The 60948-nt window shown below is 40.4% G+C and overlaps 3 protein-coding genes across 8 annotated transcripts in view; 2 read left to right on the top strand and 1 right to left on the bottom strand.

Annotated features, from left to right (window-relative positions):
* LOC121191288 (T-box transcription factor TBX2b-like) overlaps nucleotides 1-4517 on the top strand; it is a 5310-nt gene extending 793 nt beyond the window's left edge. The window contains exons 2-7 of the mRNA XM_041052477.1: nucleotides 147-414; nucleotides 537-683; nucleotides 819-895; nucleotides 981-1141; nucleotides 2416-2969; nucleotides 4103-4517. Of these exons, the coding sequence (XP_040908411.1) occupies nucleotides 147-414; nucleotides 537-683; nucleotides 819-895; nucleotides 981-1141; nucleotides 2416-2969; nucleotides 4103-4489 (1594 nt within the window). The 3' untranslated portion in view covers nucleotides 4490-4517. The remainder of the gene's footprint in view (nucleotides 1-146; nucleotides 415-536; nucleotides 684-818; nucleotides 896-980; nucleotides 1142-2415; nucleotides 2970-4102) is intronic.
* A 6233-nt stretch (nucleotides 4518-10750) lies between these two features.
* On the top strand, nucleotides 10751-42711 carry acaca (acetyl-CoA carboxylase alpha). 6 transcript variants are annotated; one of them, XM_041052470.1, is made up of 55 exons: nucleotides 10751-10914; nucleotides 12186-12444; nucleotides 14600-14732; nucleotides 15105-15243; nucleotides 15603-15712; nucleotides 15810-15891; nucleotides 16036-16134; nucleotides 16395-16501; nucleotides 16621-16731; nucleotides 16859-17068; nucleotides 17162-17332; nucleotides 17976-18137; nucleotides 18355-18518; nucleotides 18685-18835; nucleotides 19034-19137; nucleotides 19245-19472; nucleotides 19652-19802; nucleotides 19923-20057; nucleotides 20744-20890; nucleotides 20989-21177; nucleotides 21950-22050; nucleotides 22159-22247; nucleotides 22478-22602; nucleotides 22831-22944; nucleotides 23444-23557; nucleotides 23643-23732; nucleotides 23850-23968; nucleotides 25308-25331; nucleotides 25788-25934; nucleotides 26447-26590; nucleotides 26684-26786; nucleotides 26872-26979; nucleotides 27098-27154; nucleotides 27423-27467; nucleotides 28814-28855; nucleotides 29441-29656; nucleotides 29807-29962; nucleotides 30059-30283; nucleotides 30767-30922; nucleotides 31014-31160; nucleotides 31685-31954; nucleotides 32290-32387; nucleotides 32563-32683; nucleotides 32861-32971; nucleotides 35215-35358; nucleotides 35475-35595; nucleotides 36522-36618; nucleotides 36761-36857; nucleotides 36967-37102; nucleotides 37182-37359; nucleotides 37445-37557; nucleotides 38285-38439; nucleotides 39249-39419; nucleotides 40719-40855; nucleotides 41024-42711. In XM_041052470.1, the coding sequence occupies exons 2-55, from the start codon at nucleotides 12215-12217 to the stop codon at nucleotides 41148-41150; spliced, it is 7221 nt and encodes a 2406-aa protein (XP_040908404.1). In that variant the 5' UTR covers nucleotides 10751-10914; nucleotides 12186-12214; the 3' UTR covers nucleotides 41151-42711. The 6 variants fall into 6 exon arrangements, with proteins under 6 accessions (XP_040908404.1, XP_040908405.1, XP_040908406.1 ...); XM_041052471.1 differs by lacking the exon at nucleotides 27423-27467; XM_041052472.1 differs by lacking the exon at nucleotides 25788-25934.
* An 11871-nt stretch (nucleotides 42712-54582) lies between these two features.
* Nucleotides 54583-57674, bottom strand: LOC121190849 (LIM/homeobox protein Lhx1-like). Its single transcript, XM_041051868.1, is given in 6 exon segments — nucleotides 54583-54959; nucleotides 55263-55419; nucleotides 55807-56084; nucleotides 56414-56634; nucleotides 57333-57616; nucleotides 57618-57674. Coding segments are annotated over 6 exon segments (1374 nt in total).
* Nucleotides 57675-60948: the final 3274 nt, after the last annotated feature.

The following is a 60948-nucleotide window of genomic DNA, read 5'->3' on the forward strand; positions in this document are numbered from 1 at the left end:
AGTCTAAATCCTCCACTTGGCCTCTATCTAATGATCACTGATCCCCACAGAAAGGATAATCAGAAGTTCCCCGGCTTGGAAAAAAAAAAACACAAACTCAAGATTAGGCCTTTTTTTCGCAATTAACCTTTTATTCTGTTCCACAGGAGGATGTTTCCGCCTTTCAAAGTGAGGGTAGACGGACTGGATGAAACAGCCAAGTACATCCTGCTGATGGACATCGTGGCCGTTGATGATTGCCGCTACAAGTTCCACAACTCCCGCTGGATGGTGGCTGGAAAAGCTGACCCGGAGATGCCAAAGCGCATGTACATCCACCCGGACAGCCCGTCCAAGGGAGAGCACTGGATGAGCAAGCCCGTCGCTTTCCACAAACTCAAACTCACCAATAATATTTCGGATAAGCACGGATTTGTAAGTAACAACTAATTTAAAATTTAAATTTAAATTGTTGTGGCTTAGGACTCAAAACCAAATTTTCCACATTTTATCACTGTATCGTTTTAATTATGTGTCACGTGTCTTTACTTTTCCAGACGATTCTGAATTCAATGCATAAATACCAGCTCAGATTTCACATTGTGAGAGCTAACGACATAATGAAGCTTCCCTACAGCACCTTCCGGACTTACGTTTTTCCGGAGACGGAGTTCATCGCTGTCACTGCCTATCAGAATGAGAAGGTAACCCCTTGCCCTCCACCTCCCTCCACCCTCCAATCCCCTCCCACAAGCACTTACAACACACCTGTTCTAAAAGTCTGCAGTGATGCGGATCTTAATTATCTGAGGAAAAGGTTTTGCTTTGTCTCGGTTTAGATTACGCAGCTTAAAATCGACAATAATCCCTTTGCCAAAGGATTCAGAGACACTGGAAATGGGAGACGAGAAAAGAGGTAATTTGTTTCGCTACCAGCATGCATCAGGACAGCGAAGGACATGCTTGTTTGTGAGTCTAAAATATAAATTTGTGATCCGCAGGAATAAACAGGTAAAAGTTTCTCTGCACGAGAGCCAAAGCAAAGGGGACCGGGACAGTGCTGATTCTGATGATTCGTGTGAACAACCCAGTACCAGTGATGCCTTTTATTCCCCTCGGGAGCTGGTGAGCAGCCCTCTGATGTCCACCTCTACCTGTCAAGGTGGGTCACACTGCGTCATCAAGCAGCCTTAACGGCAGTGTTTCCACGAACCCAGAACATTTTGCAGGACTGTGTGTCGATGTAAAACATGAAACATTACAGTCACTCCAGAGAGGTGACGTCCATTTATGCTTTGCAAACAACATTTTAGCAGGAAACATGAACAGGATTTTCAACTTGCAACTTTGCACTTTATTAATATTTTAAATGATGTAGGAACATTCAGGGGCTGTACAAAAATAGCTGTGGTGGTTTGGAGGGTTAAATATATTGTAGCTCAGATTTTAAAATCACAAGTTTTTTGTAGTGATAACATTTAGTGTAATGGAAAAAAAAAATCTCTGAAACGGGAAGAAGATTTCTGGTGAACGGCACCTTTGCAACTCACTGTGCACATTAGTTACATCATTTGCAACCCTTTAATTCCTCTATTTTAATTAATCCCACATGGCAAAGTACAAATTTGGAGTTTTTAAAAGAAGTGTAATTTGTAAATTAAATTGCTTTCAGTGTATTTAAACTTTTTATTTATAATCAAATGTGGATTTGAAGTGCCCAATGTGTCACTGTGTCTTTTACACAGCAGACATTTTAACTTTTCATAGGAAAAAGACAGGTGTTTTTGAACGATGCCTCTGTTCTAGTGTCCTGTGACTGTGTGAACTCAACCTACTGTTGGCTTTGAGGAGTCAACCTCACCTTCATACACTTTGTCATCATTTGTAAATGCTGATTTGACAAAAAACAAAACAAAACAACTCAGGGTCCACTTAATAGCCTTCATCACCTCGTAAGTGGACTTTTGTCATTTCTGTCTTTATTGGACAGCTGACAGACACAGGGGAGACGAGGAAAAGATGGTGTATGTCGTAACATGTGCCCCGTTAAAACTGAACTTAGGACACTGCAGTTACATGGGATGCAGCTTAACCACTCTAGCACTCGGACGCTGGCAACGTGAACCACACAGATATGGAGGGAAGTTGTTTGGGAAGTGGACAATTTTCCGTGTGACTCATTTTGACACAACAAAAATAGTTTGCAGCTTCAATGAATCAGCTGTTCCCTGCGCCTTGGGGACAGTGACGCATGAACACTGTCTCTTTCATGATTCTGGATGTTTGAGACTTCTCTCTCTCATATGTCCATCACCTCTGTTGACAGTGTGTACTAAAGATGTTCTAACAATGCAGAAAAATGTTCCCTTTAATTTGAAACACAAATGAAATTAATAAATATTATGATTTTCTTTCTTTCTTTTTTTAAACTCACAGACGAGAACAATACTGGAAGCGATTCGGATATTGATCTACAACATGAAGACTCTGCTGAAGCCAGCTGTTCCAGGGTTGAACAAACATCTACTCTGAGTCTGAAAAGTGAGGTGAGACTGTGGAACAGGCCTGCTGTCAGTAAGAGTAACGACAATCAGGACGCAACAAAAGAAAGAACAGTATTCAGCATGTCAGATGATATGTACTCCATGGACATGGATTCTTCAAAAAAGCACATGAGTGAAGCCAGAGATGGGGTCGTGCCTGTGATGTTGCAAACTCGGAGCCCCTCGTCCCTCACTGCTGGTCACCTGCAGACTTTGGATTTCTCAGGTGCACACAACCAACAGTTTCTAAAGCTTGGGTCGCCTTTGCTGTTTCATCCAGGACAGTTGTCAATCAAGCCAGAGGCTTTTCCTGCTACGGGTATGGGACATCTATTTTCCTCCTTGTCTGGAGTAAATGAACTAGAAAACAGAGGCCTGTCTTCTCAAAATGTCACCTCTCCATCTCCCTTCATGTTTCACCTGTCACAGCACATGCTGGCATCTCAGGTATGTTTCTGTAGGAGCACTGTACTCTGACATTCATCGTATTTTAATATGCTTAGGCAGTAGAAACTGTATCGTAAGCTGCAGTTTGAGCTTACCTAAATTATAAAAAGCACTCAACTTTTTACTCAACACTAAAAGTATCTTTCCAGAAACAATGTCCTTGTCACCCAGGATAATCTTCAAGTTGTTTTCATTGAGACTCTTGGGTAGAAATGACTTTACTTTAAATGAAAGCTGCTCACAGTGAAATTAGCAGATTATCCAGAGTAACCTGTTTCTATGCTTCAAGCACCATAAAAACATTCATGTATAGTTAAAAAAAAAAAAGAAAGAAATTGACTAGAATGCTTATGTGGATATGAGAATATATATATATATATATATATATATATATATATATATATATATATATATATATATATATATATATATATATATATATATTTTTGGGCTATAAACTTCAACTTCTAAACAACTTCTTCTTTTGCTAGCATTTTTTCAAAACCCAAAAAGTTGAACTAGGATGAATTTAAGAAAATGCAGTGTCTTACTGTGATGGACAAGCCTGTTGTCCAGTATGGGCGGTTCTTGGAAAGGGTATAATGGAAAACAGACTTGTTGTTAGGCCAAAAAGGCTCACAGAAGGAGCTGGGCTGAACTCCTGGTGAGAAAGGATCTGAACCAACACTGTGCAAATTTATGGGGCCAACTTGTTGCTGCAGTAATATTATAATCTAGACCAGTGGCTCCCAACCTAAGGGTCCAGACCCTCACAAGGGGCTGTAAGATGAATCTCTGAGGTCTCAGGGTGATTTGTGGGGTAGAAAAAGAAAAAAAAAAAAAAATTCTGCGCCACAAAAATTCTATTGGTTTTTTTTTTGTAGAATACAGTAGAATATAGTATAACTGTTGGATATTACACTATTACTTGATAGGATTAGATCAATATACTCTCACTGACATCACCTTTCCACTATTTCCACTATATAGCTAATTTGAACTAAATCAAATCACTGAAGCATGTGTAAGCCAAAGTAATACTTTTGTTTTCCTACAAGGCTGTTCATGAAAGTGCAGTGAGATCCTTGGTGTTACATTGTGAAGAAATTAAACTGTTTTATTTTCTCATACAGGGAATCTCACTGTCACCCTTTGGAGGACTGTTGCCATATCCATACCGCTACATGGCAGCACCGGCTGCAGTTACCCCAGCTCTCCCCACTTGTTCTGCAACTTCATCTCTCGCCAGAAACCACTGTTTCCGTAGCTCTCGGCCTTGGTTGCGATTCAGCCCCTATCAAATCCCCACATCTGCCACCTCAAGCCAAAGTCTGCTTACGGCCAGATTTCCCGGGAGTTCAAACTCGCAATCTGAGCTGTCCAAATCAGGCAGCCGAGAGTCAGGCCTGGCGTACGACAATCAAAGCTACAAAACCAAGGCCAAGCAGAAGATGGCTCCACATAAACCCACTGTTAAGAGCTCCATGGATGAACTGCAAAGCATATATAATCCACAATAACCTCACCTACAGGCTGTTTTTCATTCTACATGTGATGGATACTGGGTGATGAAATAGTATTTCACTGACAAGAAAATGCACGCAAACAAGTTTATGGAGTTTCACATTATAATGATATCATACATTGTCAGAACAGTATGTGTTGCTGCTATGTCACTTCTTATTATATCATAAACAATACATCTTATCAGGTGATTTGCTGGTCAAAAGACACCCAGACACCAGGCTTGTTGATGTTTACTATATTTTCCCTAAATTTTCCAAGCTTTTGAAACAATGGGTATATGTACCCAGGAGCTCTTACTTATTCAACTAAATTAAGCCAAATTGTGACCTAGACCTCAGGGTGTCCTTTGATTTGTAATAACTCCTATTAGTGTCAACTGGAATTTCCACATAAATTAAAATCAATTAAAATGAAAAAATGCCTATCATAATTCATTTTGGGGAAAATGAGCTATGCAAAACTCGGTTCCCCCAAGTGGAATACTCTACAGAAGAACAATGATGTGCTTTAAATATGAATAAAACCCATTTTTTTATTATCTGATTCTGTATAATGGTGTAAACATTTTTTTTCTAGTCCTTTTAGTTTTCACATATATAAACCAGCGACGGATCAAAGCCTTTTGAGACTGAATACTGTAAGTTTAAGTCACTGTTAAATCTGCCAATGAGGTACAAGGACATTTTGTTCCATCTCACGTTACCAAAGCTGCTGCACCGTGGACTTGGACGGAAAAACTCAGGTTTCTTTTTTTTTTCTTTTTTACCAGCACTTCACAATTAAAGATACTGTTCACATTCAGTGCTATTATCATAATATACATATGCTAATCTGCTATAGAATTTTTTGATGTTAAAATGGACATTAAATATGTGGATGTCAGTTGTCAGAAACAGGTTATTTATTCCATTACGTCTGCTGTCTCGCCACCTGATACGTCGAGAAAATAAAAAATCTAAAGTATAATTTGGTTTCCAAGAGGAGGTGGGAGTGGAAATACATGTACATGCACATTGCTCTCTGAAAAAATACCCAAAAACTTGCCTACCTGCTGCGTTCAACACAGTTCTCAGACTTGTTCTTAGACCTGTTCTCTGTAATTGCCTGCTGTTATATACAGCCTGGACCAAAATAAAGGTAAATCCTTGATAACCTTGATAACAAAGCTGAACATGCACATTTTATAAATGTTTTAAGAGTTGGACTGGACTCAAGACCTGGATTCGATTCTCCGATGCGGATGTTAGGCTTAATCCTTTAACTTCATTTAACTAAATTAAGCTTTCTGTTTTATTTGTGTACTTTCAAATTCTGTTTTGGTAACATCAACCTTGTGGCTATAACCTTCCTATTCTGTCCTGAACCCTCCGTGTTGGTTTTCACTTTTAGATGTACTGTGCCTTGGCCTCGGCTGCCCAGCAGACCACATTACTCCGTCTTGGCATCTTTTTGCTGCTCCAAAGACAGTGAAATACATTACAAGGCAAAGATGACTATGAACCTAATGATCTTATTTCTGAAGTAATCGTTTTGGACAGCAATCTTAGAACACATCTCTGCACTGGTGCCACCTCCCTCCAGTCACATGTAATGACCATGTTTATTTAAACAGGCAAATGAATAAATGCAAGATGAAAGTATTTATTTCTCTTCTATAAAATGTTGCTTTATGTTATGTGTTTGTGTATGTTTTTGAAGCTTCATCACAAGCAAGCCAAAAGTGGTGCTGTGCAACATCTGCTGCTGTCATGCTCTTGGCCACAGCAATGGCGGTTGAGCAATAAAGGTGTATGAGCAGCCTGTCTGCAGTCCTGTGCATTTCATTCCTTATGCATGAGTGCTGCTCGCTGCTTGCTGGGGCAATTCCCAAAACATCTCCGCTTGTGACAGCAAAGCTACACTTGAGTTGCTAATCCCCTTTCCCCGTAAATCTCCTCAAGATACACTAAAAAATACATGTTTTGGAATCCGTGAACGACATGTTGACTTCAGATAAAAAGGTTTTGAAATGTTATGGGATATTTAGAAGTATATGACCTTTCCACACACCACAGCTGTCACACAGATTTGGTAACATATGCACATGCAAACTGGGTAGGCATACATACAATTCGAACATGTTAGCGCATATTTTTATGTATAGTGTGTGGAAATTGGCAGTCCGTCACAAATTTAGGAGCTGACAGTATGATGAAGGACAGGGAGAGGCCCCCTGACAAGCTTCACATCAAAAGCAGTGAAGCCCTGCTGTAGACTGGAGGGCATTGGAGGGTAGTGGTATGTTGTGACAAAAGGTCAAGTCACTTTTGGATATAGAGGCTATTGTCCGCTCATGCAAACAAATATAGACAGGTGCATATGTATGCAAAGGAGATGCTGCATACTACAGTTACCCTTTGACAGAGGCCAAAGTTTGTCATGGCACATGACGACAGTGGATACATACACCAGGGGAAAACACTGCCATTGTAAAAAGACATACTTGTAAAATTGTTGACAAAGCACATCTAAAAGCACACAAGGTCAATTATTAATTTTCAGCCCTTTGAGATTCAGGCATTATTTACACTTTTTAGAGCCTACAACTACAGCTGTTTTGTGTGTGACGGTCACTGTGTGCTGTGCTGCATTTCTTGTGGGTTGCACAAGAAGGAACCAATCAAAACTTTTTTTTTTGTCTTGTGTGAGAAAATTACCTGCAGAGCAAACATTTTTATCAATACATCCATGGAGACTTGGTCTGAGGGCTTGGATCCATTTGAGCCAATCCCAATCAAGTTCATTCAGTAATAATTATGTTGATGTAATTTAAGTGGAGGCATATGTTACAAAAGCATATTTTCGCAACCAGACAATTGTTTTGAAATGAAACCACAATCCGATATGTTCAAACACTGCCACTGCAAAACAATAAATTGTACTATTGTATAGTAAAGGGGACTATATTTATAATGTTCTGGATTTGAGCACTGAAACATTCAGTTAATTATAGAAACAGATTAATTTTCTAAACTTCAGTAATACACTTAGATTAATACAAACATATTGTACCTCCTAAAAATCTAAATCTATATTCAAGTTCCCTTAATGTTTAAAGAATTATAGAGACTAAATTAAATAAAAGACAAGTCAAGACAAAATAACCATGACACAACACTCCATGGCAAATTGTCATATATAAATTTTGTTGTTTCTTTTTCACTGTAGCTGCTGGTACTAGAAAAAGAAAAAGAAAAAAAAAAATCAGGTGGTTTCCCGGGAGGAAAATTGGTCTTGAGAGTCCTCCCCCCTGTGCTGAGCTCCTCTCAAACCTCTGTTGTGTGCATTTTCTCCTTGGCTGAGCTTAGCTTCATACTGGAACAACATCTCCACTAGCTCAAAATTGTGTGTGTCGAGGAGGTCAACTGCAAAGTTTTGCAGCAGAGAATCAGAAAACTTCTCTCCCTGCACTTGTGGAGAATTGTAGAGGTGAGAGTGAAAGAAACTCATATGGTATTTTTCATTATCCTTGCATAACACTGTGTCAAAGCTAGACGGTGCACTGATGCTAACATATCCCTGGATGCTGGAAGACTACTCAGCATATTGGTGCTCTAAATTATTCTGAATGTAAGCGCTGAGATAAAAAATGTCAACATAGATGGCTTAAAGAGAACAGATAGTCATCTGTACCTTACAATATGAATAATTCACTCAACAAGCATATCATCTAAAAGCCTGTTATCATGAATAAAGCACTAGTGTATCCTCCAGGGTTTTGTTAGAGTGCTGTGCTTATGGTATGATTCTGCTAGCTAAACCATAAAAATAGGGGGCAGTGAAGTGACACAGACAATTTTGTGTAAAGAATGCAATGAATACATATGGGGGGGGGGGGGGGGGGGGGACTTCCTGTCAATTCAGATTTTATAGGTATGTTTAATTTCTTTTTATTCTTGCAAAGGAAAAGTTTGGTAAGGACATTTCCCCACACCCTATGACTAATTATTAAGCTTCAGTACCAGGGACAGCAGCCAGTCTTCTAGTATAAACCTGCAGAGGATAATGGTGGCACATGCTGCATGTCCTCGTGACTGGATTTTGGAAATAATCCTGGTGTAGCTGTGCTGCTCTCTTTGCTTTTTGCTGAGATCTTTAAAATAGAATCAGACAGAAATTACAACATATGGTCACAAAGTACTTTGTGCCCCACGGTGCAGAAAAAGGTGATCACTGAGAACTTCCTCTGGATGTTTAGTGTGGATTTTCCACTAAATACATTCAAATGAATAAAGTCTCAGAACACCCAAAAAGAAATTACAAATATAGCATAGAATAAGATATGCATTTATTTATTTATTTTTGCCTTTCTGTTGGGTTAGAAGCGGTATAGACATGCAGGCGTGTTAGACATATTGTTCTTTGCATGGAATACACAAGCTTCCTTCCTCTACATAAATACATTATATATATATAGTTCTCTTGCTATTAGCTCTGGGGCCAAATACATGAAAAATTGAAGACCCTGTCAGAGCATATCAACATAAAGTATAATTATTCACTGTTTATAGAAACTCACAACTGATGCTAAAAAAAGCCACTTAATTTATCATGTGAAGTTTTATAGAACAAATGGGAGGATGTCCAGTGTATACGGATAGTTCAGGTTGTTGAAAGAAACCAAACTTATGTGAAATACTTCCTGTAAATACTGTTATTATTGCTAAATATCTACACCTCTGACACACAAAGGAGAAACATGCTTCTGAGTTAAATTCTTTTTTTTCTTGTCTAATGATAATAATGAAATCTCAAACCATAGAATCCATAAGTTCACCTTTTCAGACCCCAAATTATAATAAAAAAGATGATTTGATCTCTGCCATTGAGAGTATGGCAAACGTCTGGCCTCTGAAGCCATCTAGTGGAACAGAACTGCAGTAACCCTGCATTTCTGACAACACTATCTCAGGGTTTCAGCACTGACACTGTGCCAGAACCCAAGAATCCTGAGACATCCCAGAAGGACACTGTATGCTGTATCTGTCTGAGATATACAAATTACATTTTACCACCTTTTATGGCTGCAGGTTTCTCTGAATCTGCACTGTAAAACCGTGTTGATTGACGGTGATTTTTGGAGACGACATAGGGTTGCACAAAATTATGTCTGGCAGTCTCTTTATTTATTTAAATGCCAGCAAGATGAATTCTGCTTTGAACTTGTGAATGCCCAGACGCCTGCAGGAAAACAAATGTCATGAAATACATGCAAATATATTTTCTTTTCGTACAGAAATGATTTCACATTTTCTGTTTTTAAATGGCTCACAAAAACTAAGCGCAGTAACCCTGCAGCTGCATTCTGATCGTAACTGCACGATGAGAAGTGTTATTTGTATATCTAACTGCGGTCTTGTAGTTAATAATTATGTATATATATAATAACAACTAAGCGTTTTCACAACTGCTTTCGACCACAAGCTTTCCCATCAGAATAACAAAGACCTGACTGTGAAACGTTTTCTCTCGAAACACACGTGAGATACCGCTACTGTTCTGCAGCAGACAGAATGGCATGCAGTACATGCATAGATAGGAACCACCTCTACCGGGACCCGCCCCTCCGATAACCCTCTTAATCCCGCCCACAACATCCCGCTGGAATTTGATTGGTCCTCTGCGAATGAGACTGTCCTAGATATAGATAAAATAGATGGAGAATATTTAGTGAACGGTGAATCTTTACAGGCAGTACAGTGAAGATGTAACCTTTTTATGATGTTCTCATGAAAGCATTCATGTTATTAAACTAAACAGAGTAGTCTGATTCTAATTGTTTTCTAATTGCGCCGATAAGAGTACTCTATACATAACTCGAAAATTCATACAGTAACAAAGTCACAAAAACAAAAACCGTGAAGGCACCCATTGAGAAGAAACAAAACAAAAATAACTATAATGTTTAAAACGGAACTAGTTTAAAACGATAACAGTAATACCAGAGCAATGTGTGAACAGTATGGTTGAGTGATTTGTAAGGAAACTTTAAATCAGATTGATATAATATAATATAATATAATATAATATAATATAATATAATATAATATAATATAATATAATATAATATACCAGCTATCTTTGGTGGAGCATCTTGGGCATATGCAGGATCTATGAGCTTGGGTGTGGAGTCTTTTCTACCATGTCTGTTTCTATAGCGGAAGCTGAGGTCAGAGGTCAATGTCCAGGAGTAACCTGCCTGCGCATCGTCACATCACCCCACTCTCTGCTGTTAAAACGTCTGTAGGAGCAGTGTGACCTCATCATGATGTGTTTTTTTTCATCATCACTGGACGCGGAGATGTCTGATTGATAAAATTAACTTATCGATCTCTGGGACTTAACTTTGTCAGCATTACGTGTCGGTTCATCTCCACCGGTGAGTCGCTCGCTCAGATGTCTGTCTGAGATTATGTTACCAGTCTGTTTATCTGTAGTCTGGAGATTTGGACCACGCTGGAGTACAGTAGACCGGCCGGCAGCGCGGTCAGCGGGACTGTATTAATGCCGTTACTGTGGAATTATAATTGTATTAGCCACTGCCTGTAAGCTAGCTAACAAGTACGTTATTAGCATCCGCGTCTCGTCTTATCTCGGGCTGCTGTTTAGCAAGCTAGCTTTGACAGGTAACGTCGGCTGACTCACGGGCTAGCTAGTAAGCGGACCGCCAGTTATGCCAACAACTAACATGGATTTCATGAGAAGTTTCGGGTTATTGAATGCTGTTATCGGTATACGTTTGTAATGTTCCCCTGGTTCACGTTTTCAGCGTGTGTGGCTGCAGTGCTTGGCTTGTTTTTCTGGTCCCGCAAGCAGCTATCGATAGGTAAGGTGTGCCTTACCTGAGTGTCTACTCTTTCAACTTGAACGAACAGGTGGAGAAAAAAAAAATGTCGCTGTCTCAGCCTAAAGCAACGGAGGCCGGTTGGACAACACCGCCGCAGCTAGATGTTATCATATTGTTTACGCAGGGTAATGTTAATTAAATTTGTATTGGACCTCCTTGGAAACTTACCTGTTGAACGACAAGTCCTATACAGGAGTAGGTAATGTTAGTCTTTGCAAAATAAAATGTGGTCTGAAATCAATCTTAAATCAACGTACAGTTGTAGTCGTGCAATTCTCTTGGTTTATGGTATTTTGTTTGTTTGTTTGCCTTTGTTTTAAATGTAATGCACACTCAAAGTTTGTTTCACATTGCATCAGGACTTGTGTGCAGTTCTCTCAATATAGGGTTTTCAAATAGGCTGTGTTGTTATATGGGGTTGCTGTTTTTATAGAGTTGAAACAATGCTTCAGATTGGGCCGCATTTTAATGCAAATGCCATTATCTCATACTTCTTGAATCCTGATATACAACTGTTTTGGTGTGTTCAATAATAGCATCTTTATTTCTTTTTCTTTTTCTTTTATATTTATTTATTTGTTTGTTGAACCTGCACGCAATGTACTGATGCTTCCTGTGTGGATTCAGGTGTTGCAATATCAGTTGCATTATCAAGATACTTGATAGTTCATGTAACCCACTTTTGCAATATGACAAACAGCATCACATGCCAGCCGAGCAGATCTCGTGTCACATTGTGCCCTGATATTTGGACTCTGTATCTCCTTTATAACTGTTGCCTGCACTCTTCTCTTTCTTGTCAGTATTTGCAGCCTGTTCGTGTCACCCAGCCATGGCACAACAGGACAGTGCTGCCAAGAAGAACCCTGCGGTAGCGGCGTTGCACTCTCACTTCATGGTGGGATCGGTATCGGAGGAGAACTCGGAGGATGAAATCCAAGGGAAGCTGGAGACGCAGCTGGAGGAAAAGGAGACACGTTCTTTATCACCATCCTCTGGTAGCTCAGACAGCACCTATGAAATGGGCTTCGACCACATTGATGGCCCCATGCACAATCTAAGGTTAGAATTCATACCTGATTGGTCTGCATCACTTTTAGCCTGTCAGTATTTATTTACACTTTCCACACACTACTGTCAAAAAATATTTTTGCTGAAAACTGTGATTGTGATAGTAGCGATCTTGTATGTGGATACATGGTTTTCTGTAATGATTTGTCCAGGTAAAGTCAGGTTTGTTCTAAATGGAAAAACTGGGCTGGTGATGCTCAGTTTTAGTTAATTACCTTTTTTCCTTTTCTTGAGTGTTTAGATGAATTTGTACCAAGTCTGTACCAGGAAGCTGCTTAAACATTTTCCTAACTTTAAAAATATTACAGGTTCGGATTTTACATTCCATTAGTGTCTGTTGCTGTTCAAGTATTTTACTGTTTTATTTACTCTTGTTTTGTCACTTGTAAATCTTTTCACATATTGATGCATTACTTGTACATATAGTGAAGACATTACCTTTTGCAGCCAATTACAGTATTTCTCTGAGGCTATAAAGTCTGGGATATGGGAGATACAAATGTTAGTACACTTTGTTCCTTGCTCCTCCTTCACTTGGTAACCCCTTTTTACAGCACGTGTGAAAAATGTGGTTTCACTGGCAGCATACTGCTAAAGGGTTTCTCTGTGTCCTGAGTCTGTGAGGTTGGTCTGGGGAGACGGCTTAGACTTCTGAATGTTGGTTTCGGGAAAGTTGGAAAATTCTCACACACAGAAACTTTCAATCCGTCAGTCGAAAGGAGCTATTCAGTACGGACATGGCAGCAGTCTTTAGTCTCTCTGCCAGTCCCAGGTCTTTCACTGGGTTCTCCACACCTTTTCATTCACTCTCTCTTTCAGAAAGAGGGGCTTGTAAACTACAGTTTCCTCAAAAGCCTCATGCAAGATTTGGGTTTCAGGAATTGAGATTCATATGAGGAAGCTATGCTGATGTAGGTGATTGCTTAGAGAAAATCGTTATAGTAATTACACACACTTGGCTGTGTTTACTTGTTTTCTACTGTGTGTTACAGTGTGCAGACAGCCATGTAGACAGTGGTGGGGTTTTTTTAGCCCTCTGACTCATTTTGTGTGATTGTCAGGAAAGTTTGATTTTGTTTGAAATTTCAGAACTGCATGATCTATATAAGACATCAGGATCTCCTAGAGCTCAAACAGTTTCTTTGTCCGGTCCGGTTTTGTGTGATGAGTTTCACAAGGACAACGAGGATGAGAGAAGTGGGGATTAACAGAAAGAAGTTGGAATGGCCAGTTTTAAAACCAGAAATACTGGGTGGGGGTGTCTGCCTCCTCCACCCCCATAATTTCCGCTCTCATAGGACAGTGCAAACTCTTGCAGTTTCACAGCTGGATTGAAGTCAGAGCCTCCATTCAGTGGGAGCTCATTTGCCTCATGCCGGTAACCCCTACAGTGATGCAATAATGCAGTATCAGGCCACAGAAGCCAGCCAGCCAGCCAAACGAGCCCAGGCACTGCCACACCCTCCAGCCGATAGTCATATTCCTCCCCCTGTACAACCCACTCCCCCCTATGGTTCCCTTTGGGGTGGAGTCTGATTTATAGAACTGTGCAAGTCCTGTTAGAGGTACTTGCCCAAGCTTGTAAACATGTCTGAGGACTTGTGCACGATATATTCTGTTCTTTCAGTAATTATCCTATGATTTTATGATTTTATTATCCTGAAATATATCATACTTTTGCTGTTCTAACACTTATTCTAAAAATAATTAGCATCATTCTTATCATCAGTAAGTTTTAAGGCTTTTTAAATAATCATTGCTGCTGTCACAGATTTTATCTTTCCCATAAGCTATGAAGTTTAATATAAGAGACAGTAGTCTGATCCTCTGCTCCTCAGACCAGTTGTTCTCTTATAAATATGAGGTGATATCAGTGTCTTTTTGTCTGTGGGCTTCAAACATAAACCCTTTTTAAAAGCACAGCTTCTGCTGAAAGACTCAGATGTTATAGTTTCCTTCCTGCAATTTAATGTCTACATTCTTAGCTTTGTAAGATGCACATTAATAAATGATTCACATAGTTGAAATGAGCAAATGCGAGTTATTTGCTTGTTAATAGCACAGCTATGTACCAGGCACTTTTCTCCCCAAACCTGGAGGCGTTATTAAGGGCCATTGTATGGATTCTTTGTATTTCTTAAAACAGGCCAAGCATGTCAGGGCTGCACCTGGTGAAGCAAGGCAGAGATCGCCGGCGTATAGATCTGCAGAGGGACTTCACTGTGGCTTCTCCTGCTGAATTTGTCACCCGTTTCGGTGGCAACAAGGTCATCGAGAAGGTGCTGACTTTTCTGTGCCGCTGTCTTGAAAGCAAGCTAAAAGTGCTAATCATGAAACCGATCATGCCACGTTATAATAAAGCAAGCAAATCAGTGAAGAATAATAAAATAAAACAAACGGTTATTTCTATGTTTTGATTGCACAGTTATCATGTAATGACTATTACATTAGAAAATCACTGTACATATGGACATAGAAATATTGTGCAGTTGTCTTGAGCACATAAAGACAAAATGTCCTAGTTTACAATTTACTAATCCATTGACTTTCCAAACAAGAAGCAATTCTCTGAATAGGAACATGGTCCATAACCTAAGCAGCGTAACTCAACTTTGGTAAGCACTAGTAACTCAACTATCTCACTTCTCCAGGTGCTCATCGCCAACAATGGCATTGCAGCCGTTAAATGCATGCGCTCCATCCGCCGCTGGGCGTATGAGATGTTTCGCAACGAAAGGGCAATCCGCTTTGTTGTCATGGTGACCCCAGAGGACCTGAAGGCCAATGCAGGTGAGCTTTAGCATACCTTCTCTGAACATGCAAAACTCCTGAGTGAGTGTGACGACTTTGGTGTCAGACTCAGCTCTTTGGCAGTGCATCAACAATACACTGATTCTCCTGTGGGTGAACGTTATGTATGTAACTGCAGCAAGCCAATATACCACTGAGGAAAATAGATTCTGTATGTTTGGAAGGTGAAACTCATTGCTTCCTTTCGATCTTGATAATTTCTTCTTGTTCAACCTCTCTTATCAAGGAGTGGCTTATACATGGGGTGGAGTGAATGCTGTAAACTAGTAAGAAACTAGTTGCACTATTGACCATATCTTTTAACGTCATTTTACAAATTTGTTTTCTGTTTTTCACAGAGTACATTAAAATGGCAGATCATTACGTGCCTGTGCCAGGAGGGACCAACAACAACAACTACGCCAATGTGGAGCTCATTCTAGACATTGCTAAACGCATACCTGTCCAGGTACCACAGCACTTTTAATACATCTGTAATCTTTGCACATTAATCAGTAACTTAATCAAAGATTAAGTGAATGTTACCATTCTGTTGCTCCTTACAGGCTGTGTGGGCTGGGTGGGGTCACGCCTCTGAGAACCCTAAACTCCCAGAGCTGCTTCAGAAGCATGGCATTGCTTTCATGGGTTAGAGAACTTTCTTATCCTTTTTTTTTTTTTTGGCTTATCCTTTTATTACTTTGTTGACCCTTTAGTTTACATACAAATAATCTGTTTACTTAATTAAGGGCTTTTTTTGTTTTTGTTTTTTATTGCCTGCTTTATCCACAGGGCCCCCAAGTCAGGCCATGTGGGCTTTAGGAGACAAGATTGCCTCCTCTATCGTCGCTCAGACAGCTGGAATCCCAACCCTGCCCTGGAGCGGAACAGGTAGGTTTGTTTGGAGTCCAAAGGTAAAAGTAAATAGTTTTTTTCTGTTTTATAAAAAAAAAAAGAAAACAGTCAGTGTTTTCAGCATTTTCCAAGATTCCAACTTTGTATGGTCGGTGTACAGTTTTAGCGATATTGTAAATTGTGTGATGGTTCAAGTGAGGTTCTTAAGAGTTCAGAAAAGAAAATTATTAACATTACAAAATGTCTTGGAAATGAATGTGTGTGTGCTGAAAATGTCAGCTGTCTGTTATTCTCAGGCCTGACAGTAGACTGGACCGAGAACAACCAAAAGAAGAAGGTCATCAACGTTCCTCATGACGTGTATGAGCTTGGCTGCATCCAGGATGTAGAGGATGGCCTGAAAGTAAGTGTGTCATCTAACTGACAGTTCCTGAGGCCAAATGAATGTCTTGTGTGCTTTAGTAAACAATGCAAACTTGCACGTATGTTTAAAAGCTGTGTTTTTTTTTTTTCCATTGCCAGGCTGCAGAGAAGGTCAGCTACCCTCTAATGGTGAAGGCCTCAGAGGGAGGTGGAGGAAAAGGCATCCGTAAAGTCAACTGTGCAGATGATTTCCCTAACCTCTTCAGACAGGTAAGAGGAAATTATGCAAGACTTAACACATTGTAGAATAAGCCTTGAATGTATAATGAGAGAGTCCAAAGATTTAGAATAGTTTTTTTTTGTGCATTTCTTGACTTCTTTCTCCTTGGTTCTCCAGGTCCAGGCAGAAGTTCCGGGATCTCCCATTTTCGTCATGCAGCTAGCCAAGCATGCCCGCCACTTGGAGGTCCAGATCTTAGCTGATCAGTATGGCAATGCCATTTCCCTGTTTGGCAGAGATTGTTCTGTGCAGCGCCGACATCAGAAAATTATAGAGGAGGCTCCCGCTACCATCGCCACCTCTGATGTGTTTGAGGACATGGAAAAGGTATAACCCATCTAGCATTGTGAATATATAAGTACACAGCTGATAATGGAGATTTCACCCTTGATATGAACAGACCTTCATCTCTCCCCTCAGTGTGCAGTGAAGCTGGCTAAGATGGTGGGGTACGTCAGCGCAGGCACAGTGGAGTACCTCTACAGCCAGGATGGCAGCTTCTACTTCCTGGAGCTCAACCCTCGTCTGCAGGTGGAACACCCCTGTACTGAGATGGTGGCTGATGTCAACTTGCCTGCCGCCCAACTGCAGGTCAGTCTCACTCACAGGCTTGCACTGTCTGTGTTACGTCACACATGATGCTTTTGAGTCTGTAACTGTCCAGTAGCATTCAAAGTTTGCACGCTTCACCGCCTTCACTGCCCTGCCGTAGACGGGCCCCCCCCGTCTCCATGGCAACCGACTGCAAAGGAAGGGGGCAACATGCAGAAACAGTGTAGTGGAAGCAGTGGTTGTAGCAGCAATGGATCACGTGATCTGTTCTGCAGTGTTTAGGATTGTGTGTAAATAGGTCAGTGGCAGTCAAGCTGAAGGGCAGCATTGCTGGGAAAGCTGTGTAGGCAAGCTGATTGGGTGTTACTGTGGGAGTGACACACTGGCACCGAGGACGTTGGTGTCTTTTTCTAGGCAACAATAGGACTCACTGTCTGTCAGCAAGATTTTGTTTATCGGTTGTCTAGAAAACTGAAAACATGTTGTCAGCAGCGGTTATATAAGCATGCTGGAGCAAATCTGTGTGGTTCATTCAAAGCAAATACATTAATAATCCATAAATGTGCGGTAATGTGTTTTAGTTCTATTAGTTCAGGGCCTGTGAGCCTGCTCCTTAAGGTTCTGTATACATCAGTTCAAGAGCATAAACTTGTAATGTGCTAATACCACTATATTCTGACAGATTGCCATGGGTATTCCTCTTCACCGGATCAAAGACATCAGGATGCTTTATGGGGTCCAGCCCTGGGGAGACTCTCCCATTGACTTTGAGGGTCTGTCAACTGCCCCCTCCCCACGGGGTCATGTCATTGCAGCGCGTATCACCAGTGAAAATCCTGATGAGGTATGCGTCGCTCTATCCTGGTACACAAAAATACTTTGCAGCTAAATGTGAAACCAAGACTGTGATTTCTGTTGTGGTTCTGTAGTCTTTTATTTTGGCAATTTTACGCGTAATTCAATGTGTACCATAAATAAAAGCCTTTGTTATTACTTTGAAAAGTTACCCTTTTTTGGTTCATTATGAGAAGATGAACAGTGATGTTCGTTTCTGATTGCAGGGTTTTAAACCAAGCTCCGGAACAGTGCAAGAGCTGAATTTCCGCAGCAATAAGAACGTGTGGGGCTACTTCAGTGTTGCAGCGGCTGGAGGCCTGCACGAGTTTGCAGACTCCCAGTTTGGACACTGCTTCTCCTGGGGAGAGAATCGTGAAGAAGCCATCTCGTGAGTACACACTCAGCATTTGGAAAACATTGCTATGTTAGAAAGCGCTCCCAAGAACCATTTATTTATTGCTAATTTTGATATATATTTACTGTGGGAGGTATTCTCTGTGCCATTGTCTAATTAGAGGTTTTCATGTTTGTCCTATGTGGTTATGTTTTTCTAGCAACATGGTGGTGGCTCTGAAGGAGTTGTCTATCAGAGGAGACTTCAGGACCACAGTGGAATACCTCATTAAGCTCCTGGAGACTGAAAGCTTTCAGCACAACAGCATTGACACAGGCTGGCTGGACAGGCTTATCTCAGAGAAGATGCAGGTACGCAGTCCAGCTGTGACCACTGGATAAGTCTGATGAGAAAAGATCATGTTGGACAAAGTGATCCTTATTTTAATGTGCTGAAACTTGTACTACAATAACAACACGTGTTGAGATTATTGTCACCATGCAGTTTGAATATAAGCATGATTCTTTGATGTTTTCCTGGCTAAGAAGTAACGTGTGTGTTGTGTGCAGGCGGAGCGTCCCGATACCATGCTGGGAATTGTGAGTGGGGCTCTTCATGTGGCCGATGTAAATCTAAGGAACAGTGTGTCCAACTTCCTGCATTCTCTGGAAAGGTAAGAAGCATGGTCACAGAGATCCATGTCAGACAGTCGCTTCTCAGAAGAAAAACCTTTGCAGTGTTTAAATATGAAAAATGAGACGCCCTCTGCTCTCTGACCAGGGGCCAGGTGCTGCCAGCACACACACTACTCAATACTGTGGATGTGGAGCTGATCTATGAAGGTACTAAGTATGTCCTGACAGTGACACGCCAGTCTCCCAACTCCTATGTGGTCATCATGAACAACTCCTCAGCTGAGGTTGACGTCCATCGACTCAGTGATGGAGGTCTTTTGCTGTCCTATGACGGCAGCAGCTACACAACGTACATGAAGGAGGAGGTGGACAGGTAAGAGAACGCCTTAATAATAAAATTAACGTTACAGATTTAGCTGTAATCCCACCACAGAATAGAATGAAAATGACTTAAAAGATAAAGAAATGACACATCTTAATTTTTGTGAACTGAGTCAAGATACTTCTGGGCAATGAATTCCCTAAATAACAAATCTTTTTTTTTCCTTACAGGTATCGGATCACAATTGGAAACAAGACTTGTGTGTTTGAAAAGGAGAACGATCCCTCACTGCTGCGTTCTCCTTCAGCAGGAAAAATCATTCAGTACACAGTCGAGGATGGCGGACATGTGTTTGCTGGCCAGTGCTACGCTGAAATAGAGGTACAGTATGTTTAAACCTACGTGTATATTGTCCACAAGACAGATGGCATCACTTTATACTCACTTTATTATCGTTGGATGGATTGTGTGTATGTAAACTGTGATGTTTTGGTTTTCCAGGTGATGAAGATGGTAATGACCCTTACAGCTGCAGAGTCTGGTTGTATCCACTATGTGAAGAGAGCTGGAGCAGCACTGGAACCTGGCTGTGTCATTGCCAAGCTGCAGCTGGATGACCCAAGCAGAGTGCAACAGGTAAATTGATGAAGTCACTTCATGAGGTGACTCTACAGGTGCAGTCTGTGTACCTTCATGGACTGATACAGTTAACTGTGAAATGTAATATATCGTTGTTTAATTCAAAATATTAGTTTGCATTTAGGAAGTTAGGACATAACTTGCATGTATGTGTGTGTGTGTGTTCTATTATGAAAAGTAACTGACTGTCAGAGCTCCACAGGTCTGCATTTTCATTTTTCACAAGAACTGCACTCTACGTGCTCTATGAGCCTTGTACTTTGGGTGCTTGTGTGTGCATTTTTGTTTATAACGAGTGGCTGTGTGAAGTCAAAACATCAATGAAGCAGGAAATTGAAGCTGCCAACAAAGATGAAGGCTCAGTAGTCTGAAGGGAATAAGTACCAGCATAAGCATCTGAAACAAGCTAACGTCAGAAAGTCAGGATTCAGGCTTAATGGTGTAGAAGGAGCCCACTTCTAGTAAATTCGTCACTTCTGGTTAGGTAGCTGTCCACAGAAGAACAAAGTGTAAACACCACTATTTCGGCTTCTGTCTTGTACAGATATTATTCAGGGTAACTTCAGTTTCAGAGTAGGGCCAGTACTACCTACTATACCACACCATTTACAATTTCTGTGTATGAAACAATGCCACTTTCGTAATAGTGTTGGAAAATAAACATTTTTGCATTTGTCTTATAGGCAGAGCTGCACACAGGGGCCTTGCCTTCTATCCAGGCAGTAGCTCTGAGAGGAGAGAAGCTACACAGAGTGTTCCACAACACGCTCGATCACCTTGTTCACATCATGAATGGCTACTGTCTTCCCGAACCTTTCTTCAGCGCTAAGGTGAGAATTCTTACCCAGCTGGATACACGCAGACATCAGCACATCCACCTTTTAAGCAGCTTCTTAAAAATACTGTGCGACTCTTGTGTCTTTCCTAGTTGAAAGAATGGGTGGAAAGGCTGATGAAAACCATGCGTGATCCCTCTTTGCCGCTGCTGGAGCTTCAGGACATCATGACTAGTGTGTCAGGTCGCATCCCCCCTGCTGTGGAGAAGGCCATCAAGAAGGAGATGGCTCAGTATGCCAGCAACATTACCTCTGTGCTCTGCCAGTTCCCCAGCCAACAGGTGGCCCATAACACACGCACACACCGTCCTTACTATGCCCATAGAACTCTGGCTTGTCAATAACAGTAAAACACCTGTTGCCATAGTAACCCAGGTTCACAGAATGATTGGTTATGTGTAAATATATAGCACATTTTTGATGCATTTTTGATGAGTTTTGTTGGTTTGGTAGCATGGTTTCTCAGCTCATTGTCCAATGCTACTGAGATTTTCCAGTCTGCAAGAAAAATACTGTGTCAGCCTCCTTGACATTTTGTACAGTTTCTTGTGCAAACAAGTGATTTCGAAATATACATCTTAGCAGACGCGTATCTTAGTAAAAGGGTCAGACGGATAAAGGCACAGTCTCTGTCTCCCAGTCTGTGTCTTTGTGTGTGTGTGTGTGAATTGCGTAATATTTATTCAGCATTAATCAGTTTAATGAGAAAAGATGCCTTTAATCTGAGAATTTACACTGGATCTAATTTGCTGTTACTTGTGAAACATTTTGGATTCTGACATTTATGCATATTGTATGAATTTGATATTTCTGAATAGTTTATGAAAAGCAAAAAATAGCTCAGCACAAAAATTGTGAGCTGTACTGAAAATTTGCTGTCACCTCTAATTATATTTAACTAGTTTTTATGCCCAGTTGTAATCACCATCTCTGTTTGGATATAATAAGAACAAGCTAGCTAAGGGGTCATCAGTGCTACCGGGATTAGGTACTTATGAGTCTCCGCTGTGTTTGGGATTAAATGCTTATATGGTTCATCTCCTTTGTTTCCAGATTGCAAACATCCTGGACAGCCATGCTGCTACTCTGAACAAGAAGTCAGAGAGAGAAGTCTTTTTTATGAACACACAAAGCATTGTTCAGCTGGTGCAGAAGTGAGTGTCGTGCTCTTTATCTCAACATGATTAAAAGTTTCACACATCAATCACTGTGTTTTAAAGTGCATCCTATGACCTAAAATAACACATTTTTCTCTCTGACAGGTATCGCAGTGGTATCCGAGGTCACATGAAGGCAGTGGTGATGGATTTGCTCAGACAGTACCTGAAAGTAGAAATCCAGTTTCAGAATGGTGAGGAACAGACTGCTTTATTGATTTCAAGGCTTCATAGTGGTGACATGTTTTCACATGCATGAGTAACGTGGTGTTTAGCTGTGCTATGCTCCAAATACTTCTCAGAAGAATTGCATTTCCTCATTCTGTCCCTTTGGTGGAGCTCTTTCACAAGAAACTCCTCAGCACCTGTGACTCTGCAGTTCACCTGTACAATGTTTACCAAATCTCATATGTGCTGTTCACAGGACATTATGACAAATGTGTGTTTGCATTGCGTGAGGAGAACAAAGGCGACATGGCCAATGTGCTCAACTATATCTTCTCCCATGCCCAAGTCACCAAGAAGAACCTGCTGGTGACAATGTTGATTGTAAGTGTCCTTATTATTTTTTTGTAAATTGATAATGGTGGTTATGATCATGGTCAGGCTGATTGCCCATGTTGGTTTATTTATATATATATAAAAAGTAATGTAACTACTGATTAATATAATTACTGAAAACCAAAATACAATGATATGTATATAATATTAATGTGTATATGTTATTTAAAGTGTCTGGGATATCAAGCTAGTAATGTTCTGTTCTCCTGTGTCCAGGACCAACTGTGTGGCCGTGATCCCACTCTGACAGATGAACTGATGGCCATCTTGACTGAACTCACCCAGCTCAGCAAGACAACCAACGCCAAGGTGGCACTGCGTGCTCGGCAGGTCAGATGTTTACTCATAATTTTGGTCGACAAGGCTCAATATTCAACATTTGCTACCAAAAACACACTGCGTAGGAAAAAATTTTTAGCAGAAAGAACAAAGTGTGTTTGCTAAAACTTGAAAGCTGAAAAATAAAAGCTCTTCTGAAATGTTTAAAGCTTCTTAGTTCACGTAAAATCTGTGGACAGGCTTAGGCTTAACTCCTTTTAAGTGGTAAGTGGGTATATAGACGAGCATCAGATTGGGAAGTTATTGAACATCAACTTTTCAACCAAAGATTTTCTCCATGAACCATGGTGAGAATTTCACCACCAGGTGTCACTGTCCAGACTCCACTGTGACTGTGAGTAGATACAGATGCTCCTTTTTATGGGGAAAAACAAAACAGCAGACAAATGAGATTTAAAGATCTGTGACCTCTGTCACAAAGTGTAAAGGGGTATGTAAAGTCTGCAGTCTTATACCTAAAGGACCTTCCACATTCATCCTCTTTACCCAGGTATTGATAGCTTCCCACCTTCCCTCTTATGAGCTACGACACAACCAGGTGGAGTCCATCTTCCTCTCTGCCATTGATATGTATGGACACCAGTTCTGCATTGAAAACCTGCAGGTAGGTAATAAAGGACATGACTAGCACTTGTGGCTTGAAATGGACAAAGTGTTCAAGATGCTAATAATTAATTTGCTTTTTATAGAAACTGATCCTTTCAGAAACATCCATCTTTGATGTTCTGCCCAACTTCTTCTACCACAGTAATCAGGTAGTCAGGATGGCTGCCCTAGAGGTGAGACGAATAATGATGTCAGTCAACAAATCAGTTTGCCTTTACGTAATTTTCACAAAAGATGCAGTTGCTTCACGTAACTAGCTGTTTCTGTGGCTTCATCACCAATGATTGCAGGTTTACGTGCGCAGAGCGTACATTGCCTACGAGCTCAACAGCGTTCAGCATCGACAGCTGAAGGACAACACATGTATAGTGGAGTTCCAGTTCATGCTCCCCACCTCGCATCCCAACAGGTATCGCACACACAAAACCCATGCATTGCTTACGTGCTGTGCATCACCTTTCCTGCTACTCCCCACCCATAAACGGCACTGTGGACAGGAATCAACATTTACAATAAGGATGGGCACAGAATTTTCCTTTGGCAGTGATGCTGGAAAGTTGGCAGCACTATAATATATTTTGCTCACAGCTTTATATTCATTTCGTGTATATATCTTAGTGTGAGCACATGCAGCTCTGTTCATTTGTCCGTGCTCACTGCCCTATTTCTCAGAATTATCAGCATCATTTGGTGGCTCCCTCTATTCTCATATCTTTTCCCATAGACCACTGCATTATTCCATTGTCTAGGAGTTTGTACTATAGTTGGAGATGTACTGTAGCTACAGAAAAACTTATCACTCCAACACCTAGAAATCGCTTAATCCAGAATCAATCAACGTCCTCCATGGTGCCACGGTTCCTCTCCCACCTCCCCAGCTCTGTCATTGTTCATCGTTGTTCTCCATGTAAATGCTCCTCATGTGCAAAAGAAGGTATTTTGCAAGACTGAAAATACTTTTCTTGGTTTGTCAAAAGTGTGAGAGTCATGAGCAACAAAGCTCCCAGTCTCAAGGGTCTCACGTCAGTTGCTCTTCCTTGTAAGTCCTGGACAAATGTATATCTTATGCCTTATTAAACTCGAGAATCAGAGAAAAACCAGAGACAAACTCAGGATTTGCGTTGTACATGCTTAGCATTTGGAAAAGCTTGTAACAGACACAGTACTGTGGCATTTCTGTTGCTCTCATATTCTGCATCCCACCTGTGTGATTGTGTTTGGTTTGTCAGTGAGCGAATGTCTGTATGTTTGTTGTGTATTTGCTTGTTTGTGGCTTTTTCAGTGCTTGTAATTTTTCTCTGCTCGGTTTGGTTCTGCTTGTTTGTGCAGATAGTGGTAGAAATCCTGCGAATGCCATGATACACTCATTTTCATTGCATGCTTGTGATTTAATGTGTCTGAATTAACCTTCATGTTGAGAGCGTGAAATGATCCTCCGTCTTTGTTCAGAGTATACCTCAGGACAAGGAGGCCTTAGGATCTCATAATGCATGTTATAAAAAAAGCAGGAGCAGTCAGGAAGTGAAATGTGTGTTTACTGCCAGAAAGATATTTACAATTTTTTTTTCACATTCATTGCATCCATTTAGCTACTGATAAATACAAAAACATGATGTTAACGTGCACACACACACACTCTCACACTGTCACACACACTCACACACACACACACATTGCTACACCTTGACTGTCTTCCTCTCCGGATGCCTGCCACTAACCAGTTAGTAATCAATGTTGTTTGATTGCAGAGGGAACATCCCCACTCTAAACAGGTATTGTAAACATTCTTTTTATTGCATAGACTACTAGTGACTGTAGCTAGCTGCATGGTCAAAGCAGTAATTCATTAAAAAAATTAATTCATCTGGTGATTAAGTCAACACTTTGTTGTTTGGTTTACGCAACTGTTTTGATGCTTTTAAATTTCCCCGAATGAAACAGATTTAGGAATCTGGAGTTCAGTCTGGTTTACTGACAACGGCATGGCCTTTGGCATTCAGCCTCTGTGTCAAACATTTGAGTCTGTATGTGTGTGTGTTTGTGTCTTTGTGAAAGAGTGTTACATTCCTAACTGTTGTGTGTATGTGCTTCAGTATTGTAGAGATTTAGAAAAAAACCTTGGAAGTAATTTGGTGTAAAATAATTAAAAAAACAAAAAAAACATGATTGGGGAAATGTTGTGCACCAGTGCAAATCTCCTGAACTGAAACTTGTGACTGTCCTGCCAGGAGAATGTCTGCTCCAATCCTGGACAGTGTAAAAGCCATGGACATTAACTTACTGGAAACTAAACCTCAGGACCTTAAAACACAGGATAGTAAATCTGATGATAATCCTGAGAAGAAAAATGTCTCAGAATCGGAAACCGAGGACAGGTTTGACACACAAAACCTCTCGAGTGCTTTCAGTGGGTGTATCTTCTGGGACGGCTTCCTACAATCAAAGGACTAACACCCAACAAAATGAACCCTGTGAATCTTTAACGGGTCTTCCTGGTGGACTAATGTTTCCTTGTTCCTGTGAAAGTAATATTTTCTTTGCTTTAATTGGACTAACGTGGTCTATGAGGGAAAAAAAAAAATCCCTGACATACTGTACAGCTGCTGTCACTGTGTTCACTTATCATGGTGGAATTTTGTTACTACCTGCTTTTTTAAATAATTTGAACCTCATTCAGTTTTTATACTAATGAGTCACCTACAGTTAACACGTGAGCCTTTTAAGTGTTTTCATATATATTATCAAATCTCAGCCTCTCAAACTGCCAAAACACTGAGGGATTAAAACTGTTGTGAGGTTCTTAAAAGTGGATTGGGGACATCTTTACAAACTCGGTCTAGTGGTTCGGCAGATTCCCATAATAACTGTTGTCTGTCGACACCCCTAGGATGTCATTCTCATCCAACCTGAACCACTATGGCATGGTGCATGTAGCCAGTGTGAGCGATGTCCTGCTTGACACATCTTTTACACCGCCTTGTCAGCGCATGGGAGCCATGGTCGCTTTCCGCTCCTTCCAGGAATTCACCAGGTCAGTTCTTGCATAAAATAGATCTTGCATGTATTTTATGGGATTAATGGCATGTGGGATTTATTTATTTAGTTTTTTTCCCCCTCTTTACAGGAACATAACCGACGTGTTGAGCTGCTTCTCTGACTCTCCTCCCCCAAGTCCAACCTTCCCAGAGGGAGGTAATCCTGTCCTGTATGGTGAAGAAGACAACAAGGTGAAGAGAACAGACTTCTGATCTGCTGGGCACTTCTCCTGTACGACTGTATCTTATAACGAATTAAATTTGCTTTGTCATCCAGAGTGTCCAGGACGAGCCGATCCATATCCTGAATGTGGCCATAAAGACGGACAGCGACATTGACGATGACGGCCTGGCAGCCATGTTCCGGGAGTTCACTCAGTCAAAGGTGGGAGCTGTTTACAAAAAGGCTTTTTTTTTTTTCTCATGATTTCGGCAGAGTGAGTTAAATGTTTGACACAATTCAGAAAGATCTTGACATTTGTCTTTTTTTTTATCAATCCTAGAAATCCCTGCTGTTTGAACATGGCATCCGAAGGCTGACTTTCCTCGTGGCTCAGAAAGTGAGGGTCTTTATTAATTTTTACCAAGTTAGCTACCTGTCTTCACAGTTTTCTGCCATGCATGCCACATATTCAATATTTCTGAATAGCATGTATCCAAATGTGACAAATGGACTGTCCTCCATCTCTTCTTTTTGTAATTACTAATACTTAATTGACTTGCTAATATGGAATGACATTACTGCGTTAATTGAAATTTAGCTTATTTTCCTGTTTGTCTCTGTATCTCTTTCTGCATGCCTTGCTTTTGCTGCATTTATGATGACAGGATTTCAGGAAGCAAGTCAACTGTGAGGTGGACCAAAGGTTTCATGTAAGTAGAAGAAGACAAAAGAAATGGGGACAGGTGGCTCTTTGATTTGCTGTTGCAAAAATGGTTCAAACAGGCCCTACCAAGGAAGTGCCCATTAAATATACAGCCATTCGGCTCCTTGATTTCAAGAGGAAGCTTTATTCAACTCTGTTGAATAGGAAACCTAACCCACCATTGTCTTGAATCAATAAAGATTTAGTTTAGCAACAGTTTTCTTTTTCCAGCTACGGGTTAAAGCTGTCTTTAAAGCCCCAGAAACGTACTCACTGCATAGATTTTCTCACCTTGAATTGTCAGTTGTAAGTGTCCTGCAGTGATGTGAGCACACATTTTTAGCATGGATAGCCACGTAGGAATTGAACCCCCAATCACGGCAGTTTTGTGATGTCCCCTGCTGATTGTGCTGGAGTACACAAGACCGCATTTATCTTTCCAGCTTTGAGCCATTATAAACAGAATACGTACTAAAATTTAGATGAAAGCGATAATGACATGGATTTAGGACGGGATTAGATTTTGAGAAACGCTCTTTTTTTTTTTTTTTTTTTGCCTCTGCTGTCATTTAGACAATAGGCTTTGATTTTTCTTTTGATGGTACCACAGTCTCTGATGAGAGCAAATCATTCTAACTGGTGTCACTGTCATTATGTGGCCCTTGTTACGTAGAGGGTTTTTTTTAGTAGTCTGTCCCATTCTGTATGCTCACCCTACAGCGTCTTTTATTGGTTCACTATATTGTGGAGAATGAATACGATGTGTAATCACAGTGTTAAATCATGGCTATGGAGGTTTCCAGCGTGTGTGTGAACTGTTGCAGTTCTCTCGTTATCATTTAGGCTGTGGGTTGATGAGAGCATCTCCAATCGGTCTGGCATTGTGTTGGCAAGTGGGACACTTCATCTGATAACGTCAAACACGGCTACCAGGGCGTTATTCAGAGTCTCCGATGTCTCTGGAAAAAAAAAAGGGATATGTTTTATTCATTAGCATAGTGAGTGGTGCTTTATACATGTAGCCTGTTGCCATTATTATGTGAGCTTGCTGTCTGAGTAAATACACAGTGATTCCAGCAGTAAGGGTGAGCAGGATCCACTAGATGCAGAGCAAGGTCCTGATCGTCACTGCCTAACACACCATACTTACTTTTGTAGCAGTTTAAACAAAGCCCAGAGTAGCTTATTTTCACCTGAAATTATTTGGTTTATAGTTGCATTGCATGTTGTAAATGATTTGGTCAACCTAACAGTGAACTGCCATGTTTACAACCAAGGTTTTTGTTATGGATACTATATTAATTTCTTTTATTTTTTGTTCTCTCTATCTCTGTCTCATTTTCTTCCACACAGAGAGAATTCCCCAAATTTTTCACATTCCGTGCCAGAGATAAGGTGAGTATGGCCAAATCTCCATGCAAAAATTACTACTTCTACTGAATATATATATATATATATATATATATATGTGTGTAGCTTATATTTTTAAGGTACCTGTATCAGATTACTGTAACACGTAAAATAAACCCACAAATTTAAAGATACAACAAACCGGTGAACATTTTTCTTTTGTGGTTATAAGAAACAACTCTTCACCCCCTTGGCAATGCTGAATTTCACTCTATCACAATCAGTGATGTCTCTTCCTCTCCGTTACCCCTGATAGTCTCACTACAATGACACCACCAAAACTCATTAAAGTAATGAACTCTAATTATTTCTCCCATTTAAGAGAAATGACACCCATTAGCAGCTTTCTGAGATTGAGACTGCCCATGATTTCATTTACTTAATACAGTGTGTGGCTCACAGGCATCGTTCTACTCTTATATCAACTGAGTGCTCCTGAAATTACCAATTTGAACTACTTCTGTTAATGGAGAGAAGTCTAACTTCCAAAAAAGTCTGTGAACAAACCCATTTAAAATATTGTAGTGCTGTGTTGCTGTTTGTGATTGAGTCCTGCCTTTGTCTCAATAGTTCGAGGAGGACAGGATCTATCGTCATTTGGAGCCCGCGCTAGCTTTCCAGTTAGAGCTCAACCGGATGCGCAATTTTGCCCTAACTGCCATCCCATGTGCAAACCACAAGATGCACCTGTACCTGGGTGCAGCTCGTGTGGAGGTGGGCACAGAAGTTACGGACTACCGTTTCTTTGTGCGAGCCATTATCCGCCACTCTGATCTGGTTACAAAGGTGAGAATACAAAAGAGCAAGGAACATTTTTTTACGACTAATGGACATTTTGTTTTATTTTTACATTTTGTACCCCCCTACACATTTTTATTCGAAGAAATGAATCATACCCGCCTTTGCTGATATTTTCTCTTTCTGTTCCCTCATTAGGAGGCCTCTTTTGAGTACCTTCACAATGAGGCAGAGCGTTTGCTGCTGGAAGCCATGGATGAGCTTGAGGTGGCTTTCAACAACACAACTGTGCGAACTGACTGTAACCATATCTTCCTCAACTTTGTCCCTACAGTCATCATGGACCCATCAAAGGTTTGTCGTACCCGTACACATCTTTAAACTGCTTTCTGACCACGACTCTTTTATTAATGACTTAATTTCTCCCAAATCTTTCTCCGCAAACCTCAGATTGAGGAGTCTGTGCGCTCCATGGTCATGCGTTACGGCAGCCGTCTGTGGAAGCTGCGCGTCCTGCAGGCTGAACTGAAAATTAACATCCGCCTGACTCCGACAGGAAAGCAAATCCCCATCCGCCTCTTTCTTACCAACGAATCAGGCTACTACCTGGATATCAGCCTTTACAAGGAGGTCACTGATTCCCGAACGGGACAGGTGGGGCCCAAAGACCGACAGGTGGGGCACTCATACATCTTCCATCTCACCTTCACATTGTCCAGTCGCAGGCAAAGGGCTTCAGCTCCATCCTGGAAACTTCAACTCACAGAATGTAGTTTAACTGCCTCTCTTGTAAAGTTAGTCATTTTGACACGGTAGAATATGAAAGTTCTGGCTTTAAGATTTATGGATGTGAAGTAGAGATCCGATATGAAGTCTTGCCCTTAGCCCGGTGGACAATTCGTTTAGTAATATGTTTTGTTCTCGCAGCTGATCAGGTAAGTTAATGTCATCCAGCCATCCATCTGTCCATCATCGCTATCATCCATTCAGTAGCAAATGAATGATGAACACTTCATGTATTGTTTTTCTGTTTCTTTTTCATTTTTGCTGCACAGTTGCTTTATTAGTTCCATAAACATATTTTTGCTACCGTAATCCCAAGGTTGTTAAAGACATCAGAATACCTAGAAAGTGACTCTTTCTCCTTCTTCTGTTCAGATCATGTTCCAAGCATATGGAGATAAGCAGGGTCCACTGCATGGCATGCTCATCAACACACCCTACGTCACCAAGGACCTGCTGCAGTCTAAGCGCTTCCAGGCTCAGTCTCTGGGCACCACCTATGTCTATGACTTTCCAGAAATGTTCAGACAGGTACAGTGAAAAATTTGACTTAGGTTAGATTCTGCTCACAAATAATAAGTTATTAATAATTTTATTCTCACTATTTCATTTCTTTTCCCAGGCTCTGAAAAAGCTGTGGCACTCAAGCCAAGCCTATGCCCACCTACCCAAATGCCCTCTTCCTTCTGAGCTGCTCACGTTCACAGAGCTGGTTCTTGATGCCCAAGGTCAGCTGGTTCAGATGAACCGACTGCCAGGGGGCAACGAGGTCAGTTTTTTGTTTGTTGTTGTTGTGTTTTGTTTTGTTTTTTTTGTTTTTTTTTTAAGTTTAACACATAAATACAGTAGAGTATTTTCATTTTCAAATGAAATGATACCCATTATTTTGAGAGGACCTTTTCCTTTATCTAGCCACCTCCCCTTTTTAAATGTGCAGTTTCCTTTTTTACTCTGTAGGTGTCTCTGTGTTTCTTCGGCTGTGTTCTTGAGGGCTTGTCCAGTACGTTGTAGTTGAATGGCAAAACCTAATGCATCATTGAAAGCGCACTGAAAAACAAAACCCACATCTAGTGATTTTATTTAAAGTGAAAATACTGCAGTCTCAATCAGCCACAGAGCATGACATCTCACACTTTATTCTCATTCTCAGCCACACTATGTGAACAAACGCATTTACCCTGAAAATAAAAATGAAAAAAAAAAACACCAGAGTATTTCCGACATACCTATTATACAACAGATTTAGATATTTAGTATTTCTTTAATAAAAGTGCCTCTTCTCTGTCTTTCAAGATTGGTATGGTGGCTTGGCGAATGACCCTCCGAACTCCAGAGTATCCAGCGGGTCGTGAGATCATCGTCATAAGTAATGACATCACGCACAAGATAGGCTCATTTGGGCCCCAGGAGGACGTGTTGTTCCTGCGAGCCTCGGAGATGGCACGGGAGAGCGGCATCCCTCGAATCTACATCGCAGCCAACAGCGGCGCCCGCATCGGGCTGGCAGAGGAAATACGACACATGTTCCATGTGGCCTGGCAGGATCCAGCAGACCCATACAAGGTCAGCCAGAAGAGTCTCACTTACATAACGCTGTAGTTGAGGGGGCCTCCCTACAAAATTTTGTGTAACTCTTTTAAATTGTGTGACCTAAAAATCACCTACTTAATATTTCAAAAACACAAATATGCCTAGTGAATAATCATAATAGATGTTATTACTTCAAACATCCACCTGCTGGCTGTTTTGTTAATTTATTTGTAGTTGTGTATTAGTTTATTTCTTTATTATGGTTATGGTTATGGTTATGATTTTCTTTTCTTTCAAAAGAAAATACTTTTCAGCATCTGTATCATTATCTATCATAACTAAGCAGTCGCTGCTATATTCCTCTGCAGGGTTTCAAGTATCTCTACCTCACACCTCAGGACTACAAGAAGGTTTCAGCCCTGAACTCTGTACATTGTGAACATGTGGAGGATGAGGGAGAATCCAGGTACCTCATTTTTATTTCAAGTGAAGTGAATCTTGAAGCTGCTGCAGTATCAGTCGAGTGTGCATGACTCTACAGATTAAGGTCCACGAGAATGCAGTAGCGGTAACCGCAGATTAGAGAGCTGTTGGAGGGTCACGTTTGGCTTCTTTGAGTGAATATATGTGTTGTCATGCAGGTACAAGATCACTGACATCATTGGAAAGGATGAAGGGCTGGGTGTGGAGAATCTGAAAGGGTCTGGAATGATTGCAGGAGAATCCTCCCTGGCTTATGAGGAAATCATCACCATGAACCTGGTACGACTGAAGTGGGCGCAAAAAAAAAAACATGCATACATGTAGCCTCCTCCTTAGCCTTGAGCTATGCACATGTCTGGTCTTTTGAGAGCAAATAGTTGCTCTTTATAAATTTACGTGAATAATTGCACTCGCACCCAGTTACTTAGAGACAAATATAATTGTCTTGTCCAATAGGTCACGTGTCGAGCCATAGGAATCGGGGCCTATCTGGTGAGGCTTGGACAGCGAACCATCCAAGTGGACAATTCTCACATTATTCTTACAGGAGCTGGAGCACTCAACAAGGTAAAATAATCTATATTTATTATCTTATTTAAATGTGTATCTCAGTATAATTCAAAGACAGTTTTTCTGGCTTTCTGAATTGAAAACACAGTGCTGTTGTGTTTGTCTGCACAGTGCTCTTCCTGTAACGCTGACTGAGCACCAAATGAATCGTCCCTAAATTCACGCAATTGATTCATCTGCATTTTAATGTGGAATTCACTATAAATATTCATTAGTTGGCTATTAAATATTTCAGCTAATATGAGAGGAAGGGCAAACAGATCTGGTAAGAAGCTCTGTGTGTGTGTGTGTGTGTGTGTGTGTGTTTATAACTTTGTGCAGCCGGTATTGTATTGTCTGTTTTTCTTTTTTTCTTTTTTTAATATAATAAATTAATACGAACCTTAGATTCTGAAATATGAACTGACAGGGTGGCATTATGTGTGTTTACATATCAAAGAAAAGAAATTAGAAAAGTGTACCATGATGTCGGCACTTGTTCCAACTCGGCGATCAGGCCTCCTCCTGCCTCGCTGTCTTCTGCTAGGATTCCCTTTCCGATCCCAGCGACAGGCCCGCCTGCCACTCATAGCAGAATAATTGAAAGCGAACCATGAAGTTGTATTTGCATAGAAATAGAGTGGCATGCCGGAGGCTGCAATGCAGGACACCCATATCATTTGTTTTTAATCAAAATGAAGTTTTGCTGAGGCAAATTGTTTTCTGAATGCAGCTGATTTGTGTGTGTTTTTGTATATGTGTGTGTGTGTGTGGCTGTGACTGCATGCTTCACTACCTCCTCTTCCTCTTGTCTTGCTTTCCATTCTCTGTCCTTGTCAGTGCATTAAGATGACTCCATTTCAAATTAGATGACGGATTGCAACATGACAAATCATGTAAATGGCCCAATAATAGCATACCTATTCGCTGGAAGCTCAATTGTTTTTAGATGGCCCCACTGTTTAGCTGTATTCGTGCGATAAGACTCATAGTAACGGTCACTGACAAGTGTCTACGTTGTGTAGGTGATGCATTGCAATATACTGTACCCGGTGTTTATTTAAAAATAGTACTGATATCACAAGCAACACAGGCAAGAAGTGGGGTAGTTTTTTTTTCTTCTGCTCGTTTATCATGTGGTTTCCTGGCTATTAACTGAAACTTAATGGAGAGCAGGAGGCTGCCACCCAGAGATCATCATTTCATTAGCTGCTGAAAAGCTCTCATATTTTCATGGGGACTGGATAGTAACTACTAGCACAAATACCCCAGTGAGCTGTTACATCCAGTTGGCCCCACGTTTTCATCCTCCCAGCCATCTCCCTCTGTTCCTCCTCCTATATCCTATCCTGTTCTCTCTGCTGTGGAATCTTAATGAAGCCGGCAATGGCCGGAGGCACTGGGGTTTTTTGTGTATGTCAAGGTGATTGCAATGTTTCTTGGGTCCGCAGGCTTTCATGACAGCTTTAGGAGAGTGCCCCAGATTTGTAGCCAGATACATAACCATTAATGGCAATAAAGAAAGTAAATGATGGCTGCAAAGGTGAGAGCTGAGGGTAGGGATTGAGCTCCTCTCTGATTTTTATAGAACCATGTCAGGGCTCTGCCACCTGTTCTAAGCTGCTTATGAAAATAGGGTGGGATAGGAGTGCGGTTTTATGGCTTCAGGTTGGCACAGAGGCAGTTTTGAGGGCAAAAACCTTCAGTGTCACCCTTGCACAATAACCTCTATCTTTTAGAAAATCCCCCAGGAAGAGCGGCAGGTACTGCCGCCCACCTGTGACTGCTGTGATAGAAAGATTTCTGGCTGCTGATCACCTGTATTGACAATGCAGTGGGGCTGTGTAATGCAGGGTCCCCGCTGTTACCTGACATGGCTGCATCTGTGCGCCATCTCATTGATCCACAGCTCCACAGACCAGTAACCTGGCGAGGACACCTCCTGTCGTCAGCCACGGTTGCACAACATGAACAGTAGATTAACTCTGTTATCATATTGGAGGCCAGAGAGAGAGGAGGCTTTTAAAGGGTAAATCTTCACATAATCAAATTGGGCAGAACCCTGCTGCGCCGATTTTCAAGCAGGTTATGAGAGCAGCACTGGAACGGTTTACTGTTGTATGTGACATAAACACGAAAGCCTTATTTTTTTTACATTGGTATATGCCTTAAAACCCAGAGTTGAATGTCAGACAGAGGAAAGTACGAGTAATATTATAATTTTTTTTTTCTGTTGTCTTTTTGTTGTTTTCCAACTACAGGTGCTGGGCAGAGAAGTGTACACATCAAACAACCAGCTTGGTGGAATTCAGATCATGCACAACAATGGTGTGACCCACAGTACTGTTTGCGATGACTTTGAGGGAGTCTTCACTCTTCTGCAGTGGCTGTCCTACATGCCCAAGGTAATTCAGCAATTGTTTCGAATAAAATGCTGCATCCCGAATTCATGCAAGTTAGCTTATGCTGTTTATAACTGCGTGGTTTTATTTAATTAAAAAATATATATATATTTCTTCAGTGTAAATCTAGTCCAGTGCCCATCCTCAGTGCCAAGGATCCCATAGATCGGCCAGTGGAGTTTGTTCCAACCAAGGCTCCCTATGACCCTCGCTGGATGTTAGCAGGACGTCCCAGCCAGAGTGAGTGCCTAGTTACTTTTATCACTTTATCCTGTATCACAGAAACTTTTCTATATTTTTCTGTTAATGTAAGTTAAATATCTTTTCACAATATTATCTAAAAATCCCTCATTTGCAGCCTTTCACTTTTCCAAAAACAGGACAATTTTGTGGCTATATCAAATCCAGAGTTGTGCTAAAATATGTTATATTGGCAACTACAATGAGGATTTATACACATTTTCATTTGGTCTACTGATCATTTTCGAAATCTAAAATGCTTTATCAGCAGTTGTAGAGTCACGCCCCCCATTTTTTCGTGTCTTATTTAAAGTAAACATAAAGATTTATCATTTCAGCCTCACATCCTCTAGTTCACTGTGGTTCATTACTAGAGTGAGGTTATTAAGAAACAAAGAGAGAAACAGTGAAGCCTGATGTCATACTGCTAAAGATAAGAATAAGATAAGACCCAAATGGATGTAGTGTGTTTTACACTGCAGGTCAGGACTGAGCTGGTTCCACATCAGTGTAATTACAGCTTGGGACAGCAAAGAGATTGGTAGACCGTGTGGGAAGCCAGTCAACGTCTCAGGTAGTGATGAGTGGCGAGGCTTAATTGAATGGTAACCTCCTAGACTGGGCATGTTTCTCAGGCAGTAAAAGAGCTGAGCAAGCCTCCTTATACAGTCATCCATCATGGTTGCTGCCAAGATTACACATTCAGAGTTAACAAAAAATAAATAAATACATAGCCTCAGACTGTATGCGTAATAAATACAGGGATTTTTTTTTTAATATGGAAAGATAAAATGTTTTGTAAACGTTAATTCAGTTGCTTTTCCTATTGGCAGTAATTAACTCCACTTTCTTTCCTGTGTCACTCTATTTTATATTTTTCTGTACCCTTTCTGTCACACTGCTCTCTCTCATCTCTGTATATGAAGCTCCAAAGGGTTCCTGGCAGAATGGATTCTTTGACCACGGCTCCTTCATGGAGATCATGCAGCCATGGGCTCAGAGTGTGGTGGTAGGCAGAGCCAGGTAAGAGTCCCAACGAAACACTGAACCCACAGGACATGCTGCTGAAAATTAATTTGTGTACACCACAGATAATTATCTTCCCATTGTAAAATGTAGTCAAGGTGTTTTGTAGATGTCAGTGCTGAAAGGCCTCTCTCCCCAGGCTGGGTGGGATACCTACTGGAGTGGTTTCTGTGGAAACCAGGTCAGTTGAGCTGTCAATTCCAGCAGATCCAGCCAATTTGGACTCAGAGGCGAAGGTAAGGGCTCCCTCAATGCATATACTCAAGACTGAACTGGCCCTGAAGTATTTATACATTTACAAACTCTCAGGCACTGATGCAGATATTTGTGATTTTGTATATTTAGATCATCCAGCAGGCAGGACAGGTGTGGTTCCCAGATTCCGCTTTCAAAACAGCCCAGGCCATTAAGGACCTGAACCGAGAGGGCCTGCCTCTCATAGTGTTTGCCAACTGGAGGGGCTTTTCTGGAGGAATGAAAGGTACTTCTGCTTCCGTAGTAATGAGTCCATCTGGGTTCAACCCTTTTCAGCGTCTCATTCGAAAATGTTCCCTTTTTAGATATGTATGACCAGGTGTTGAAGTTTGGAGCCTACATTGTGGACGGGTTGAGGGAATACAAGCAGCCGGTACTGGTTTACATTCCCCCTCAGGCTGAGCTGAGGGGAGGCTCCTGGGTGGTTATAGATCCCACCATCAACCCCCGTCACATGGAGATGTACGCCGACAAGGACAGCCGGTGAGTTGGACAAAAAAAGGGCAGATTAAGAATCATCTTTATTAAACCAACTTTGTTTATTTATTTAAGTCATTCTTGTCTCCAGAGGTGGAGTGTTGGAACCTGAGGGGACAGTGGAGATCAAGTTTAGGAGGAAGGACCTGGTAAAGACCATGAGAAGAGTAGATCCGGTCTACACGGGCTTGGCTGAAAGATTGGGTGAGTCCTCACAGTTCAGTTCTAATTAAAAGTCTTTTTTGGGTTGTTTCATGTCGTTTGGCCCCCCTCAGCCCCCCCCCCCCCCCCCCCCCCCCCCCACCCCCCCCCCCCCGCTGCCCTGTTTTAGTGAGGTGCAATATATCAGGCGGGAGCACGTGTGCGTTCGCTGTTGTTCTTTATTTGGTGTTGATTGTATCATCTTCCCTGCAGTCCCCTGGGAGATGTGTCAATCACAGCCTGCTCAGATCAATCACCAGCTCTCCTGTCACTCCTGAGCAGGCTATTGATTTTACTCAGGGCTCAGAGGAACTGTGGTCCGATACTGTGTGGGGCTCTGTGCTTTGGGCCAAACTGGCAGAATGGAGGTTTATTGGGAATGATTTGAGAGCTTACAGATTGGAATTGACAGAAATCAGTCTTCAGTGACAGCAACAAGGGGTTTGGGGGAGCTCTAATGCAAAGTGCAGTTAGCAGGAGTTAATCCACAGTTGCATGTAGAACTTGGGACAATAAGGGGAGGCCAAACCCAGGACTGCCATGTACAGGCTGAATTTTTGGCTTTCACACCTGAACTCAATCCCTGACGCACTGTGTGTTTTAGCTTTAAATGCTATTCCTTGTCTGTATCCTCTGCTTGTAATTAAAACATACAGATATATGACTGTCAGTTTTTGGAAAATGTTTTCATTTGATAATGTGTTTTGGTATTATTTTAAAACTCCATCAGGAACCCCAGAGCTGAGCCCCCCTGATCGTAAAGAGCTGGAGACCAAGCTGAAAGAGCGTGAGGAGTTTCTCCTGCCCATCTACCACCAGGTGGCCGTGCAGTTTGCAGACCTTCACGACACCCCAGGTCGCATGCAAGAGAAGGGTGTTATCACGGTGAGAACTCTTTTTTAATGCTATCTTATGTACATGTATTGCTACAGTATGAACATGCAGGATGTGAATCACCTGAAAAGCCCTCAGGGGAGTATCAGTCTAGCTGCTGCTGCTGCACCTGCCTTGTGAATAATGTTTGGTCTCACCAGGCTGTGAGACTCGTCCTCATAATTATCTTCTGATGACCCTGGTCAATCACCTTAGCAACCACAGAGCAGCCTCGGGCAGGCCCTGTCTCATTCTGTGCCTTCCCAGTCCCATCTTTCAAACACAAACACACACACACACACTCACTTTGCTCACATGTCCAGAAGGGTGTTTCACGGATGGATGGCAGTCAGGGAGTTTTTTTTGTTTGTTTGTTTGTTTTTTTTAAAGACTGGAAAGACTAACTGTACTGCTCTGTATGTTCACCTCAAGTTTATCAGCAGGGAAATCTGTGTTCTCAAATGACATCCTCAGATCTTCAGTCCACTGTGATAAACACTTCATTTACAGAGTAACACATTTCTGTTACGCACATTAATGTGCTTTACACGTGTGACGCTTTCATCAAAAAAATCCACAATAAAATGAGCAGATTCCCACATTCATTTTCAACTAGATTTTTCATAAAGCTAAATTAACCCGTTAAACTGATTGCGGTTTGTGTTAAAGCAGAAATGATCCCAGGTATGGTTCTGCACAGGAAGAAAACGATCCATATTCCACTTTTAATTCACATAATGGAAAAACACATAGTTATGTGTAGACATTTGGGCGCTAATAGCTCTTAATAACAGTAGCTACTTGTCTTTTGCCTTTGTTAGGATATCCTGGAATGGCAAACGTCCCGCCAGTTCTTCTACTGGCGTCTGCGGCGTCTGTTGCTGGAGGACACGGTGAAGAGGAAGATCCAAGCGGCCAACAGCGAGCTGACGGACGGCCAGATCCAGGCCATGCTGCGCCGCTGGTTTGTGGAGGCCGAGGGGGCTGTCAAGGTAAAATGTGCCGCATAGCTGCAGGGTTTGTTCAGTGGTCTCTCTGTTCGTTGACTGAGTGGGAGATGTAGAAAACTGTAATTATCTCATTGAATACAATACAGCTTACATAGCTGGGTCTAAAGTTTCAATAAGATAATAATATATAAAATTGCTTAAGAGATTGAATGTGAACAAAAACTGTAGAATACCACAGAATCAGTTCTGTGGTATTTCTCCTAAATAGACACACCATCATAACCACACAGAAATCCAGATCAAATAAAGCTCATGGGTTCATTCATTTTTAGATTTCTTACAGTGCACCTACTCACATCCAAAGTCATCATTAAATCCACTCTTTTCTGATGAGTAATTGAGTGAGCCTTAATAAGTGTGTTTTCTCTTGGGCCACTATCAAATGGCTCATTTTATTTGTTTTCAGGGAAGTGTGTAAATGCACTCAAGTAAACAACCTCTTAGCCCCTAGGAATGATTACAGAGGGTGTTTTTTTTATCCTCAAACTCCCATCCCTTATCCGTGAGGTGTACCAGTCAAAGAAGTAACAGTTATTCCTATTAAATCATGGTGATTAAATACAGATGAAGTGAAGTTAATGAAAATAAACATCCCTCAGAGATACATAAACGCGGTTCCTCGCGGCCCAGTGTCTCAGGGCTCAGAGGACCAGCCGCAGGGGTGACAGGAGCCGGCCCAGCGTTAGAGATCTCCTAAGAAGTGGCCTTCTTGTTAGCTAATATATTATCCCAATCAGGACTGGCCGTCTTAAGCCACAATTAATCACAGCCCTGGCACGTGCAGATAGGAGAGCAACACACTGTTTCTTAATTAAAAGCAAACAGATTAAAAATGATTAATAAGGGCATTAAATGTTCTTGTGGACCTCAAGCAGGAATGTTCATAAAAAAAGGCAAGAGCCCATTAAACCCCTCCACCCCCAAATCTTTGCTAAGCCCTCCAGCCTGGCTTTGTTTGGGATCAGAGATGCCAGTCCTCATGAATACTAATTTTCCTGTCAGGTCCAGTCAACAAAACCTCAGGCCCCCACTTTGTGCCTGTCCATCTTTTTTTTTTCTTATTGATATTTATTTGTTCATTCATGATATTTTTTATATTTTATGAGTTAGTACAATATTTGTATATGCAGAGTTTTTTTTCATTCCCAGTTACATTTGTTCACACCCGCACCATAAGAAAAAGTCTGATTTCTAGGCTTTTTTAAAATCCATAAATACTTTGAATCTTGCTCACAGTGATCCATCTTCTGTCCTTTAACAATCTGTCCCTGTATTATGCAGGCCTATCTGTGGGATAACAACGAAGAGGTGGTGGGATGGCTGGAGAGGCAGCTAGCTGAAGAAGAGGGCGCGAGGTCCGTCATCGACGAGAACATCAAGTACATCCGCCGCGATCACATCCTCAAGCAGATTCGCAGGTGATTATTGTAAACAATGCGGGTTCAGTGTGGGGAAGAATCATACAGCGCAACTAATTTTCACCTGTTTTTTTACCCCCATCTGCCCACCTGACAAACATGAAACATGTGAAATCTAGCTTTCCTTTGCATGATTTTTTTAATGTTGTTTTCCCTCTTTATTTTCAGCCTTGTTCAAGCCAATCCAGAGGTTGCCATGGATTCCATTGTGCATATGACCCAGCACATCTCGCCCACACAGAGAGCCGAAGTGGTCCGTATCCTGTCCACTATGGAGACGTCGGCCTCCTCCTAGTGGGAGCCTGCCCCCCCCCCCACACACACACACACACAGCCCTCCCCTCCCTCTGCCTGGCTGAATCACAGTTCAGGCCACAACCACTGTCCTGTGCTAGACGCTGGAGGAGCCAACGCGATGGCCCTTGGTAGCTGCCAGGTTACCGATGAACCGTTGGCAGTGATTCTCACTAAGCACGAGTTCAGATGACTGACACTGTTTGTAACGTTTTGTAGATTGTCTTACATGTATGCTGGTGCTTAGATAAATCCATGTATTTTGTACTCAAGTGCAATTGAAAGATGACTAAAGAAATACCTAGTGACTAGTATGTAATAACATGGAGTTTACACAGTTGGCTCAAATGATAATCAGTGGCCTCCATCCTTTTGAACTGGAGAGTGCACAACAACAAAGGTAGGAATTTGTTGTCATATTAAAATGCACCTTGGTTTGTGACATATGCTTGTTAAGATTCGCAAGTGTTTTGATGACCAGCTCGACAATGACAGCACATTGCTAGAGGCATTAGCAAGAAAGGGGGGTTTTAAACTCCTAAGTAGGGAGCACTTAGTTACTGAACAAAGACGGGGAATGCTATAACAGATATGGACAGGAGAGCCCAGCAGGGAGCAGGGACAAGGTCCCTTTTAGACCCCGACTGTTTCACAGTTACCCTGCAGTGAGCGATGGGCAGCTCGCCTCACAACAAAAACCACAGCTGTCCCTTCTGTTCTCACTCACACAGTACACAGTACATGCTGTTTTACGTGCACTTTACTGCTGTTTCCTTTCCATTGCACACAGAATCAAACCTGCAGTTTGTACTGTTGCATCTGTCATACAGGAATATACACACACGTACATGCAAGTGACACAAACAGTAATACACACGGTGTATGGTTAAATGGGAATTTATAATGGTACTACACAGAGTGGACAATGGCATGCTTGTCACCACTGGGTTACTTTTATTTTGTTGCTCCTAAATCTAATTAGTGAAAGTTGAGGGTTTTTCTTTTTTGACTAAAGTTGAGATTTTTTTCTGTTTATTAATTACAGTTTTTTTTTTACAGTTAGATGGTTAAATCATTAAATGTCTATAAAAGAAAAAGAAACAAAGGTTACTGTTCACTGGACTTACACTGTATGTTACATGTCAGATATGTTGTCTGATTTTACTGTAATTCACACTAACTGTTCTATTTATAGTTTGTACCTTTGTGTAAATGAAATGTTACTTATTTTTAATATTAATTTTGAGAACACATCACATTCTCCACTTGAATTTGTTATCAATAGACAGGCTACCTGTGGCAACTGTGTCAAAAAAGGACCTTTTTTTTTTTTTTTTTTTTTTTTTAAATAGAGTACATAATAATACAGCAACATCATGATGAATAAAAAAAAGCAATGTGAAATGGTTTCATGGTCAATGCTGAGCCTTTTATGTGCCTATGTTGACATGTAGTCCAGTTGCTTTATAAGTAACTGGTTGTTTCCTGTACAAGGACGGAGAAGAATTTACAGTGGCAAGCTCTAAATGTGTCTACAAATATAATAAAGCTTACGCAATGTGGTTTGAAGTGTGTTTGTGCAAAACCTTTTGAAAATCTCTGATTTGTTTTACATGAAAAAAAAATGAGGTGGTTTTTAACAAAACTCAAGTTTCCAAGAATTTGCAGTAATTTAATTTGTCAATTATTTTTTATATATTGATGATCCTCAGGACAGATAATCACATCAATGGAAGCCTCATTAATTTCAGCAGTCAGAGTAAAGACTATTACTTTGGGGAGACGTTTTCTGATTACTTGAAAATGATAGTCTTCCCATTCCTCAATCCACAGATGATTAAAATGGCATTTTCTTCCTGGCTTTTAAACTTCAACAGTCTTAAGGAGGATGAAACAGATCAAACAAATATTGAGGGATCTATCTCATCCCTCTTCTTTTTTTTTATTTTTTTTATTTTTTTTATTTTGTCTTGTTCCTTCATATCATCCCCTTGGCTCTTTCAACTCTATTACCATCCTACCAACAAATATGTAAGACAAATTGAGTTGCATGCACCCAATACCCACCACAATTATAGGAGGCCCAATAAGAAAATGACTCATTTGGCAGTATAATTGGAAATGTGCCTTGCTTGGTCTCTCTGGTCTCCCAGAGGGTTTTGCTCATTTGTGGTGGCATGCTAGGCTGGCTAATTCTTCTTTTAATCACTGACAAACTGCAGAATCAGGTTGCTCCTCAGCCACAGAAGTGGAGGGAAGAGGTTTGGTAGGTGAAACTTGCAGAAAAGAAAAAAAAAAAGAAAAAAAATTGGTCATATTACTAGTCTTGAAACACTTCGTTGGCCTCGACAGAAATACTTAACAATAAAACCAAGCTGATGTTGAATTTAGACTTAGGTTCTTTTTGTTTTGTTTTGTTTTTTTTAGCATTTGCAGAGCCCCACTGTATTGGCTGATTTCAGACAGAACTGTGAAAAAAATTGAGGAGGGAACAGCGAGAAATATTAATGGATAAAAAGAGGGACAACATGAGTTCTGTGATGAGATTGAAATGGAGGCATTAAGATAGCGCAGAGGGGAGACTCAATCATGCATCTGAGACGGCCATAATTCCACATTCATGCGTCTCAATGACTTGACAGCACTTGAGAGACAATGCCTGTGACCCAGTTGCAGGATTCCAATTAGCGGGGTGTGTGCAACAGTTGAGATGAAAAGCGAACAGGGTCTTTACAGAGCCCCAGGGCTGTCTGATTACCGCCTGAAAACAAGAGTCTCTTGCCCGTGACAAAGAGTAGACCGACACAGAGGGAGTGCCAGGCCCCAGCTGTCCTCCTTCTCTCCAGGCTGAGGATTCTGAAGAGCTCATCTCATCCCAGCCTGCCTGCTTTGCCTCTTCATGTTTTGACCGTATTGCAGTGTGTAGTGTAGTGTAGTGTATAGCAGTCACATTAAGATGTCTTCTGAGCTGAATAAATGTTGGTAGATTTTTCCTCCCAGTCTGGGATGGAAACTGATGACCTGTATGTCATAAGCCTGCATCTATTACATCAAGGCATCTTCATATGCAGAATGCCTGTTGTTTTACATGGTGTTTTACATGAGTGTATATGTGGCCCTATATATAGCCGCCTCCAAAAATACTTTTAATCTCCAAACGAAGGAAACTGTTTAAAGTTTAAATAAATAAATAAAAAGGAAGAAGTATAGATTTTCAATTGTCTATATGATGTAAATTTATTTTAGTGGTCTGCTACTAAATATATTAGCATAGCAATATATTTCAAATTGTACATTAGTGTACTAGTGCACTATTTTGAAATGTACTGGTAAGTGGGCTTAAGTGTGTTTTTTCCATGTGTGTACAAAGGCAATTTGAGCACTTGTATTTATGTAATTATATGTATTATGTGTAATTTTACAACATTAAATTCAATTTGTACTTGACATAAGCTGTATCTAAGCACGCCTACTGAAAGTGTCCTCATTTAAAAAAAAAAACATTTTTGTGTTTTTCCACAAGTGTAATTAAAGTTTAAATTTAAGTTTAAATATTACTTAGTGTATTGCATGTGTGCAATTTTGCATACTAGAATACCTTATAGTATAGGCTACCAAAAGTATAATATTTTAATTAGCAGAAACAGCCCTTTACTGGCACTGTTCATTTCACTCACATTTAAAATGTAGATTTGTTCAAATAAATTGATTATCCTTTATATGTGTGTTTATTTAAGTCACATCTAATTAAAAATTAAGTCTTAGCAAGTCATTGTGTATTTACAATGATTTAATAAAATGTTCAGAGCTCAGCAAAAGCCTGTAAATTGGACTTTTGTGTATCATGAATGATGGAGTTGTTAAGAATTAACAGGAAGCCGTGGAAAAGCATCTGATTTCCCAAAAAAAAAAAATGCACGTAAATCAACATAAACAACAGCAATGTATTACTAGCAACGCACATGGATCCATAAGTCCAGTTTAAAGAGAGAGGAGAGAGAAGAATGAACTCAAAATTTACAAATAAACATTTTTGACATTTCAAAAAAAAAATCAGTGACCAATACAGCCACTCTTCTTTTCAGTAACAGTCATAAGTCTTCCATTCATGGAGTCGATTGACGATTAACTTTCTGTGCAGCAGCAACCACAGCCTCTCAAACACTGTTCAGAGAGGTGTACTGTTTTCCTTCACCGTAAATCTCCCATTTAAGAAGGGCCCACAAGTTCTCAGTAGGGTTTAGGTCAGGTGACGTAGGGGGGCATGTCATTATTCTTTCACCTTTAATTTGCATTTTGCAATTGCTTTTTTTCCTCAACATGTTTCTTGTGACCCTTTTGACTATTTGCAACAAAACGTTTGATGGTTCTGTGATCACGCCCCAATATCATGGGAATTTCAAGAGCGCTGCATCCCTCTGAAAGACTTTTGAAAGACTAACAATTTTTGACTTTTCAAAGTCAGTTAAATCTCTTGTTTTTGGCCCATTTTGCCTAATAATTATGCACACCTTGATATAGGGTGTTGATCTCCTTAGGCCACACCCTCCCTCATTACACAAATACACATCACCTGATATGCTTAAATCCAATAAGCACTCAAGTTTATACAGCTTGGTGCTGCTTTTTGAGTGGGATTTCCTCATGCATCTCAGGCTTTCATGATTTATATTGTTTGATAGACCTAAATCATGAAGTGCAAACCAAACTTCTGAAAAGCCATTTTCATCAGTAGATCAAAAATGAAAATAAATGATGTATTGTATCTTTAATGCAAGGAGGCCAGCCCACAGAGTTATAGTCAGGCAGTGAATCTCTCCAGGGGCACGAAAGGCAGCCTGTCAGCCAGCTGCACGAGAGGCTTAATCTCCGATCCGCGTTTGAAATGTGCCACAAGGGTCAAAGATTACAGATCCCTGTGATTATCGCCACATAATGCATACATTCTCATTCTGCCAGAGCTTGGTAAACATTGGCTGAGGACTAACTGAACACCAGGATGACAGAGAGGAGGGATAATTTGCAAGAAGACAAAACTGCTCTAGACAGAAGACAAAGAAGGCAGAGGTCTGAAGTTACGGATTCATCGCCAACGAAATGTTTTAAGTTGTTTTTATGGTTTGAATGAACAGATCTGCAAAGTGTCTCATCACATGCTGTCTGCAGTCTGTTGTTCATCTTCAAGAGTAAATCAATATTATGCTGTAGCTGAGTGCACAATGATTAGCTTGCTGTTTTTCCTAATACTGCTGCTCATGCACTTGACTGTAAATTTGTCTCAGACGTTAACACAAGACCAACACAGCTTAGCCGACATGAACAATAATACAGAAAAAGCTCCTTGTAGCTGTGCATTGCAGACCAGGTGAATCTGCTCCTTGTACCGTTCAGCCTCTCCTCCCCTCCCTCTCATCCCTCCCCCCTGTCCCGACATTAACATTCATGGAGCCACTGGAGTGTGGCGAGCTACGTACATCAAGCCAACGACAAGATGCAAGGAATGAGGGGGAAGAGGGAGCATGGAGGCACCCGTGAATAGAGCTGGTGGAGGAAGGGGAGGGCCCTGTTGGTGAAGGTTGCTCAGTATGGGATTGTGGGAAAGGTCAGCAACCAAGGTGCCACATCTGTGGTCATACATCACAATTATTACTGTAGGTCATTGACTGGTAAGGAAATTATAAGAGCAGGTCCACATGGAACCCTGGAAGAGTCGGGAAGTAAAAAGAGATTGTCGACTCTTATTGTATCTCTCAGTAAAAGGCTTGGCTCAAGACATGCTGGTGCCATGGCTCTGGGGATGGCAAAGTCAGTCTGTTGATCCTCCACTTCGCTGGTCCAGACTGAAATACAGTAGGCCTATGTCCCAACAACTGCTGGATGGATTGTTACGAATCCTTTGGCGACCTGCTGACTTTTCCTCTGGTGCCACCCTAACACTGACATTTTTGGTTTTAATTTAATCTCAACAATACTGGACGATGGATGTGAAATATGGTGCAGACATTCATGTTCCCCTGCAGATGTATCGTCATAACTTTAGCACCATGATGAGGTCAAAATGCCACTTGGTTTATGACCAAACACTTCCAAAATTAAAGACATTCCCTGCCTGAACAACACTTCTGTTTGCTGCTAATTAGCAGATGTTAGCATACTTGCATGCTAAACTATGATGGTAAGAACTGTAAACTATATGCATTCTAAACATCAGCATGCTAACATTGTGGTTGTGAGCATATTAACATGCTGATGGTGCCCAAGCACAGCCTCACAGAGCCGCTAGCATGTCTTGCAGGCTCCCTCTTAGCATTTTTTGATTGCACTCTCTGTTAAACACATCTGTGCAGTATCATAAATGTAGAAGTTTATATAATGCAGTCAGTTGCAGCTATGTGAGGACTGGTAGACTCTGGTGGTCACTTGACATTCATGTAATGTGGTACTTATGTGAAACATAACATATTATATTGTTATGTGGTCATGATCACTTCCTCTTATGAAAGCAGGCATGGCGAACTCTGCAGTTAGTGGATCTATTTTGAGTTTTAATTATGGCAATGCAATACAATACAATACGATTCAAAAAATACAAGCGGCCCTTACATTAATATGCTGCAAAGCTTCATGTCTTTCCCATGTAGCACACACTCACTGATTGATTGATGGCTTCAAGACTACACTGAAGAACATGAAGTCTGGATCCTCATAACGAGTTATGGTTTGCACAGAGCTGCTGACTAAAACAGTTTAGTTGAATGCAAACATGGGTCCAGCAGTGGCCCATTTTGAGAGGTGCGCCACATTAAAATGCATGCATTACAGGCATGGCAGTGGAGCGTTTAAAGCCAACTCCCTACGGAACTGTTGGTTTACTGCTTCTCGTGGGGGCCTGTGGAATGGCTGGATTTGTGACCAGTGTCCTCTGGCTCTGAAGGACAAAGGCAACCAACCAGGGAAATCACTGTGCGTGACAACATAGCATGGTGTCATCGAGCAGTGCTCGTGTCCAACGTTCATAGTCTAATAAAGATGTTTAAAAGAAGCATCGACACTGTGCATGTCATTTCTCAGTGTTCCTACTACAGTTACTAAATACTAGCTGAAGGAACATACCACAGTGTGACATAATATTTCTGGAGACTGTTCTGCATGGTGTTTTTTGGGTCTTTTTTGTTTGCCATATAAAGCCCTCTGATGTTTTAACCTTAAGCAAGATCATTGTTGATTTCAGGGATAAGTAGTAATATTGCTTCTTATCATAATCACTTATCAGGTTGTCATGATCAAAACTTGCAGCTGTCATTTTACATTACAGATGCGGACTGTTACTGTCTCCTAAATTATCATAATACCAAGCTTTGCCAAAGCACATGTACTGAGTATCCTTGTATAACTAAAATATATAAGTACGTCCATTAAACTCTCTAAAAATCAGCAGCAAATGAAACGCTGATTAAAATCTTAATGAGCATATTTGCCTTGGCTTTTGTGAGAGAACGACTTGTCAATAGCTATAACAGGCTGAAGTCTTCTCAGCACTTGGCCTTACAGATTAAGCACCGCAGGAAAAGAAAGTAGGTGGGGAACTCTTATGATTCTGTCCTCTTCAACTTTAATCAAAAGTACACTGACATGCTGCAGCCCCCTCCTCTCTTTCATAATAATGGGACGCTAAAAATTCAGGAGGCAGGCTCCACATCAATCACTCGCCAGATTTGAGTCCAATGCAATAAATATGTAAATGAGGAGAAGCCAATGTCTCATAGCTTTGAGATCAGCACAAGGAGAGAAGAAAAAAAAAAAAGGAAAAACTGTATTAATTGCCCATGGCCAGAGGAATCCTATTACTGTGGGCATTGATTATAAAAATGTATGTGTGAATGATTTTCATGCAGAAAGTGGACTACCAAGCCTCAAGCAAAAAGTGAAGAAAGACTCAAATTAGCGAACTGGGCCAGACTGTGCATGTGAATAAAAAGGAAACAGCAACCACAAAATGTCAAATGCCAAATCTGAGTTCACATAAGATTTGGGTTTATTAGATTTAGATGTAATTAGATTAGAAATTCAAAATGATTTCCACCTCTAATTATATCATAATATTTGTTTAAGTGTAATGTCCTCCTGTATACAACTCAGATGTCTGAATCTGGTCTTTCCCCTTCAATGACCTTTTTTTTTTTTTACCAAAGTTGTCAGTTTTGCATGTAAAACATGTACTTATGTTTTCTGGACACTAGTCTCCAACAACACGTGGGGAAAGCTAAAGAAGAATTTATTCTACTGGCCCCAGTATTTCTGGAAACATACTTGGGAAACACTTGAATTAGTTTTGTGGTTAAACTAAGTGAACAAATCAATCCTCAGAGGGCAAATAACCTTTATTGTGCATGGTTTATCCAACAGTTACCATAATCACTGTCAGGTAGATTTAAATTGATTTGCTGGCCTCCTGTTTGACTTGCAGATCTCTCTCTTAATCAAGGCATTTTGTTCAGATAAACAAGGATTAGGTTGATTAACAGCATAACATTATCTCCAACAGAGAAGGGAACCTTTAAACTTGAGAAGCTTCATAGGCTTCAATTCACACAGTGTGATAAAGTTTTAAATACTAAATACATTTTAGAGAGAATTTGAGCTGGCAGCCAAACAATTACTGAAATCAAACAGAAGTCATTCTTTTGTCATTTGCAGTGAAACAAGAAGTTCAGTCATGGCCAAAAAAAATATCAGCACCCTTACAATTCTGTCAGAAAATGATTGTTGCAATTGCAAATGTTTTGGTATTCACATGTTTATTTCTTTTGTTTGCAAAGGAAAAGCACACACAAAAAAGAAGAAAAATCAAACTTTTTTCACACACAACTTAAAAAATGGACTGGCCAAAATTATTGGCACCTTTGTAAGAAATAATTGCTTTTCAAACATGTGACGCTCCTGTAATTTGTATTTAGACACACCTGTGGCAGGTAACAGGTGTGGGCAATAGAGTAATCACACTTGCAACCAGTTAAAATGGAGACTCGGCCTTTGCGTTGTGTGTCACACTGAACATGGAGGAAAGAAAGAAGAGTAAAGAGTTGTTTGTGGGTGTGAGAGACAAAATTGTGGAAAAACATGGACAATCTCAAGGCTAAAAGTCCATCTCCAGAGATCTTGATGTTCCTGTGTCCACTGTGCGCAATGTCATCAAAAAGCTTACAGCTCATGGCACTGTTGCTAACCTCAAAACTGATTTAAAATTACAACAAAGGATTGTTTGAATGGTGAATAAAGAACCTTGATCAACTTCCAAACAAATTCAAGCTGACCTGACACAAAGGCATAAAAAAAAATCCAGACTGTAGTTTGCCAAAACTACACTCCTTCTGGGAGAACGTGCTGTGGACAGATGAAACAAAAGTAGAGCTTTTTGGTAAAGCACATCATGGCACTGTTTACAGAAAAAGAAATGAGGCGTTCAAAAAAAAGAACATGGTCCCTTGTATAGGCTTTTGGGTGTGTGTGTGTTTTGTGTTGTTTTTTTTTTCTTTTTTTTTTTTTTTTTGTTGTTGTGTGTGTGTGTTGTTCCAATGCAAACAAAAGAAATAAACATGTGAATACCAAAACAGTTGCAATTGCAGTTTTCTGGGAGAAGTGGTATATTATCTGACAGAAGTAGGTACCAAGCAAGGGTACCAATATTTTTGGCCATGACTGTAGTCAAGAGGCAAGTTACTTGTTACCCACAAAACTGACCATGTTTGAGAATTACTCTCTCTCAAATCTGACAACTCCATCCTCCATGAGTTTTTGACATAGGGAGTGAAAATGCAGCCGGTCCTCAATTTTTTCATTTCGATTTTACTAACAAGAATTGCTTCTGTAGCCAGTTCCTCTGTGGCAAAGGTCTCCATTGTGTCTAGAGCTATTAAAATCACATCAGTGTTGCACTGAGTGACATGTTCCTCCATTACCATTATTCTGAGGCCATCCCACATACATTGTCCTTCTGCCATAAGAAGTCATAGCACAAGAAATGTGGATTAATCCTCTGCTGTAAATAGTGCCTAACAAATGGACTTTTTACTTGACTTAGAAAGTTTGTTAAAAAAAACTAGTGTTCTGCTGCTTTAGGAAATTAGAGGGTTTTTTAAAAATGAAACTATGCACTCTTTGGGATCTGTTTATTCTGAAGATTAAGTCTTCAGGATTAAGCAGTAGCTTTGGGACTGAGAGACAAAGACTTGGTTTTTCCATTAGATTTGTTGAAAATGAGAAATATATAGACTATTGTTAGCCTAAACCTTTAATTGTATGTCTGGTGTTCATCAAGGGCATGTAAAGGCTTACATCGAGGGCTTTGGCTTGCCTTTGCAAGCCTACATGCTTTGGAGCATGTAAGCATGTTGGAGAATGTAGGCTTGACTGAAATGTATCACAGCCATTCAGCCATGATAGTTACAGCCTGCGTTTTCAAACTTCAGCTCCATGTGTGCTTTGCCCCTCTTTCATCACATTAGGAGTTTGTGACCAGCTGATAAGACAACAAATCCAATCAGAATCTTAAAAACATCCTTTCAAAAAAACATCCAGAAACCCTCAGGAGGAATGACAGCTACACATTTATGTTTTTTTTTTCTGCAATTTATGGTTTTTGACCCTCCCGCCCAAACAGCTCCACTGATCTGCTCCTTCACTGATCAGTGGTTCGAATATTAGTGTTCGTCCTGTTCTCTTTATGCTCCTCTCACCTTTAACTGACTCTAAAATATTCACTGTCTTCAGCCATTTCTCCTTTACTAACAGAGACGCCTCCACATATGACTTAGCTGTCATTTCAGTCAAGCTTATTATTTGCAAATCCTCATGTCCCTGCAGTAGTGTTTCCCAAATTATCCGGAAAATACCTAGAAAACGGACAATTCCTAAAAAGATGAAGACCCTTTGTGTAAATAAAAAGACACATGTACAGACACACGCACATGCAGTATATTACAGTATACACTGATAAATTTACACTTAAAAAGCTTTAAACATCTGTCTGAAATCTTTGTTGTGCAAATAGAATTTGTGTGTTTTTGTTTTCTCTTCGTTTTTGAAGAATGTGATTGTGAATTTATTTCAACAAGAACAGAAGAAAACACGGGAAGAAATTTTAAGCCTCTGAGTACAAATAACATTTGGGTCTAAGCTTTTCGTATTGTTGCTTGTTCTTTCCTCACAGTACCGAGCAGACACCAGCTACTTCAACTCAACAGCTCACCCACATTTGCAAAGGTATCCATAAATGCCGACCAACTGCTCCTGGATTAGAAAGTTTATTGATTGCTGGTTAGATGTCTCATCTAGATTATCACCACTGTCAGAAGCTTTAGCTTTGTTGGTGCTGCAGCAGAACCTGCAAGCCTCTCCATATTAGCCATACCCTTGTCAAGATGTTTGCGTTTGTAAGGGCTCTGGATGAAAGGCTATCATTTAGCAGTCTGCAAAGAAAATACCCAGTGTAACAGCAATTAAGCATAGGTTAAAAAAAAGAAAATTTGTATGTGAGTTGTGTCTTGCAGCTCATAAGACCTGAAGTTTAACAGTCAATCCAAAGACTTCACCAATATCAATATTTTTTTTTAAATGACAGAGAATCTGAGGTATGAAATTTTCCTTCTTCTGTGAGAAAAGAGGCGATTTCAAGTTGTCATTATAATAATGTGTAGTCAAAGCACCACCATTCTGTTTAAGGCTGCAACTAACACGTACTTTCATTATGGATTAATCTTGTGGATCAGTCTGTTGATTCTTTTCTCTGTTAATCAAACCATCATTTGTTCTATAAAATGCTGTAAAACAGAGAAAAATGCCTGTCAGTGTTCCTTAAAGCCCAAACCCTGATATGAAAGCCAGAACATATCTGAAAAGCTAGAACCAGAGAACGTTTGGCATTTTTATTAGAAAAAGCCTCACAGTTTTAAGTCTTAAACAGTCAGTCAGTACGCCAAATAGTTGATGAGACAGTAGCAAATTTTTGCTGATGAAGTAATCAATCAGTTTATTGTTTCAGCTCTAATGCAACTGCAATATGTGTGTGTGTGTGTGCCCCTTTTAAGTTCCCTAGACACACAAATACAGGGCATATTGGGAAATATGATGCTTATGTCATGGGAAAAAAGAAGACAAGAAAAAATATGATTTCTCCCAAAGACATAACAATGATGAACATGTGTTTTATTACACAGTGAATGGGCCTAAACAATCGCGTATCATTTAATGAAAAACACTGCTGCTGCTGACAGTGCATGACACCATCAGAGACCATCAATGTAAATAAACAAAAAAAAACAAAACAACAACAACAACAACAACACACTGAGCCTTGGATGTTTGTTTAACTCAGATGCAAAAAAAAATGTTTTTTACTCAGTTTTTAAAAAAACAAAAAACAAAAAACTGATGCTTATCACAACTAAAGGTGTAAGATTCATGCTGTGCTTTCATTTGGCAACAGTTTATTAGTATTTTCTTTTTCTTTTTTTTATGAGACATAATACAAACTAGCACAGTGAGCGACCACATAAATAGAACAGCTAGAAAAGTTTGGTCTGTTTGCATTGAATGGTTTGTCCATTGGAACCAAGAGGTTTCACACAGCTGAAATTCAAACCCCCTTAATACTGGAGCTTTAAGTAAACAACTGACTGTTCTGTACAAATGTCCATTATTCTCTATATAAGCTTGGGCTCATGCCATGTTAAAGTCAAATCATTTTCTGTTGCATATAAAATTTTCAGATTTATAAAGATATCCTATGAAGGCAAACACGTGTTGACAATCAAAATAATGAAAGGACATGACGAGGACATGGCAAATGAAAATAGACCAAAACAATGCTTCCACGGTCCTGAGACAGGTCTTTTTTTGGTCAAATGTATTAAACATCACAATCATAATGTGCTGTGAAATGATAAAATCTTTTATTACATGTGAATGCATGGATGGAGGATGCTGTTTGTCAGTATGTGTAAAACACTGAAATGTGATTAAAATGCTGCCATGCACCTTCATTTCAAGGACAATTTTATCAAATAAGTTGCAGAAATTTCCTTGCAAATAAATAAATAAATAAATAAATAAATAAATAAATAAATAAATAGCGCCTATAAATGTGTTTGTTTTATTGCTTGATCTGTGGCCCAGCATTATGAATGCATTAATGAGTCAGATTCACATGGATTCTTTAAAACAATCTATCGATTGGCTAGTCAATAAACACTTATACTGACATACAAATATACAAATATAGAGATTTATAAATAGTTAAATAGAGCTTAACAGAGATGCAAGCAAATGGATGCTTAAATAAATAAATAAATAAATAAATAAATGTACATTTAGAAAAAAAAAAATTGATTTGCCTTCAAAATCCAAATGTGCCGTGTAGTACAGTTTCAGATGGATTACCAGACAGTGCCTTCACTCATTTCTGAGGACGGCTGTGACAGCTGGTTGGTGTATCCATTGTCACTGAGAGACAGAGTGGTGTAGGGCGTGCTGGGGCCGCACATCTCACTGGAGATGCTGTGCATTGAGCCCGGTCCATTGGGCTCTGGACTGGGTGAGTCCGCAGGATGGTGAGAGACTGTGTCAGAGAAGCACTGCGCCTCTCCTGGACAGTGGTGTCCCGGATGGTGGTGGTCTATGGCTCCTAATGGGGTGCCAGTGGGGACAGAGGAGGGCACAAAGCCCAAGTCTGCTGGAGTCTGTGCCTGGGACGATGGCGGGCCTTGGAAGTACACATAATTCCCTCCTGAGCCATAGTATTCACCAGGATAATCTGTGTTCGTGAAAGTGTCTGGATTAGAGCAATGTCTATGTCTGAATTTACAGGCATAATATATTAACAATGTGAATTAATTTTTTTAAATGTTTATTTTCTTACATTTTAAATTTTAATATGTAGTCAAATCAACAGAATCAGAAAACAGACTCAATTCAAGATGACCTAAATTATAGTGAGTACACCGACTTGAAGATCCATATTTCATTGACATAAGCCTGCTCATCAAAATACCATCAGCTTAGAATCAAGAACCTTATCAAGCCTTTAACTCCTAAACATGACTGAAACAAAGCTCACCTCCATAATAAGAAAAGTGTCCAAGCTCTCCTGGTTCCAGTCTCTCTCCCAGCGCCCTCATCCTCCTCGGGCTGCGGAAAAACACGTGTCTCCGTGAGCTCAGAGCGCTCAGCTGCTTCATGCGTCTCTCTTTAGACCTCCGATTTTGAAACCAAACCTTTAGGACACAGAGAGAACAAGACAGTGTTGGACACGATGAGCAGTACGGATGACACAAGTAGGAGAAGCAGGCTTACTGCAAAGAAAAGACGTCCTCTCATACTTAGTCACAAGTGCTACGTATCACCACTGAATTGTACTTATTTGTTGACAAAAGACACCTTAAAGATAGAAGGAAAAAAAAAAAGAAAAAACATGTTTTGTCATTTTATTTTCAAAAGTTGATCATTTTCTTTTGTGATCGAGTCAAAAATACTGATGAACTGGAATAAAGGTTTGGTTGGTGCGGAAATATGTGTATTAAAAAGCTAATTTTGGGAATATGAAATGAATATGATTTTTTTTTTTTTTTCTTGTCAGTGGACCTTTTGCCTTCGGTTGTTACCTGGATGACTCTCATGCTGAGGCCGGTCTCCCGCGACAGCTGCTCCCTGATGTGCCTGGTGGGTTTCGGCGTGGCCGCGAAAGCCGCTTTCAGGGTCTCCAGCTGCTTGGCTTTTATCGTGGTCCGAGGCCCGCGTCGTTTCCCGACGGCACTCTGCTCGTCGTTCTCGTTGTTGCACACGTCTTTGTCAGATAAATGTCCCGTTTCCGAGTCCTTCCCGTCGTCCTGCGGGTCCTGGGAGTCCGGAGACAGACTTGGTGACTCGCTGCACGTCGTGACTGCCATGAGAATTAAGATATGCTGTGTATTAGCGCTTTAACCTGCACACTGACAGGATCTCAGACTCAAACACACCATGCAAAACCCCATAGAAAAAAAGCGACATTTGTAAAGCAAGTCATGAAAATAGGAGCAAATATGTTTACTGAATACATACGTACCAATTTGAATATTAAAACATTCTAATAATAAGAATAATAACAATAATGATAACAATAATAATAATATAATAATTCCCACTTTCTCAATTATTTATTAATAATATGTTTTTCTGGTTTTTCTAAACATTAAATACAACAATGCCTGTTTGACTTGAACATATAATTACCCGAAAGGAGGATTGTGTCTTTCCCGTTGTTGTTATGATAGTCCTCTTTACAAACAAACTTGAATTCGTCCAGGATGTACAGCTCCTCTCCCGTGGACAGCTGTTTGTTACACATCACACAGGTGAAACAGTTCAGGTGAAACACTTGACTCTTGGCTCTGCGGACAAGATCACTGGGTAAAATCCCCTGAGCGCAACCGCCACACTTGGTCCCAAATGTCCTGTTCAAGAGGGAGAGCAACAGTCAGGGGGGAAGTTTTTTTTTAATGTACATGCAACATAATAGTGTCTCTGATGGAGGCTCTTTTACACTTATTGTTAATGAAGTGATTTTCTGCTGGTTTTTACAGTTACAATCAGCTCAACCAGTCAGCACTGACTTCAGGGCCAGTGGTCCACAAAGGCATGTTATAACTGTTATATATGCGTTTGATCTCAACGTGAAATTAAAATTTTAGTAGGTTGCAACAAAGAACAAGTGTCTAAGTTATAGACGTATCTAAACTCAAATGTCACTGCACAGAACCTGAAAAAAAGATAATGTAATGTACAATGGTGTCATTATGAGCGCAAATAATGTTTTATTTCACGATTTCTTCTTCTTTCTTCGTTTCGTTTCTTCTTAGAAAATAAATAAATGAATGAATAAATAAATAAATATATCGATAATTGCCACATTGCCTCAAATGGTATACCATTATACCCACAGTATAAGTCCCATCAGCGGGACTTAGATCAGCGGGTGTCAAATTCCACCTTTCAGGTTTTTTTCTTTTTCTTTCTTTCTTTCTTTCTTTTATTTATTTATTTATTTATTTATTTTTCTCAATAAAAATTCAGTTTCGTTCACAGTTGCATTTTCCAATTTTTTTTTCCTCCCCAAAATAAACACTTAACCACAGGTACCTTAGATGCTTACCTAAAGAAGTCATTCTTACAGTACAGTCTCCCTTCCCGTGAAAAGCACTTCTCTGTCAAACTGCATTTACACTCGCAGCATTGGACACATTTGATGTGCCACGGTCTGTCCAAAACTTTGAGCAGGAACCTATCGAGAATAGGCTTTTCGCAGCTGGCACACTGAAGCATTGTCTGGAGTTATTCCCTGCCCAGTGTGTGGGATAAACACTCTGCGTCTTTCTCCAACGTGTCGTGTGTTGTTGACTTATAATCCAACGTATCCAAACTAATCTCAGTAATTACCATCACCATCCGTGAGACTGAATGAAACTCTCCTGTTCCGCAGGACTACAATCCACATGTGGCTGACGGCTCCAAGCAAAAGGTCAACAGTGGGGGAAAAAAGCGACTTGGCAGCATTTATGAAACAAAATCACAGACTGAAGATCATAACCGGCCCGTCATGATGATCCGAGTTGTGTGCGACTTTTATGGCTAAGTACAGAGGAAAAAGAAAAGGAAAAGAAAAAAACAAGGCCACCCATTAGCGGCGATTACATCAACTCAGTGTTGTGCAATATATCCTGAGTGGTGTTTAAAGCAGGGGGAAAATAACGTTGATGTGCTATCAGCGCGCTCAGCCTTGTCATTCGTGTCCCTTGTTGCGCCCTGATGAGCTCTCAGTCTGAGGGAGACGCTGTAATGAGCGCACCTCTTAAAGCTCAGCCTATTGCCTGGGAAGAAACCCGTGACGTCAGATCCAGCTAAAAACCTATAAGAGGAGGTCTCATTTCACTCCACTACATGTGCTTCAGTATTATGTGAAGCAAAATACCATGCATGTAAAATAAAATAGAATAAAAGGTCAAATCAGTGTCATGAGGCAAAACTGAGTTGGATTTTTAATCCATATGAAACAATTTGTTTTTCCTTGTCAAAAAAAAAATGTCATTACGCTCAGTGATGCTGGCAGCCAACTATTTATTCTGACAAACCGTATTAAAGATAATAACCAATGTTTTCATTGCAATAATAACTTTTTTTTCTTTTACAGGGTCAGGGCAGCATAACAGTATCTGTCTCAAGAATAACCTACTGAGGGTCAATGATGATATCACATGAATAAATTAGTTCCTGAAGAACGGACTGGGTTGTGTGGGAGAATGAGACTGCACCAGTTGTAGATGACAAATTATCAGTACAGGCCTGTCCCTGCAGTGTGTGGAAGAGGACGGATGAACACAAGGTTTTCACATAGATTAATGTTGTGGCCCAGCATTATTCTTCATTTGGTTTGAAAGGACCACAAGGATCACTAATGGTTATAATCTCTGGCGATAGGCTGTCTCTTATAGATATTATCGCAGCGCGTTGGCGCGCTGTGGACGGAGATAGCGCGTTTCCCATATACTGGCTCCCAGCTCTGTTAGTCCCTGATATAGCCAAGCAAACACCCGGGAAAATCTAAGCTCCCCGACATCATAAAATTAAACTTCAGTGAAAGGAGTTGGAATTTACAAACTCAAAAATGCAAAACTAACATCAGTGTTGCTGCTCATTTGACCACAATGTCATTTTTTTTCGACCTGACCTCTGTTTTGAATTCTTTAAAAAATATATATATATATTAGCTTTAAGGCCAAACACAAAATCTAACAATACCTCAAAATCAGTAAAACAATCAATCAGTCAAACAAGCGAAAATATGGAGGGACAATAAGGGGTTATTGATTCATTGAACGTCCCATGTCTCAGAAATTTGTTTCTGAATCTACATGTCAGAGGAATAACCAGGATCCATTTGCCTTATGAAAAGGAACGTGAATAATAAAAATAATATTAGTTAAACCCTAAATTTTTGAGAGCACATTTTTATTCAAAAATGTATTTGTTAATAAGAGAGCTGCACACACATTTTCAGATCATATATATAACTGCACCTCTGTCAGTTTTGCTTGACAGAATATTTCCATCATCCTCTTTAAGCACAATGGACAGCACATCAATGCACTCATGCGCTTTTTTTTTAATGGATAAAATGACATGAAAGAATGAGCAGAAATCTTTTGGTGAATGACTGAAGCTTAAGCTTAAATTGGGTAGGAGCTGATCAAATGACCTCTTAATGCATTAATTAAGAGGCTGCAGGCTGTTAAACTCCTCATTCTCATCCAGCTGTTAAAGCATTTTTTATGTGAACTACAACCAGTGGTGTTTTATAAAACCATGCCTAGATTTGAAGTAACAAAAAGAAGAATGCCTCATTATGTCAACATAAGTCTGTCAATGTGTTGTTATGTATGAGAAAAGAAGTACTATAGTTGGTCTTTGGTTAAAACAAAACTCAGCTGGAGGAACATTCTCTCGTGTGCTTGGAGTTGTCTTAAGAAATCTGGAGGTGTAATTTTTACCCTTTGTTAAGTGAAATTATTTATACTGTTCATTGCTTTTGTTTGCCTTTTTTTTTTTTTGTAAAGTGCGTTTGGAATTGTGCAAAACCCAGAAATGAACCAGGAGGAGAAGCAGAGCAAGCAAACTCTGTTTCTTAAATCTGATCTCAGATGTAACAGTGAGTGACAATGAAAAGACCAGAGGGGAAAGTAATTATCTCCGTGGTATACTAAGTGTGAATTGTGTGGATAAGTGTCTCCTTCTGGGTTTGTGTTTCTCCATGAGAGGTGTTGATTAGAGCCTGGCCCAGTGAGCTGGCCCCCAGCACCACTCCAACACACAAGAGGTCTCTGTGCAGCACTGGAATCTGGCAGGGTGCGCACTGTTTGTTTTGGAATGAAAAAAGCATGTCATTAGTATTTGTTAATTGCAGCTAATTGGCCCTAACGAGATGAACAAGGCCACCCACTGGGACTATTCATACAAATAATTTGCAGAAAACAAAATTAATTACTAGATGCTAATTAAAGTCAATTAAAACTGATTAGGCAGCAGTGGAATGGGAAAGTTATAGATGGGAGGAAAACACCTTGCAACACACAATATGACATGACAAATACATCTGGTAAATCACAGAGCTTCCTACTGCAAAACATGGCAGCCTGTAGCTATTCCACCCCCACATGCTGAACTCAGCTCAGAGGAGGCTCCACCATCCAATCAGAATCTTACCTATAGAAAGTGATCACATGATTACTGCCTAAAGACTGGGATGAGGATTATACTTGGCAAAAGATCAATCAAGAAGAGTCATTATAAAACTCTCTTTTTTAATATTAAGTTTGCTCCCAGTGTTACTTCCTTTAAATGGGCGTCTCCACTGTTTGGTAGAGCATATTTTGAGTTGTGACATCTTTTTGACCTTAGTTCAACCTGACTTAGCTTCTCCATCTCTAGCTTTGAGTTTACATAACAATGTGCTATCATTGGATTGTGTCTCAATAGCACACCACTTGAGCAGAAGTTACAGTGGTGTAACTTCTGCTCAAAGGGAGTGTCCACACTGAATTATGGAAATCCTTCCTTTTGTTGCATTATATATGCAAATATAATAACTCTTAACAATAACTTTGTGATGGTAGGATTTACTGCAGGATCATTGTATTAGTTAAGTATACCTAACAAATGGTTTGCTAGTAACATTGCATATGGTAAAACACAAATATCTGTAACCAGTGTTAAAC

Source organism: Toxotes jaculatrix, chromosome 12 (assembly GCF_017976425.1).
Source record: "Toxotes jaculatrix isolate fToxJac2 chromosome 12, fToxJac2.pri, whole genome shotgun sequence".
Lineage (NCBI taxonomy): Eukaryota > Metazoa > Chordata > Actinopteri > Toxotidae > Toxotes > Toxotes jaculatrix.

Bases quoted from the DNA above. Each gene is read 5' to 3' on its own strand.
- acaca (XM_041052470.1), top strand. From the start codon at position 12,215: ATGGCACAACAGGACAGTGCTGCCAAGAAGAACCCTGCGGTAGCGGCG. The intron at 15,892-16,035 runs GTTAGAGAACTT...CTTTATCCACAG, and splicing joins GCATGGCATTGCTTTCATGG to GGCCCCCAAGTCAGGCCATG. The intron at 22,603-22,830 runs GTAAGTGTCCTT...TCCTGTGTCCAG, and splicing joins TGCTGGTGACAATGTTGATT to GACCAACTGTGTGGCCGTGA.